We start from the raw sequence: 72089 nt of genomic DNA, 5'->3' as shown, positions 1-72089 counted from the left end.
CCCATGCTCGGGATATCCTTTGTGGCAGCCGTTAGGTCGCCCTCCAAAGAGTTCACGTAAAGCGTGAACAACATTGGCGCCAGGATGCATCCCTGACGGACCCCTCTAGTTGATCTAAAACACTCGGTACACTTTCCGTCGGTGGTCATTCTAATGCGGGCCCTCAGATCTTTGTGGAGCTCCGCCAGAAAGTGTACCAAGGAACTATCGAGGCCCATCTTCAGGAGCATTGCCCACAGCTTAGATCTATTAACAAGATCAAAGGCTGTGGACAAGTCCATGAAGCCAAGGAATAAACTACCCCCTTTTGCTCTGGTGTATTTAGAGAGTATGAGGTGGAGGTTGAGGCATTGGTCCTCCGTACTCCTCCCTGACCTAAATCCAAATTGTGCATCGGACAGGATGTTGTTCCCCTTTGCCCACGCGGAAATTCTCGCCAGGACAGCCTTTCCTAGGATTTTTACCGAGGAGTCCAGCAGCGATATTGGTCTATAGCATTTTGGATCTCCTCTCTGCCCTTTTTTGAATATTGGCACAATTGTAGCTAAAGACCAGGTCTGAGGGAATCCCACTACAACAGCGGCATTAAAAACTCTTGTTAAGATATTGGCCCAAAACAGCGGATTTGCCCTAAACATATCCGCTGGCACACCATCGGGGCCCGGGGCCTTGCGTCCTGCTGTCTCCTCTATAGCTCTAAGTACCTCACTAGTATCAAATCTCACAGGCTCCTGGGGGATCTCATTAATAGGGATTGTGAAAGGTTCCAGCTCCCTATTACTATCATAAATTTTTCCAAAATGTCGAAGCCAGTCCTCCTCTGATATGTTTAATTCCAGCACTGAGTTTTGGACCCCTGAAAGTAGTGGGGAATTAATAATTGTCCAAAACTCAGCACTGTTTTTTAGGGTGGCTTTATCCATTAAATCCTCCCAGGCTTTGCTCTTTAATTCATTTTTACGCAAAATAGTGGCCGTGTTAAAATCCTTTCTTAATCGCGCCACTAACGCCTTGTCCCTTGGGCGAGTATTGAGGGCTTTCTTAAGGCAGTTATGTGCTTTGCTACAATTTTTGTCAAACCAGCCTTTAGCCGGTTTATGTTTGCCCCCCTGCCCTTTGGCTGTGAGACTAGAAGACACAAACCGGCAAATACCTCAAAGGAAGATATAACCTCCTTACTCCCAGTTGACGGATTGGCACACACATTTAGTTCTTCAGAAACTGAGGAGGATAGAGTTAGGAAAAAGTTGTCCGGTACGACCATCTCCCATTTAATTCTTCTCCCCTGATCCTTGTCCTTTACAGGCAATATAGTCCGATGGAAGACAGCTGATTTTGCCAAGAAGGAGCTATTTGCTAGCACCAACCCCACAGGATTATGGTCACTCATAGGCATAGCAATTGCATTATATGAAATCACATAATTCAGAAAACCTCTTGAGACAAAAATAAAATCAATTATCGAATCGCTAGCCCTTCCCGTATAAGTGGCAACCCGTGTACTTTTATCATAAAATTCTGATTCATACAGCTCATTTTCCCGCAATACATTTTCAAGCACCAGACCCTTCTGTGTATGTTCTAGGTGAGGAGGGGACACGCTATCTGGCCCATCTTCCTCCACTAGGACACAGTGAGAGCACAAATGAACATTAAAATCACCCATTAAAATAAATCGACACAAAGTGGATTGCTTGTCTCTATAAAGACTTAAAAAGTCTGATAGCCATGTAAAATGCATAGATTCTGGATGACTGTTCGGAGCATTGTAGCAGTTAACCAAAAGCAATTTGCAGCCATCCTCTGATGTTAACTCCAAAATGAGGAAACTATGGGAGGCACAGTCTATCGGGATAATTTTGCCCTTAATGTTCACCGATACCAACGTCAAAAGACCTCCTTTGTTCCGGCCTGCGGGTGAAGGCAAAGCAGGTACGAAATAAGATGTGAAACCGTCTAGCCAGTAATCGCACTCCAAGTCCCACGTCTCTTGCATGGCGATGATATCGTGGCGCTTTACAAATTTTTCCCAATTAGGGTCTCCCTTCTTAGACCGCAACCCAGCAATATTCCAGGATAACAGACTAACCGTGTCCCCTTTATCAATTATGATTTCTGTTAAACTGTTATTGACCGCATCAGAAGAAGGTACATGGACCGTTGGTGTTGGGTCCACTACGACATCGTCCACTGTACCCTCTCCCTCACCCCGTCAGTCACAGAGATCGAGGCCTGAGAGCGCATTGAATCTGTTAAAAGTTGTAATGGAGGGATCAAAGGTAAAGGGGTTATCTCGACCCTGAAACGAACTTTGATGAGCCAATCTGGGCCCCACCGGGGTAAATGGATTTAGTCTTTGTCTGGGCAGAGAGGGTAAATAGTCATGGTTATAGAAATACCCTAGCGGGCACACTCGAATACCATTACTATCCTCCATCAGAGATGCTGCCCGTAGGAGGACAGTGGCCACATGTTGTGGGTATTTAAAGTTCACGACCACACAATCCCCTCTACATGTTTTCCTCGAGGGGCCAATCCAGTTAACTCTCCTCGTCGTAATAATGTCTCCAGCACGTTTAGTAGGGAAACCACATTTAGCACCTAGCCACGCCACCACTTTATTTTTAAGGGAATCATGCGCTTCCTCTTGTGGCTCGGAAGCGCCTGAGGTATACACCGGAACATTGGCTAACACAACGACATAGGGGGCGCAATCCGGGGGCAGATTAATAGAATTATTGCGCCTACTATGTACTGCATTAGTATTGTATAAGAGACCAGCTCTCTGATGGCTCCCAGCCTGATCTACGTCCGGGTCTACTGATGGGGGACGGATGGCTGGGGGAACAGTAAGGTTATTTACCGTGCAATTAACCTGAGGAAGCAAAGGAGGTGGGTTGGGTGCTATTGTGGCATTTTTTCCCATAACATTGGGACTCACTGAGATAGTTGAAGGGAGTGGGGGGTTCGCCTTAGATAGTTTGGCCAACTGTTGATCCAATAGACCTCCTAGTCTTTTAAGCTCCGCATTCGCGGTGTCCAATTTGACTGCAAGGCAGTCAATGGAATCCTTAATTTTTAGTTCAAAAGCGGCCTCTATGCGTTTAATTAGCAAACCAAACTGCTCAGGGCTCAGTGTGATACTGGGTTCCTTTGTATTCTCTACGTTTGCTTTGGTTCTAGGGGAGATGTGACTATCAGGCAGGTGGTTTTCCCCTCTTCTCCTGTGGATGATCTTACCCCCCCTCTTACTTTGCTGCTTTCTGCATGTTCTGACAGGTCTCTTTCCTTTACTTCCTTCCGTTACATCCACCTCTTCCTCGGAATCAGAACATACTTTCTCAAGCGCTATAGGATCAATCGTTATAGTATCAGAGTCCTGGTGAATCGAAGCTACTACTACGCTGGCTGGATTGCTTGCGTTTTGATCTCCTAACATACAGTCAGCGATATTTTCGCCCTCTGGTGAAGCCTCCGGTGTAGCTGCTCTTGCTGGAAGGGGGTCGTAGTCTAAAGAAGCTACTTTGCCCAAGGAAGCCCTTCTGTCATCATTAATTTTATTCACCATTTTGACAAGGAAATTGTTCATGGAGCCTGCCCCCGTGACCACCTTGTCTCTCTTTGAGCCAGACATAGTAGTGAATTGAACGTGGTTGATTATCAACTACGACTGATGCCTAAGTGCCGGCAGAATCAAATGGCCAAGTTACCAGGGTATAAGCCTGCAAAGTCTCGCAGCCTTTAACCGGCGCTACTCCAGATAATAAGGCACAGTTAGTTACTCGCAAAATCTCATTGCAGTTGGTGTCACTTCTCTTGTCTGCAATTTTTCAAGTATCAAAAGGGGATCCCAGCCACAGACAGACGACAAGGTATATTGCGGCAACCGCAAACAATATCCAGATTACGACCAATGTACGCAAACACAGACCGAATCCACAGCACTAAGCAAGGAGCGATATAAATAAATCAACAGCAGTACCTGGTATGGGGCAGATGCCCTGGTGCCAAATTTCAGAGGGAGGGCCCAGCCCTGCCTCCTCCTGCCCCAGACGGCCACAGACGGCCCGCCCTCTGCCCGGGTTCAGCCCGGCGTCGCCCGCGCGCGTCCCGCGACGCGGAGGGAGCTGTCGGTTTTCTAGCGCCTCCGGGCGCGCTGTCGCCGGAAGAGGCGTGACAAAGAGCAAGGGCTCATGGGGGTTGTAGTCCCCCCACGCTACTCGCTAGTGCTAGCGGTGAGAGGCTGCCACTGTGCTGGCTCTGAAAATGGCGCTGCAATCTCCCCCGCTCCACCTGCTGCGCTGGCTCTAGACTCTCCGGTGTCTCTGGTGTCTCCCCCCCCTCTGGTGATGCAGTTCTGGAAGTTTGAGCAGGTGTTGGGAGCAGAATAATCAAAATGAAGCAGAATTTGAGGTTATAAAAAACCTGCATAATTTGTGCAAGAAGATAAATATATAGGTTAAAATGTACTAGACTCACGGAAGAACACTGAGATACTCTTCGTGAGAGTTTGCAGATCCCAAATTGAAAAGGGGAGGGTGAACAGCTTGAGAACTGTCTTGTACACAGTAAGAAATCCAAGACAATGCCTTTCCTGGAACACCAACAGATGTAAATGAGCAAATAAGATGTTATGTGGCACCCTGTTGAAGGCCACCAAAAGGGCTACTAGCACCAGCTCTGCGGAGTGGCCTTGGTCTACTCATAATCTAAGATGATCAAGGACTTGAACATAGTCTCTGCCGTATGGAATCGTCGAAAGCAGCTTTGAATTGGATTCAAGATTAGCTTGGATTTGAGAAGTAAATACATTTGAAGAATAATATATTTTTCTAAGAATAGGAAGGGAAAGCCAGGAAATGGAGTGGAAATTACTCATTAGTGAAGGGCTTGCAAGTGGTGTCTTCTGAAAAGGTAGGATTGGATTATGACCTGTTTCCTTTTTGGCAGAATATCTAATTGTCTATGATACAGATGTGGAGATTGTTGAGCACCGTGTTTGCAGAGTCTGTAGTCTAATTGATAATCTGTACCAGATCGGAATCAAGGGGAACCTTGTTTATTAGACAGGATTTGTTTTCTTTTTTCTTTTTTTTTGTCCTCATTTGCCTTGTTGCCGCCCATAGGATTTGTTTTCTTGTGGACTCAAGATTAAAAGTATCAAATTCAGTAATGAGTAGAAAGGCAGCGGGAGTATCCGAAGTTTTGGTGAGCCAAATAGCGGTGTGGTCAAACCAGATTAGCAGAGTTACTGAAGGGTGTGTGATCTGTTCTGGCACTCCATCTAAATGTAACAGTGGCGGCTGGACCATTAGGGGCGTTGGGGCAGCGCCGCACAAAAGAATCGGCAACAGGTGAACAGGAATGTAAACAGACGAATTGACAGCTTACAATTCGTCTGTTTACATTTCCGGGCCCGCCTGTGCGCTTCATTGGTGAAAGTGCGCATGTCACGCACAGTGCACGCAGGCAGAGACAAGCAGGAGTTCAGAATATGGTCTGCACATGTGAGAGAGGAGCAATGCCCCTCACTCACATTCACAAACCATTAGGTTTGCTGCGCATGCCCTGTGTAGAGCAGGAGTTTGAAGATAGGCTCCTGCTCGGGCGCCTAATACCCTATCAAATACCAGGACAGAGTAAACAAGGTTCAGGCGTCCAGCCCCTCGGTCTACTAATTGGCAAAAGAAAAGAGCGGGGAGAAGTTACTTCCACCACGTTGCAGAGCAGACATGATGCGACGCGGGACCGGAGAAGATGCCTGGTAAGTTCTTTTATTAATTAAATTAACCCCCCGTACCCTCTCCAGTAATGCCGGCTGCGCCTGAGATCATTGTACCCAACAGTGACAGACACCCCAGAAAATGCTAGCAAAAGCATTAAAGAAAGGAGTACAGCTGCGACATGCATGGCATAAATGTGTATAATTTTACAATAGTGACCTGAGTGAAAGTGTGTGTGACAGTAATCGACATGAGAGCAATGTGTGAACCAGCAAAAGGAACGGAATAAGCCTTTGACGTGCTGACAGGCCTGGCAAGACTGTGTGCACTAAAAAGCAAATATGACAGACGTGTGTCCAAAAGCGCCAAACATAATAGGAATGTGTCCAATAGTGACAGAAATATGTATAGTATGTTCAAGCATAACCGAAAGCCATGTATTAGAGAGAGGCGCTGCACACATATGTGCAGTAACAGGCATAGTTGAAACGTAATGGTGGCGCCTGGTATATCCGAAATGACTGTAATAGGGAGAGACATGAAAAGTACATGTTCAAGTCTGACAGGCATTCAAGGAATGTTCTGACTAATTGCTGCGTGTTCTTTTAACATGGAGATTGGTGATTACTTTCTCGCACTGCAAAGTGAACTGTATGACCAGCTTGCTGGGGTCCTGGGAGTGTGAGAGGAAAGGATGTAGGATGTCATTTTTTTTAAGATACATCAAAATGTACATACTTGTAAATAAACGGTACAAATATTTCAGCAGATCAGCAATTACGAAGTATATTTTTATATAATTCGGAAGTGTGAGGGACACAAATATTTTAATAGCATCAAAACAAACCAAGACACCTTGCTTGCTGATACATAAATGATAAATATTCACTGAAACTCGATTTCCATACATTTTCGTTTTTTGGCTAAATCTTTTTCTCAGCAAAACTATACATTTGTTCTGATGTCGTGGCTATTTCAATAGAAAGTATGCTGTCTGTAAATAGATGTGTGAGAGGGTGATCCAAAATGCACACCCAGCTACATCAGCACCCTTATCACACCCTTGCCGAATCCATTTGCTATACTTGTTCTTTGTGTGATGCTTGGATTTTCATAATCCCTATGATGTAACACTGCTGGCGGCACCCCCAGTCTGAGGCCCCAACCTGTACCCCACTTTTGCTCGCTTCGCTCGCGGCTTAAAAGTCATGCCCAATTTTTACGCCTCACTGCTTTCAAATGTCACCAGCCGCCACTGAAATGTAACGAGTTTTTCCAGACACGATAAATGAATCAACGACTGAGAAGAGAGACACATGATCCGGAACCAATTTGAACAGTCAAGGCCATCACCCTTTTCTCATCTGAAGACCTGTCTTAACAAGAGAGAAACCAGTTACTTAAAAGAAACTCCTGAACAAACCATGCTTGCCAATAAGCCCTGCTGCTTCTCCTCTTACCTAATGCAACGCCCCACAGCCTCACTGGTTCAGGGTGGGCCTCTTTTGCCCCTGTAAGTTTGGGTCCGTGCATGTCCTTGGGTTACAGTATTATCACTGTTAGCATGTGCTCTGTTGATGCCCAAACATCTCTGCTGCGATGATCCCCTATAGTCCTGTTTCAGTTACCGCCTGTGCTCCTTGGGTCGACACAACAGGTCCTGTATGCATATGGGACGATTCAGGGGCTCACAGTGAATACTTCTTGTAGCCAAGGATGCATAGACTAAGTAAAGTCTGTTAGCCTAGTCGTAGTCCACAGCCAATCTGGGACAAGATCAAAGAAACATACTTGTTAGAGGTCAGGGTAGTAGTGTGTCTCACTATGGTTTGCACCTTGGCCTTTATTCAGCGGATCCATAGACTCCAACCTTTCGGGTGAGGTTTGTGAACTCCAACAGGTTGCCAGCTCGTGAGTAATTCTGAATAATTTCACCCTTTAGTGGAATCTGACTATTTTCATTTGATTGCTTCCCATCACTGCTTGGTTTACCCTTGAACCCTTGCTTACACCAAGCCACAAACTCACTCCTTCTCAAGTGCAATACGTAGAGTTGGCTTTGTTATACAATCAACATAATAAGGCGGTAGGTATGGGAAGGTAAGTATGATATGATTATGCAAATATGGCTCTGTCCCACCCATGTCTGTCTGCTTCATACCAGGCTTATGAACAACCACAAGTCTGCAGCAACATGACTGGAGCACTCCTTCAAACCTCATTCATAAGTCAGAAATTACTTCCTCGTTTAAACACGCACTTTGGGAGCCACACACAACAAACCCAGAGCATCCTACCGGCTCAGAAAGCAATTTGAGGCTAGTTAAGGATAGGATAGCACTATAACCAAGCAAAAATACAGCTACTGATTTAGCCAACAAAATGCAGGCTATCCACAAAAGTAGAATGCCTATCCAACCCACCCCGCGCGCAGACCCAGCCATGATGCAGCGTGGTAGAATTTAAACCATTCATTATTGAGACAAACCTCACAAGAAGAATGTGATCCCATCAGAAATGTTTATTTAAACACATTTTATTTAACAAGCATGGATACGACATATAGTCACATGGTTAATCTATATGTGGTTCTACAAGTACAAAGAGGCACGTGCTGCATTGTTACTGTTATATGGCCTATTCAACAATCCCCTGAACGTATTCAAAATGTTGTCTGTCTTTTCTGTTGTTCCATATCTACCACGTTATCCACAGTAATCAATCGACTGATGTATCCATTCGTATTCCTGCTTTTACATCCTCTAACCACTGTGGGTAGTACTTCTGGTGGAAAGGTTAGGGAAGAACGAAGAGGAAATATGTAAATACACCAAATCAATCTCTGAAGCTTCGATGGATTGCAGGAAAAAGAGCCAGGTGGTTTAAAATGGGTTAAACGCCAATCCCACGCCATATCAAGTCCCGGGATACAATCAAGCGCGTTCTCTTGTAAAAGCCATTTTTGTGGGAGGCACAAACTGTTTATAAACAAACCAAAAGTCCTTTTGTGTTTGCCACGGAAGTCTCAAAAGCTTACAAAATTCTTGGTGCCATTTTATATCCATAAATATGCCACAAGTCATGGTGGGTGTGTGACAATCCACATCAATCCCTGACGTATACCTCCGAATGGGGGGGTACCCTGAAAATGTTTTGCTATGCTCTTGGCTTCTTCTACCATCAGGATGTATGCAAACACACACTCACTTGCCCCATACACACATTGTGCTCAACTAAATCATTCCTCTAGACTTGCAATTGTCAAATCTGATCTATTTTAGAGGATTATACTCTTTTAAATTGACCTATAATGTCATTTAAATGTAAGTTGTGTTCATTTAAATTATTGGGTTTTAATCACATTTGCCCAACACTTTTAATTAGCATTTTGCATTTTGAGTTTTAGTACTTTTAACAAAGTAATTTAAAAAAATCTTTTTAAGATTCACAAACTTGGTGGGCCACTGAGGCTCAATGCTGCCTGAGGGACTGAGGTGTCATTGCAGCCGGGTGCTGTTGATGGGCCTTAACGCCTGGGGCTTTGAGGATTGTTACTGGAGTCACTGATGCTCATTACTGAATATGGTCTTTGATGTTCAGAGGTGTTGTGTCGCGCTCATCCCTTATTTGTATTCACACCCAGCAGATCTCCCTATTCCCCCCTAAAAATGTACCCTTTTCAGAGAAATCTGGAACTGGCAGGTGTCTCTCATACCTCCTCTGGCAAGTTTTTTTTCATATAGTTTGTATTGCGTTTTAACATAGTATACGGCACCAATTCAATTCCATGATTACCATAGACATTGTACGAATGATCAACTAACAAATCACCCATCTCCCGCCACCCTCCCTACTGCTGTCTGTTGTCGCCCTTATACATTGTACCAGTAACCATCCTCGCTGAGGCCAACCTTGGCCACCCAGTGCATTCGTTCGTAGTGTCCCCCAAAGAAAATGTCATCGGAGTCGAGCAGTCCAAGCCATTACAATTTAAGCCTACCCTTCGTCCCCCTTCGATCCAAGTGTTCAGTTCGTCATGGAGCATTGTGAGGGTCAGTGATCCCACCTTTACGGTGGCTGGGAGTCAGGAGGTACCTCATAGCCGCCAACATGGCTGTCCACGGTCGTAAGTCATCCTCGACCCTGTCGTCGCGTCTGGTGAGTCTCATGTGTATCTCCTCTTCCAAGTGATTCGCTTTATTCAGAGAGTGTTAGGAATCAGACAATCCTGTCAGAGCATCTGTCATCATCATCATTCATCATCCACAAACTTTATTCGGATAAACATTGTATCCATAAAAGTGCAACAATGGTTAAAAATGACAAAAGTAACAATATATAATAGTAAGAATTACAGTTGTATAAACACAGTATCATAAAATTTTGATAGCAAGTTGAGACAAAAATCATCAATAGTAAGTAAATCGTTAATATATAAAAACCAATCCATTCAAAATTAAGAACTGTCCGTGTGTGATTAAGACTCAGTGATTAAGCATTGTCTTACGCGCCCAAGTAGCAATTCTCAAAAATGTGCTTAAGCGGAAAACCAGCTCTTCGTCAGCCAAGGCAAGCATACATGAGTAAGCAGAAACCAAACTAATAGGCCTACTCTTATTAAAAAATGGGAGGAGAAGCCACTTGATATATTTCATGTAATATTTGCAAAAAAACAAAAAATGTTGTGTTGATTGGCCACTCACCCCATCACATGGGCAGGGTAGTGAATCAAGTTTCGAGTGATAACCCAAGGGGAAACACAATGCAAATTTAACTGTCACCTGCAGCTGATAATGAATCACGACCCGCTTTCTAACCCAAATTGATGCCCGCGTAAGCGATTGGCGGTTTACAAGTATATGGCATTAATAATGTAGAACTTCTCTACATAACAAACACATCTGAATGATCCAGATTAATATAAACAACTCGGCAGAGAATATACAAATGATGATGAAGGTTAAAAAGGCCACAATCGCATTTCATCACACACCCCTATCCTGTAAGTCCACCCAATATGTCTATAAGTTTCAGACATCCAATTTAAATGATAATTTACTAGCCTTTATTATGCCAAGCCATGCATATGTACCTCATGTTCTCATCAGGCCAGCAGTCAGAATTCAGCCCTTCAGCATTTCCCCTCAGCAACCAGTCCATGTGTCTAACCCCACCGCCGTGCCAGTCCCTTGTGTACCTTTATCACTATTGGTGTCTTAGGGAGCAAGGAAAAGTCACTCGTGCTCGGCTCCTACTTCACCGCAAAAATGTGCAAACAATACCTCTGTGCAGAATCTCACAGAGGCTAATGCGGCCTTACCCTCCAGGGTGGATCCCTCCAAGGTCATCTTCACCGAGAGCCACAATTACAAAGTGTGCCCCAGAGAGGGCGCTGTTCTCCTTCTCTGTTTTGTTGGTTGTATTGGCATCAGAACATGGTGTTTCTTAACTGAAAACATGATGAAAGTGCACACGTTTGCTGTCGTCCGTGTAACACGCTTCATACGAACCCCATCCATGCGTGGCAGGCGAGCCACTGGCGCCCATTGCTGGCCTGGCCCATACTCATGCCCCTGGGGCCTTGGGTTCAAGTGCAGGTCTTGTACGTCTCTATTACTGAGTTTCATATCTCATTGACTGACTCCAGGCGTTCTGCCTGACACTCCTCTCAGTATTTTTCGCCAAGCAAGTTCTGTTCACAAATGAATAAATAATGTACAGCACATCATGTCCTGCTCTGTACTTGACAACAACTGTTAACAAATAAAACACTAGGCAAGTCAGAATTCCACTTTGCAGCCACAAACATGTTACAAAGAAGGAAGCACAGGATCCCTGCTATGAGTAAGGTATTTATTAGTTCTAAGTTATAAATGAGAACATGTAAGGCAGGAGACACCAACAGGCAAAGGGTAACTTGTCAGACCTGTAAGAAAGTCTGTCAGCATTAAAAAAAAAAACCTGTCTACAGACAATCAAATCCCCAAAGCCAGGGAATGGCACTTCCGGTGGCAAGGAGTGCACGGTGTGTGTGGACTCGTTGTGCTTCAGGTCTCCCTCCCTCCTATTTCACCTGTCGATGGCCCTTCGCCACCTACTGTATCTTTGTTTCAAGTATTGTGATGTGGGGAGTGTTTCTAGGTTGCATCCTGATTCTTTTTGGCAAAAGTGTACCTACTTGGTCATTTACTTTCCTCAGGGCATCCCGTGAGCATATGGTGTTTCGAATCCATGATTGATCTTTACTGTGCAAACTCAGACAAGGTGGAGTGAGTTGTACATTTCTCTACCTGCTTTGAAGGGCTTCCCAGTTTACCTCCCGTTTTGTGACCCTTGGGGCACGCGGCAGTGCTTGTTATGCTGCACAATCACATGAGGAGAGGCATTTGGAAAGAGAGGCGTACAAGATGAAAGGACGCGCGGCTTGGACAGTGTTATATGAAGTTAATAACATTGTTTGAAGGAACAGCGCTGTACATTTTCTTTTCAACTGTATTCTGCCTTCAGGTCCTGTCAGAATTGTTTGCATGAAATTCAACTAGCTTGGAACAGGGCTACAACAATAAAAAAAGAATTGATGTCACTGATCTACAAGTACAAGAACCATTATTTATTGAAGGGGAACTGACTAAATCATCTAACATTTATATTATATTACCCCTTGAAGAGGTCCCCCAGTACAAGGCCTATCTTTGTGTCTGATTAATTTCTTTTGCTCAAATAGAAGAGCTGAATGATCAGAAATCTCCCTCTTTTGCTGATGAAAGGCATTGGGGAGATTCTTTTAGCCTTCTATTACACCAATAAAAATAAACCCAGGCTTAAGGTGTGACAGATCCACTAACAGCACTCACAAATAATATAGATGATAAAGAAGAAACTGTTGGTTCCCAAAGGGATAAAGAAGACAAAATCGGGAAATCATTGACCATGAGATTAAAGGACAAAAAAGACTTTTAGAATTTTTTCGAACCAAAAGTAAGCATAGTGGTTTCTTTGAAAATGGCTCTAATTGATCTGGGGAATATAACCTTCTTGTTTTTGGTCTGAAAGTGGGTCTTGAAGGTGTTGATTATAGAGACTTTCTTGGAACATATACTCTTAACCTATTCAACCGAAATCCAGCTATCCATTTAAACTGGATGAAGACCATTGTATTCATATCCCTCCTCCAACCTACATCCAAATCATTCCATGCAAAGACAAGTAATCTGTGGGATCATCAGGTGAGCTTGTTATGATGTTATGAAGAACTTCACAAGAAACACATGCGTCGATGCCTTTAGGGGGCACAAAGTTAGCCATCATGATTTTAAAATGGTAACAGTGAAACTTTATAAAAGATTTTGAGGCTTACAAAGATTGCGTGGAAGAATGAGCCTGTTATGCAAAAGCATTTCACAATCACAAACCTTGAGATTTACAAAATCACAGGGTTGGCACCCACAAGATGTTTTTCTAATGTAGTAACCATTTCTGTGTTTCAGAAATTCCCTTCCGAATCTCTAAAGTTTTGTTTTGAGTTCAGTTGTGTTGTGTTTTTTTGACTCATTCAAGATGGCAATTAAGAAAGGGGCATCTCCTCCTATTTGCGAAAAGCAGAGATATATCAATGGTTTGCAACCACAGATAATGTCACAGGCCATTGAACAGTTAACAACACCTTAAAAGATGTGGTAACTGATTCACATAAGAGTAGCTCCTCCCATTGGACAGCTTCTCCTGTGGGAATTGTTCAAGAAGGCCTCAACGGGAGGAGGCAAATCTGCAAGGGACCACTCTTTGCTCCCCCTGATGCCTTACCAAAGAGGATTTTTTTTTAAGTAGCACCAGTTTCTTTAAGGAGAAGGGGTTGCTTTAAGTAAAAAAAGTTTCTTTCTTGTCGTGGCAAGCAAACTCAAGGATGGTAGTCTTCTTTTACTCACAGGCCACCATCCGTGTGTTTGTAACCAATTAAATTTCTATTTGCTTCTTTTATATGTTTTTAGGCTGCTCAGCTTGAATTTGTCTCTCCCGTTGCCCAAACCTTGCTTACTGTATTCTTCCACAAACTCGCTTCCTGTAATAGCATCTTACCTAATTAATATTCAATAGCCAGCTCATTCTGTGACCCTCAGTGGCTGGTGACAAAGAAGGGTACAAAGTTCCTCATGTACAGTGACGACGACGAGCCAGTAAGAGAATATCTCAGCTGGTTAGTGCTAAGAAAGGCCGATCAGAAAAAGGGAGGGAAATTCCCTTAATTTGAACTAGTGCTCTCACACACCCAGCAAGCTAGGTGTCAAGCTTCATCATATGAGCACTGCCCCTCGTCAAGTCGGCGCTGCAATCCTTGACGGGCTCCCGAAACCGGGGCTCTTTATCGGGGATCTTTTGTTCGTGCCGAGGGTGCTTGGGGGTGAGGGGCCTAGTAGGTGTGATGTAGCAGAGAAGTGTGAATTAAAAGGGGTTAGTTGGTCCTATTTCAACTTTATTCCAAAGGTCAACTACCCTATTAAAAATGTGTAGAGTGGCTAAATGCTAGGAGTTAGGTATCTAGGCAAGAGCTCTACTCTATATGATCAACATGTTTCTTGCCACAGAAGTCAGGAGGATCAGGGCAATTCGTCAGGATCAAAGTAATACTGTCTACAACAATATGTGGTAAGGTGCTATCTACATACCACTTCTTATGGTTTGTTCCTGTAGGGAAAAAGAAAAACTCTTTATAACAAATAAAATAGCTCTTTATGCTGTACATAGCTATGAATATTGTGTCAAAGTGATCACCGTGCTCAGGCGTGCAACACGCAATTTCATTATATAGTGGTGTCTCGAACGCCATTCGGGAGTGTGGGGTGGGGCGGGAATTTTAATATCCAAACAATTCTACGGAAAGTAAAAGGACTCACCTAAAAGGGTTGCTACAGTCGTTAGCAACGGTGCTGGCGGTTACAAAGGAGCCCAATTGGGTCCTAAAAGGGACAAAAATTGTCAGAAAACCGTCTCTATTAGTATCTGTGTGTTTTTTTTAAAAAAAGAGACGGATTCACCACATAGAAGGTCTAGGTGCCAGCAGGTAGCCGGGCAAAGCCGCAGTTACCATATCCCTAACCGATCCATCCGTAACGGACCCAGAGGTCGGGTCAGAGTAATGACTTCGGTGCAGAGAGTCCGTGGGAATAGACCAGGAGGGTTCCGGTCGACAATAGGCAGATGTGGCTCCTCGGGGATAGAAAGGAAATTAAAATTAAAGTCAGTACTCACCGACGTGGATACACGTCCAGGAAAGTGACCTACCCAAACCGCCAGGAACCGGGGTGGTAGGTTTCGAAGGGAAAGACGAGAAGATAAACAGTTGTTCCGTGTACGTCATCGAGTGCGTAGCACGTCGTGACGGAATGCGCTCGGGGAGTACAACCATATGATTGGGCCCAGGCATGAAAGAGCGTTACCGTTGCTAAGCAACCTAGTGACGTTGTCTATTGGCCAATTGGAGTGTCTCGCTGTTGAGTACGCTGTGTGAGATAGTACGCGACCCATCATGGTGTGACGTGTTGCGCAAAAGGAATCTGGCCAAGTGATTGATTCCAAACCCAGAGAAGCGTCTCTGTTGCTACGCGACCTAATGACGTTGTCACAAGGATGAGCGATATGTATTGCGGAAGGGTTAATCAGCCAAAACTGGTACTTGAACCATCAGGCGGCGCCCAACGTTACTGGCTCGAGGATTTGGCGGGTTAGAGACCAGAGCAATATTAGTGATTGGAACGCTAATAGACAGGGAGGGGGGGGCGTCACAGTGGTGAGTTACGTGGTCGTGTAGTAGTTAACGCCTAGGGTGATAAGATATAAATATGTCACTCCCGAATGGCGTTGGATGTTAAACACAATTTCCACTAGTGAAATACATGACAGTAGTATATTGATCAGTAAGTTGTGGCTCATCATTGGTGACTACAAGGCACTGCTTAGCTAGAGGACTATGTCTGTAAGATATAGTGTATCAGTAATCACACAATGCGTGGGCTGGTCCATTATGATATGAAACAAGCATGGAAGAGGGGTCCTGTACTCAGTGTGTTCGATTAAAGCAAAAAGGGCACACAGGGACACCAGGGGGCCTTGTATCCTGCTACTGAGAAAGTATTTTAACCGGACGCATAGTCATCCCTATGTACTGTAGATCACAGGGGCAAGTAATCAGGTAAATACACTGTTTGGTGTTACAATTCGTGTGTTTTTGTATGCTCCACTTCTAAACACAGGCGACCTACAGATACCTGTATTACTTTGATCCTGACGAATTGCCCTGATCCTCCTGACTTCTGTGGCAAGAAACATGTTGATCATATAGAGTAGAGCTCTTGCCTAGATACCTAACTCCTAGCATTTAGCCACTCTACACATTTTTAATAGGGTAGTTGACCTTTGGAATAAAGTTGAAATAGGACCAACTAACCCCTTTTAATTCACACTTCTCTGCTACATCACACCTACTAGGCCCCTCACCCCCAAGCACCCTCGGCACGAACAAAAGATCCCCGATAAAGAGCCCCGGTTTCGGGAGCCCGTCAAGGATTGCAGCGCCGACTTGACGAGGGGCAGTGCTCATATGATGAAGCATGACACCTAGCTTGCTGGGTGTGTGAGAGCACTAGTTCAAATTAAGGGAATTTCCCTCCCTTTTTCTGATCGGCCTTTCTTAGCACTAACCAGCTGAGATATTCTCTTACTGGCTCGTCGTCGTCACTGTACATGAGGAACTTTGTACCCTTCTTTGTCACTAGTCATATGGGGTATGTACACTGGACCTCTCTAAATAACAACACCCCTAGTCCCTACCTTTGATATAACCCTCAGTGGCTGGACACTCTGCATTATCGCCTATTAGGACATAAATTATACCCGACAATGAAAGTCAGTGTTCAATTTGCATACTCTCTTTGTGACCTGCCTTTTCGTACATTTATTTATTTATTTATTTATTTATTTTTGAGATTTATACAGCGCGTACAATTGCCCGTAGGCGTCTCGGCGCTAGAAACTATGAATGTATTCCCGAGGTTGAGCCGGTAACTATTCTTGATCAAACAGCCAGGTCTTTATCTTTCTACGGAAATGCATCAGGGATGGGCTGTCTTTGATGGATGCTGGCAGGGAGTTCCATAACCTGGGAGCTGCCACAAGGAAGCGTCTATCCAGCGGCGGTGCGTCCATTGGGGCGCAGGGGCGGAGCCCCACTTACCGTCCGACACGCACGCAAATCAATCCCAGACCGGCAGCAATGGCAATGCAATGATGCGTTGCGTCGGACATGAAGGGGGTGGGGCCGGGGGCGAGCACTGACACAGTTGACAGGCAGCGGCTCGCAATTTTATTGCGCATGCTCGAGTTTGTCTCACGACAAGCACGAGCATGCGCATTCGCTGCACTGTCTGCTACTGACTACTACTGAGAGGAGGGGGCCGAGAAGCCGAGGGTTGCCTCATGCAGCAGCCCCCCCCTCTCGGTATCCGGGCGAGCCCTATCAGTGCTCTTTCGCCAATCCAGGGCAGGCGCTGCTAATGCAGCGTCTCTGGATTGGCTGAGAGCCTGATACAGTCTCTCAGACCCGTGGCAGTCTACGAGTAACCGCTAATTGGGTGCCGCGCAACTATGGCCAATCACTGTGGCTTTTGTCTGAACGCAGTGACAGTGATTGGCCATGAGGTGCGCACTCCAGCAGTCGGTCGCGTCATCACGCACGCGGTGGTGCCACACTGTCTGTGTCTGCATAACCTCGTGGCGGCGGTGCGTACAGGAGTCAGGATCCGTCGTGTGACTGAGTGACTCGTGTGTCGTCACTGTCGTGGTGTGGTGACTGACAATTAACTCTTGTCACCTTGTGTACTCTACTGTTCCGGACTTGTCCATTGGTGGTGAGTACTAGTGCAGTGATGCCCCGGGTCTGCAATACTCTCGGATCTGCATAATGCCCGCTGCACTCTTGCCTTCCTGTCCCGTGTCTGTGAAAATCCATACGTCACTTTATTTTAATCAAGGGATGTGCCGTGCATTTCCCAACCGAGGCGAGGCGTGCACGGCTGCACTGAGTGCACCGGCGAAGACTGTTTCACCCAGGTTTATGCGCCGTGTATCATTTGCCACCCCCCCTCCCCCCCCCAAAAAAAAACATGAATGGGAGGCTTTTCCAGAAGCTTATGTGGTGACTGCGCACTCCTCAAAGAAGGCAGACTGAGGTGGTGTGACATCTCCGTGCACACTGTCACCAGTACAAGAGAAGTGCGTGTGTGTGTGTGGAGGGGAGGGGGTGTTGTGGCGTTCAGATAATTAATAGGGGTTCACTGACTGCTTAGGCCAACCTCCGAGTCCCAGCATGTGCTAACAGGCCAGTTTCCAGGCTGGCTTGTTTATAATGAGATATAACGTCACGCGTGCCCCTCACCTTTCACACAAAATACTTCTTCTGTCCTTGAAATGCAGATTCAGAGAACTGGCGACATCCTGGTCTCGTGGTCACTGCACGCGTGACACTGTTCACTGCCTGCACGCGTGACACTCCGACCACTGCCTGCACGGGTAACACTGTTTACTGACTGCACGCTTGACACTCTTCACTGACTGCAGGGGTGACACCCTTCACTGTCTGCACGCTCGTCGCTCTTCACTGCCTGCACGGTGACACTCTTCAATGACTACACGCGTGTCACTCTTCACTGCCTGCATGCGTTCACTGTCTGCACGCGTGTCACTCTTCACTGTCTGCAACTGACTCTGTTTACTACCTGCACGCTTGACACTTCACTGACTGCACGGGTGACACTTTTCACTGACTGCACGGGTGACACTCTTCACGCAGTGGAGGCGTCCGCCATTTTAGGGTTGGCAGTGGCACGGAATGGCGTTGTTGTCGCTGCACGGATCCCTGCGGCTTTCAAAAGTGAGATGCTGAATTTGCAGCCCGGGCCGTGCTCTTTATGAATATGACGTTCGGTTCGGAGAGAGCTTTGCTGGCCGGTACGAGTTATTGCTCTGGGTCCGAGGAAATGGGGTACAGCTGGCTGTGAGGCAGTTCCCTTGGGCTTCTCTACCTGGGCACTAAAACACAGTGCTAGCAAGTTGTCTAGTATCACGTGTGAAAACCTTTCTCATTGCTCGCTCATACTTTGTATTCTTAACTGTAGCCTGCATGAGATGGACACAGTATATGGGGGGGGGGGGTTAAGAAGGTGGCAACTGTGCACGTAAATTATGCTCCGCTTCAGCTTTGATACCAAAATTAGCACGCCGATTTTCCTACTGTTCAGATTCTTTAGCTTACATTTTTCTGTAAGGCTGCGTCAAGGTGCAGTTTCTTGGGTGGGTTCAAGGCTCTGTTTTGTGTTATCTGTCAGTGACCAAGCTTTCTGTGGAAAAATAAACCCATGGTACTGCACACTTTTGTTTTTATGCAGATTTATATAGCGTGAACTCGACCCGAAGGTATTGGGGCGCTGTACATACGCACCGGTTACATTACACAAGGACACATTCAGGCACGGGGAGGTTAAGTGATTTGCCCAGAATCACAGGATGTGGACGCGAACCCGAGGCTCGAACCCTGGTTTCCAGCCCCAAAGTCGGCAATCAGACTACTAGCCTCAATTAGTTAAGCCCGGTGTTCTATTTGTTTCAGGCACAGAGGAATTTACTGACGCAAACACACTTACACAATACACTCGCTGCCTGGGTTCTGTAGATCCGCCTACACTGCTGGAGCGGAGACTGAATAGGTTCTTGCACATATTTACACTATTTCACAAGTTATGGTTCTCTGCTGCACTTCTTAATGTATTGATTAAAGGAGAATTTGAATTTAAAATTGTGATCTATTATATTCCATAAAGATACTGAAAGCTAAAAATCATATCATTATTACATTTAAATGTAAGCAGATTCCAATGGATAATTTTAACGTAGCAGACTAAAAAAAGTCTGGTTTCCCCGAACATCAAACAAAATAAATATTTTAAGAACACTGTAGTTATTTTATGTTAACTTGAAGAACTGACGCTGGTAAAATTCATTGGGATTACTTGTATTTGAAAAGCAATGCTTGTCTAGTTACAGCACGTTATTTTTATTTTCAGCACCTTCTAAAGCTTGACAACCCTTACCAAATTTTTGGTCATATTTCCGGCGAAGAACAAGACCTCCTTTGCTGCTCTTTCACCCCGGCTACGACCCAGCAAACACCAGAGTTAAAGGTAAGGAAACTGATGCTATTTTTTTTTTTAGATTGGAGTTAGAGGTATGTGTGTGGTCACTGTACATGGTGGTTGGGGTAGGCACACATTCTGAACATTGTACCCTCAGTGGATGGAATTTACTAACACCCTTAGCCCTGTGATTTGGGCAATAACGGTTGTTAACAGCACTATCTATCCCTTGCCTTGTTCAAAGCCCTCAAGCAGTGTCTGTTTCAGTGCCTTCAGCAACCACTATGGCACACAGAGGCAGCAGACAGTAAGGCTGTATTTTTAGCAGTCATGTTGTGCAAAGGGGAGCTGTTGGAGATTTATTGCGATACTGCACAAGATATATGTATTTATACTGCAATTTTATATTATTGCACCGCACCTTATATGTTGTACTTTGATTATTGGCAGGTTTCTTTAATATATATTGGTAAGGCCAGCATCGTCATCATGAATACAGTACAAGAGCTGATTACAAGGTCATTCCAGGCACGGCCACTTCAAGAGAAAATAGATTTAAAGCAATTGGGACCTCATCGGCCTGACCTAAAACTACAGCAAACTTCCCAGGACAGAGGAAAAATGTCCACACGTACATTCTCAAACGCCTGGTACACAAAAGCTGATTGGCTTACAGGGTGCCCATTAAGAAATTCTCTGTTCTGCTTCCCCTGCTTGCTGTTTGGTGGTGAGTTTACTTGGACAAATCAAGGAGTAACAGACTTGAAGCATTTGTCTGAAAAAATAAAGAAGCATTCACGCACAAGAAAGCATATGGAAAACCTGACTAGACTGGGAATGTTGGGGGAAGATGCTCCGATTGAGCAGCAGATAAGTGATGCATACCGCAAAGCAATACAGAAACACAATGAAGCAGTTGATAGGAACAGACAGATTCTATCCAAAATAATTGATTGCATTCGTTTCTGTGGTGCTTTTGAACTGGCATTACGAGGTCATGATGAATCGGAAGGTTCCCCAAATCCTGGAATATTCAAAGGCCTTGTGGATTTAATAGCAAGCATAGACAAGGATATGGAAGCACATTTAGCACGTGCTACAGTCTTTAAGGGCACCTCTAAAACAATACAAAATGAACTTCTTGAGTGTATGCTCGAAATTATGAGAAGCCATATTGTGCAAGAATTGCAAAACACAGACTTTGTGGCTATTCAGGCTGATGACACCACTGATGTGGCCACTAAAACACAGTCCGTATTAGTGTTTCGATACATTGACAATGACAGACAAGTTGTGGAGAGGTTCTATGGTTTCACACATTTAAGAGACTCTAGTGCAGAAACCATTACTGCAGCTATACTGCGTCAACTGAGCTTAATTTTTCCAGAGCTGCCTCAAAAAAAAAAACTTATTGCGCAAAGCTATGATGGTGCGTCCGTAATGAGTGGAAGCCTTAGTGGAGTTCAGAAGAGAATTCGAGATGTGTACCCTAATGCTCATTATGTGCACTGTTACGCTCACCAACTTAATCTTATTATGCAACAGGCAGTATCAAAGATCACCGAGACACGGATTTTCTTTCAGGATATAGGAGGCATGGCAGCATTCTTCTCGCGTTCCCCCAAAAGAACAGAAGCACTTCATGACATTGTAGACAAAAGCGTTCCAAGGGGATCCTCAACTCGTTGGAACTTTAACATCCGTACAGTCAACCTAATCTATGAACATAGAGAGGACCTTCTGAAATGTTTTGAAGCCATAGAAGCCAATGATGAGTTTGATTACAAAAGTCAGATTGAAGCCCATGGCTTTGGTAGAACACTACAAGACAGAGAGTTTCAGTTCTTACTGTATTTATTTCATGAGATAATGGTAGCTGTCGACCTGTTATACAATCAGTTACAAGCACGAGAGATAGATACTGTCAAAGTGCAAGTATATACTACTATGTTTGTACAAAGCATAAGCAAAGTGAGAGATGGGGTTGACAATTTAGACAGCAAACTGCCAGAGAAATCTTTTTTCACAAACCGCAGGAAAAACATCACCACTATGGTCCGAATTGCAAAGGAGATCTGTGACATTGTAATTGTGCAGGCACGAGAGCGTTTTTCTTTCACTAAACATTTGGTGAGTGCCACATTATTGCAAAGTCAACAGTTTGCCAAATATGATGAATCCTTCCCGGAGCGTGCTCTGAATGAAGCTGTGGGAGCTTATCCTATGCTCAATAAAGAAGAGCTGAGAACTGAGTTGACTGTACTGTACGGAATGCCTGTGTACCGGAAGGCCACAAGTGCCTTGTCTTTGCTGGCTTTAATACATAAACTTAATATGGAAAAGTCACTTGGAGAGACAGTGGCTTTACTTAAAATTGTCATAACCACTCCTATGACAACAGTCGAGGCAGAACGATGTTTTTCAGCCTTAAAGAGGATTAAGACATTCCTGAGAAACACCATGCTTGAGGAAAGGCTCAATGCTTTGGCAATGCTCTCTGTAGAGAGCAAGCTAGTTCAGAAAATCCTGGACTTTAACACTAAAGTTATTGAAAAGTTTGCTGCTCTTAGAGAGAGACGTGCTGATTTCATTTACAAAAAGTAAACAATGTTAAATGCTGCTACTTTGCAACCAGTTTAGTTTGTTAAATAAAAAACATCTGTGAGTGAGGTACTCAGAAATGCATTGTATCTCGAAGTCTGTTATGAAGCTCTGTGGTTATACACTGAATAAGCAGCTACCTATGTTATATGACATCTCTTTATTAATGTTATAACTGCACTTTCACAATTGCTTTATTAACCTTCCTGCTTTCTCAAATTTGCTTGAAAATGCACCATTTCTCTTCTCTTTTTTCAAAATTTTCTCGGGGGGAGAACCCCCCCGAACCCTCCTTATAGGGGATCGGGCTCGCTCGCTACGCTCGATCGCAACGGTGATGTATACCAATCATTTTACGCCCCACCACTTTAAAATGTCACCAGCCGCCCCTGCGTCTATCGCCCCAGTTAACTGTTTTTGTTCGTGGTATTTGAAGGATTTTAAGGTTGTTAGATCGGAGCGATCTTATGGAGGACTGGTGTCTGAGATGGGATTTCAGGAAATGTGGACCACAGTTGTGCAATGCTTCATAGAGTATGCACAGTGCTTTAAACTTGATCCTGTTTTGAATCTTGAGCCAATGCAAGTCCCTTATAATCTCAGAGATTGGTGAGAATTTAGGGATTCCAGACAGGAGGCGGGCTGCAGCATTCTGGATGGTCTGCATTTTGTTGGTCACTCTTGCTTGGGCGTTGATGAATAAGCCGTTACAATAGTCAAGAGATGACAGCACGAGGGCGCTTACCAGCGTCTTACCTGCTGAGGTTGGTAAAAACGGCATGATTTTCTTGATCAGCCTAAGTTTGTGATGGGCTGTTGCTGCTATTTCATTTGAGTGGGCCATAAAATTTAATTTATCGTCAAAAATCCCCCCCAGATTTCTGACGGTGATGGCTGGTGTAGGTGGTGTTCCGTGCGTGGGAGGCCACCAGGTGTTTGACCATCCTGGGGAGAGATGTCCAAATATGACGACCTCCGTTTTTTCGGCATTTAACTTTAGACAGTTAGAGGCCATCCACTCACCGATCGCCCGCATGCCCTCTTGGAAGTTTTAAGCTACCTTGTCTCCATTCCCGTTAATGGCCAATACCAGCTGGGTGTCATCCGCGTACAAAGTAAGCCTACATCAGGCTAAATGTTACAAAATTATCTTTGCATGCTGATTTGATTGCTTTTCTGGACATCTACTATGCAGTGAAAAATCCAGTTTAATGAAGATTCTTTAAAAGGGGAAAGCACTGCTATATACTAAACAAGCATTGAAAATGCAACAGGTCTCACCTTTTGTTAAGTTAAAGCCATTTTCTTTGCTAATGGTATTGTATAGAAAAGTAAATGGCTTCAACTTAATAAAAGGCAAGACCGTTTGCATTTTTAATGCTTGTTCTTTTTTTGCTCACTGGAAGTACATGAAAGCATAGACGTTGACAATCAAGCATTGGCAAAGAAAGTGGTTCTTTGTAGGCCCTCATACAACACATGCACATCTGCAAACTAATGCTTGTGCTTTTTGTGCTTTTTAGTTACAAAACCGAGTTGAATCTGTAACTAAAAAGAAAACAAAACATGCAACAGTGTTTATATTTTAGTCAGCAGGTAAAGTGAGAAACAGAAGCAAATGGGTGGAGCAGAAGTAACAGGGAGGGGGAGGATGGAAAAAACCCAGGCGGGCTGGAGAGAGGCGAAAGCAACACAGGTGAAGGTAGATGAGATAGGCGAAAGCAGCATGAGGAAGGACAGGAAGACCAGAGAAGCAACACGAGGATTGGAGGAAATCAACACAGAGCGTACCGGTGGAGGGAAGGAACAACAAGGAAAAAGGAGGAACATGCGGGTTAGGAGAAGCAACACTAAGGGTGTGGGGAAGCAGTGCGGAGAAGCACATAGGTGAGGGAAATAGGGAGAGGAGAAGTACTCTGGCAACAGAGAGCAAAAAGATAGATAGATAGATAGAGAGATAGAGAGATAGATAGATAGATAGATAGATAGATAGATAGATAGATAGATAGATAGACAGACAGACAGACAGACAGACAGACAGACAGACAGACAGACAGACAGACAGACAGACAGACAGACAGACAGACAGACAGACAGACAGACAGACAGACAGATAGATAGATAGATAGATAGATAGATAGATAGATAGATAGATAGATAGATAGATAGAGATAGATAGATAGATAGATAGATAGATAGATAGATAGATAGATAGATAGATAGATAGATAGATAGATAGATAGATAGATAGATAGATATAGAGATAGATAGATAAATAGAGATAGAGATAGATAGATAGAGATAGATAGATATAGAGAGATAGATAGAGCTAGAGATATAGATAGATACAGATAGATAGATAGATAGAGTTAGATAGATAGATAGATAGAGATAGAGAGAGATAGATACATAGAGATAGATAGATACGTAGATAGATAAATAGAGATAGAGATAGATAGAGATAGATAGAGAGAGATTGAGATAGATAGAGATAGACAGATAGATAGATATAGATAGATAGATAGATAGATAGATAGATAGATAGATAGATAGATAGATAGATAGATAGATAGATAGATAGATAGATAGATAGATAGATAGATAGATAGATAGATAGATAGATAGATAGATAGATAGATAGATAGATAGATAGATAGATAGATAGATAGATAGATAGATAGATAGATAGAGAGATAGTTAGAGATAGATAGATAGAGATAGAGATAGATAGATACGTAGATAGATAGATAGATAGATAGATAGATAGATAGATAGATAGATAGATAGATAGATAGATAGATAGATAGATAGATAGATAGATAGATAGATAGATAGATAGATAGATAGATAGATAGATAGATAGATAGATAGAGAGATAGAGAGATAGTTAGAGATAGATAGATAGAGATAGAGATAGATAGATACGTAGATAGATAGATAGATAGATAGATAGATAGATAGATAGATAGATAGATAGATAGATAGATAGATAGATAGATAGATAGATAGATAGATAGATAGATAGATAGATAGATAGATAGATAGATAGATAGATAGATGTGAACCTGTCGTTTACTGGTGCTCATGAAAAGCGCTAGTGTTGATGATTGAGTGCCGGTACTTGGCACCGGAAACCACATGTTCAAATTAAGCACTGCATGTCATGTTTTTCCACCTGTGGTTGCGCAGTGTACAAGCCAATCAACTAATAAGCTAATCAAATGAGCAATTAGAAGACTTTGCCAATAGAAAGGTATGCTATTTTTTTTTATAACCCATCTGTGCAACCACTTAATGAATCACCTAATTTAATCTCATATCTATTTGAGATAGGAACGTTACTGCCCAATTCTTTGTGCTAATACAGGGCAGGGATGTCTCCTTCGAGCAGGCGGGGCTACTTGAATTATTAAGGGCTTTGCTGTTGGTATGGATCGGCTACTTGAATTATTAAGGGCTTTGCTGTTGGTATGGATCGGCTACTTGAATTATTAAGGGCTTTGCTGTTGGTATGGATCTTAGGGGGCATGTATGCGCAGAATGCCTGGTTTGAGCAGTGTCTCTCTGGCTGCATATAAGCTGCGTGTTACATGGCAGGATATTTGTTTTGAGGTTGGTGGGTGTGAGGGGGGGGGCCGAGGTGAGCTTATATGATTTTATGGGGGAAAAAGTAGTTCTCTCACAAGGCCTTTGTGTGCACTAACTGCAAATGTACGGCTATACATGTTTTCTTTGGGCTTTCCATCTCTAGCATTATGTAAAAAGCCATGCAACCATGGTTGCTCACAGCAGTGACAGGGGCGCCCCGGAAGCCCCACACACACAAGCACCAGCCCTGTGATAAACGTGGGGTGCATGCTCACATTTAAAAAGCCTGTACAAAAATATGCAAACACAGTCCCTCATCCAGGACTCAATAACAGCAGGTCATGGTAACTCCCGGTTGAAAGTTTTCTTTTGCACTACTGCACAATTGAAATACATAAAGTGGAAAAGTGCAGAGAAGTGCACGTTGTGCCGTCCAACTCTCTAACTAGTAAATTAATTAATTCCCTGGTGCTATAACTACCGAGTCACAAACAAGGCAGGAAATAATGAAAAAAGTATCAGCAGTACGTTTCCTAGCATTCCTTGCACTGCAGCGTGATACATTAATGCCCCTATGATGCTTTATAAGGCAGAGGCCTCATGTCACAGGATGCAGAAGCATGGGGTGCGTCACTACCCCTAAACTGCATAGCTTTGTGCTAGTGTTAGTGTCTAGAACTTCCACTGTGGTGGTATCACGAGCAGTGCTTAATTTGTGAAACAATAAGTGCCGGGGCTCTCATCAGGGGCCACTGCAGCTTGCATCACCCAATGCCCCGGCCAGTGCTGCCAGTGACAATGCCATCAATGAGGACACCAGCACGGGGGCGGTGCCCACTTCTGCTCCCCCATCTTACTTCCTACCTCTTATTCCCTCTCTGTCCGTCTAGCAGCTCCTCCCCTTTAACTGAAAGCCGTGACTTCAAGAAACGGGTCTCACCCTCTCTTTCCTTCTTCCATTTCTTTCTTCCCCTGTGAAATGGATCCAACAAAGAAAAAGATGGGAAATGTAAAAGTGCAGTTGTATCATATGTGCGAGTTCTACAAAGATGACCCTATGAGCGCTGTCTGCCCGAGGACTGCTGCACCCAGCCTTGTTGCAAGCAGACACCAAAAGGGAAACTTCAGGGCAGATAAGCGGCTCGCAGCGTGTTTAAAGTGAAAGCATGTCGCCATGCGTGCACTCGTGCACATATCTGGAGCCTGCAGTTGTATCATATGTGCGAGTTCTACAAAAGGACCCTGTGAGCGCTGTCTGCCCGAGGACTGCTGCACCCAGCCTTGTTGCAACCAGACACCAAAAGGGAAACTTCATGACAGATAAGCGGCTCGCAGCGTGTTTAAAGTGAAAGCATGGCGCCATGCGCGCGCGCGTGCACATCTCTGGACCCTGCAGTTGTATCATATGTGCGAGTTCTACAAAATGACCCTGTGAGCGCTGTCTGCCCGAGGACTGCTGCACCCAGCCTTGTTGCAACCAGACACCAAAAGGGAAACTTCAGGACAGATAAGCGGCTCGCAGCGTGTTTAAAGTTAAAGCACGCCGCCATGCGCACGAGCGTGCACATCTCGTGAGCCTGAGTTGAAGGAAGCCGCGTGTTCAACAAGATGGCGGCAGACTGTCCACTGTCCTTACATGCACGCGCATGCTGTTAGGTTTGGACAAATGGCAAGAGCAGCCATCTTTATCCATACCTGCGCGTGCATGTAAGGCTTTTGGAGAATCGATTCCAAAAGGTACTCGCATTAGTGAGTGCAGCGCATGCGCTGCTTTCGCTAGGCGAGACCTAAAAATGAAGATTTTCTCTTACTAGTTATTATAAGTATAGTCTAGGGTATGTTTATATTGTACTTAAATACAGTTTGTAGCAACTGGGTTCTGCCTCTTGTCCATCAGGAATTTTAGTTTACGACTATCCAGTATTTGAACCTTTTCTGTGGGTGAGTGTCACTACCTGAGTCTCACGTAAATTTATGGTAATTGGAGTGAGTGTGTTTACCGCCAGATTTGGCCCTTTAAGATAGGTTCACTTAGTAGCAGATGGGGTTAAGGCGCCTGGGCTGCTTACGAATAAACGTGTGCACATGTGAGTGCATGTATGCTCGATGCACATGTGAGACTACCATTGTATGCAGCCAGATAACTGCGTACTAGTAGTCTAGTGCAGAAGGGACTCTGCAAGGATGGGTGCTGACCTGGCGTAGGCCTATAATATAGGTGAGCATTCAAAGATAGGCCTGTAGGGCTTATTAGAAACTATAAAATGTTTTCATTGCATTATACATATAGACAAACCCTGCCATAAAGTGCAGTTTAGCTCCACCTAGGACTACACAGTCCAATAAAATGTCACACTAGGTTAAAACATGGATGCTGAATTTGAAGTTGCAGTTCCCAACACACTACATCTGCTTCTGATGGGACTTCAATAATTTCATAGTTCTCTGGCTCATATCATAATCCAAAGCCAAGCCTTTTTTGTTCCCTCTATTGGGTCCAGTTAATTACTCTGCTCCCCAGCAGAGGGAACAAAGGCCTTCCCACACAAAGGTAGCAAACATCATTGATTGACCCAGTTCCTGGGAGAGGAATGGTAGTGGGGGAAATCTGCATCTAATACTTAGCTTGTCGCTCCCATCCGCTGGGACAGCCCAGGGCCATTGACTGAACAAAGGAGGGAGCCCAGGCCTCTGGAGCCAAAACAGGAAAGGCTCAGCTTTGAAGTTTTGGTGGGAATGGTCCAGGCAATAATGCCAGCTAGGGGCAGAGCTGGAGCCCTCAGAGGAGTTCTTTGCAGAGAAAAAGTGGAGTCTACATCATGGATTGTCCAAGAATGCAGTGCAGGAGGGCTAGGACAGGTCTGGAGGGAGAATGCGGCATACCAGGATTGGTGGTTTGGCGGGGCACAGGCGACGAAATTCATGCATTTCATTCATGGCTAAACCAACAGAACGCGTATTTGCGCTTCACCATCGAGTACAACAAACATCGTTTGGCCTTTCTGGATATCTCTATCTTTGTTCACGATAACTCATTGAGTTCTGAACTATATAAGAAACCTATGTCCAGAAACTCGTTGTTGTCCTTTAACAGTCATCACCCGAGGGCACTCCGGGAGAACCTTCCAGTTGGCCAGTTTCTGCGGATTCGCAGGAACTGCTCGACCAGACAATTGTTCGACAAACATGCTGAGGCACTTGCCACACAACTAGAATCACGGCAATATCCGAAACGTCTGGTACGAAAAGCCTGGAAACGGGCGTCAAACAATAATCGTGATGCCCTACTCGACACTGACGTGCCTAAGACTACCAATGAGAGACTCACATTTGTCACCACTTTCTGTACTATGTCCAGCCAAATACAGAAAACTGTACGGAGACATTGGCAAATATTAAACATAGCGGATGGCAAGATTTCGCCCCCCTTATTTGCCTTTAAGAGGGGTCCCAGTTTGCGCGACAGTCTGGTCCATACGAGACCGCTGTCACATCCCACAGGTGAGACCAACACCTTGTGGTCACTGCCTCCAGTTCGTGGCCACTTCCCTTGCGGAACGTGCAGTGTCTGTCCACAAACCATTAAGACCACCTCAGTGGACATAGGCACAGAACGTCCCTGGATATTACGCAACCACACGAACTGCAATTCAGAATGCGTAATTTACAGAATTACGTGTCCGTGTACCCTACACTACATAGGGTACACCACACGTAAAGTGAAGCTCCGCATAAGCGAGCACAAGAGTACCATCCGCTGCATGAGACAGTCCACTCGGATGACGGAGCATTTCCTAGCCAAAAAACACAAGGCTGAGGATCTTAGGTGGCTCGTACTCGAACGCCCGTTTATTCCTCAACACATTACGGACGTCTCCCAGTTCTTATTTTCCAAAGAACAACAATGGATTTTTAAGCTGAAGACTGACACTAAAGGACTGAACGATAACATACCGTGGGCTTCTGTCTACACTTGAATCAGTTAGACTGTCTCAGTGTTAATTATTCAAATAAACACTGATGTTCGATCTAGTGCAGTTACTTTATCACTGTGAGATGTCTTCCTCAGTGGGAGGAATTAGCTCCTTTACACCATTGTTGGCACTCCAAGGTTCAGTCGTTATACCTTTCCCAAAAAACATCGCTATATGTCTACTGAACCCACCCCACAGCGTGCGGATATGCTTAGTTGCAGTTCCACCTGAGATCTTTTTCTGGAGCCTATGGTACACTGACACTACATGAAACTAAGCAAGGATTATACATTATCAACTGTCCCACAGCCATTGTGGGTCAACCACCCCTTGTGCTTTTTCTAGGACCTAACTTATTCATGTCCAAATAACTTCGAACTGTTGAACCAACTCCTGATCAAGTCGCAAGTTGACATGAATACTTTTTCCAAAACGACTTATCAGTTACACTCGAGTGCTCCGATCGACCGGCACTAAGGATTGGGCATTCCATCCTCCCTGAGTGTTATGGTGTCTCGCGCGTGCGTGGGTGGACCCCACAACGCATGCGCTTCAGATCAGTTGCACCAGATCGATCGGCACTTAAGACTGGGCTTTTTCGTCCTCCCTGAGCGCTACGAGGCATCGCGCATGCGCGGGTGGATTCCATAACTCCACGACGCATGCGCTTTTGATACACGAGGTCCCCACCAGTGGCGCGATCTATACCCCACACCACACCTTAAACACTGCGGTTTTATCATGTGGTGATTCGTTTCGTTTTTACTATTTTGCAACACATTCGAAAACTCGTACTGACACGGTCCATCTACGTAGTGTCTAGCACTAGCGCATGCACGTTTTTATCAACATTTGCCTCAGGCGCATGCGCTCTACTGTGCAGAGACGCTGTTTTCGTGAATGGGAACACACAGCTGATTGCAATCCAAGACGCACGCGTCTCACGCGAGCGCTATTAATAGCAGCCTCCCCTCCCTGCCGATACCTCCCAGATAGCTTGTGAGTCAGTCAGAGGTATCGACGGACAGGTAAGGTGGCAGGCTGCGTGCGCTTTGTACTCACTTCACTGGTGGATATATTCCTTGACATAGAACTGTTTGGTGGATTACTGGCCCAGATTCTATTACTAGAGTTAGTTTCTCTTCCATCTATCAACAATCTCTCATAGTTATATCTGTCCTTGGTCATACGGGATGCCTGACAGGTTTTTGCAGAGATATTAACTTAACAACACAGACCTAGTCACGAGGTCTGACAGATTCTATGACTAGAGTTAGCTTTTCTTCTATTTAATAACAACCATTCATAGTGATGTTTGACCTTGGTCATTACTGGATGTTTGATAGGTTGTCCTAAAGAGACATCACCTTAACAATATTAGACTTATATGGGCGGTCACGAGGTCTCGAACTTTTTTGGTTCCTTTTTTAACTTGTTTAAAATATGTGTGTTGAGCTTTGAGCAGATGGGTATCAATTGGCAATCTGTCTGATTTATTTCTCCACATCTAAACAGAGCGGTGCCTCCTTCTCCGAGCAGTCAGCCGGGTGAGGTGAGGCTGTTCTCCCACATAAAGCTGGGTGAGTCTTTTTCTTCTTTTTATACAAATTTAGTATTTAAAACATCATTTTGAGTTTAGTTGTTAACCTGGGCGATGCTGAATCAGCTCTGCCGTTTGGCAATCAGTAGTTGTGTTTTGATATGCATGAGGTTCATATTTTTTCTTTTTCAGGAATGAAGACACTGTTCTTACGCTCAAGTTTGAGCCTTTTCTGGTAGGGTGGCAATCGCCACACTGGTAACCCACACTCACATTTGGTGGTTGGGCTTAGTTTTATCACTTTATAACTAGTTTGGCAGTAGCTTTTTTTCTTTCGGTCCTGATGAAAGCCGGGTTAAGTCACCGTTACGGCTGAAACATGTCGACCACACTTTTACACGAACCAAAGATTAGCCTGTAAAAATATATAACAGACTATAGGTTCTTTTAGATATGAAACTTGGTTGATCCACATTAAACATATTTTTTGACCAAGTATTCATTTTTAACTCCACATCACTTTTTTGCACTGCACACCACTGGAGCCCTCGACTACTTGGGTACACACCCTGGCAGGAGTTTATTTCCTTTCTGGGTATCACTGTTCTGTGCACCAGGCAGAGTCCCTGGGGATCTGCGATTTTGGGCCTAGACAGTGATTTCCCTGGAGTACCAGATGACGATGCTCCGCCAATAAGGGTGGGCTGATGGACTCCTACCTCCTGTGAGGGGTTGTCCCAATTATTTGTAGGATCTCTTGCATTTCTCTACAATAACTATTGTTTTGCTATTCTGTTTTGTAACGGACTGTGCACCTTCCGCCGGTTTCATTGTGCATACCAGGATTGGCCATGGATGCCCAGCATCTATAACTTTACACCCCCACTTCAAAACCCCTGGACAAGGGAGAGACAGTTGAGAGGACTCTGGACCTGGAAGGCTATGATGACAGAAGAATGCCCAGCTGGAAGGAGAAGCCACCTGCTGTCCTGCAAGCATAGACTAAGGAATTTGACTCCAGCCGATCCCCGGGACTAGGATGGGTCTTCCCAGAGCCAGTGGCGCTGGTCTCATTATGCCCCCTAAGAACCAATTGAGGGAAAGACCTGGACTCCACTGCAACCCCACCGCCGGGTGCTATGCAATACGGCTAGGAGGCCATGGGAATATGGGGTTAGGGCAAGAGTGTTTTCTGCTGGCTGGTGATGCAGGGGCTGTGCAAGAAGCCCCCACCAGCAGGAGCACCAGGAGCCTGGAAGAAGAGAAGGCTGGCACAGGGAGCCAGTAAACCCAGTTCCCCACAGAATGTGATATTCTAGAGGCCAGGAGCTGCTGGTATCTAGGCCAGTTGAAGATTTGACCTTTAAAAAATAGAAAACGGAATGCATGGCACTCCACCGCAATTTTTCTAAAACCCTTTGGGGTGGGCCAGCACAATTTTAGTTATTTAATTTCTGGGGAGAGGGGGGTAAGTGGTGCTAACTCCCCAAGCCCGTTTTGGGCTCCGAGGACCCCATTCCCCAAGGGCCTATGCAATCTGTTGTTCATTCTTCAGGGGCTGACAACAAAGAGGTAAGGAGCCCATCTAGGGTCGATGTGGCTTGATGCTGCCTTGCCCACGCGCCTCGCAGACAGAGGTAACTAAAGTAGCTCCTGCCATGGGTGGGAGCCTGAAAGTGAGGCCGCTCCTGCCAGGCAGAAGATGAGAAGAATACTGCCAGCTCCTGCGCCTGACATGGAGTGTGCCCAAAGAGCTGGCTGGCGTCATGGGGTGCATGGGGTTCTTTCCATGGCCTCCAATGGTTTTGGTATCTGTGGGTGTCCCGGGAGGGAACAGGCCACACAGTAAAAAAAATGGACCGTAAGACAGAGATAGAGGGGAGCAAGCTGCTCATCTATTATTCAAGAAATCAGGAATGGAGCACCCTATAATGCCCTGCAAAGGCTCTTTTGCATAACTTATTTGGCTTGTGATCCCTTAAGACGTGGGGCACATATGTTGTGGGGGAATGCAAAAGTTGCAGCAGCCCCCCTGGAATGATTTAATATATATTGCCTTATGTCTCCTGGGCCTTGTAATTATGACCCCAGGAGAGGTTTAGTATTTTTTAAATCACTCCCAGGGCTGGAGCTTTTATTTCTGTGCTCTGCATTGCAGGGGCCCCTAGTGGTAGGTCCTATAGCTACATGTAGTGGATTGTAGAGATTAAAGAAAGACTCTGAAATGTGATTTAGAATTGAAAATGCTTTACTGCAATGATTATTAATGAACATTGAAATGTTTACATAGAAATTGAATACATTTGAATATGGTCATTTATTTTATTGGTTGTATTATTATTTTATTAATATGGTGACACCTTCATTCCAGAGAGTTTACAGATCTCATATAGGAGAAAATACTCATGTGGAATTGTAATACACTGTATATCATGTATATAATGTGCCGGTATATGGTACAATATATATTTTTGTCTTCAGTTTAGTTGTTTTTCCTCCCTTCCCCTATATTAATAATAATAAATGAATTTTGTTAAGCGCGCAGCTACCCCAAAAGGGGTGTCCCGGCGCTGGAGTGGACAAGGGCAAATCAAGAGGCTAAGATCTAGACGGAGCGACTATGAAGTAACTATAATAAAGCAGGTACACCTTCATAGTCGATGGCATTTCAATCCTTTATTATAATAAGATCATTCTCGGGACTCCATTGAAACAAGACACAACCTACGTAGTAACCCCTAAACCTGTTTCAATGGTTCATGTTGTTGGGAGTGGCATGGTTATTGTTTGGGGGGTTATTTATATACACTGTGACACCTCCTGAAGATATCTTTATATCTGGGACACTGGTGTGTGCAGAGGGGATCTTGGCAAGGTGTGAAGGAGCAGGAGAGTGGGATCTAACTTCTGAGTGAGAGGTACAAGACTCTTTTCTGCTCTTAGTGTTGATGGAGCTGGTTAGAGTTGTTATATGGGTTGGGGGAATTGTGCCTCCAGTGTGGGAGAGAAATGCCTTTGAGGTGCCATGGTGGGACAGGCGAAGAAGATGGGCCATCCGATTCTTTTGATCACTCCTAACCAATGTTCGCTCTAATTCTTTTCCTCTGTGTGCGGCAGTGTACGGTCTCTGTGCGCTGCAGCCAAGGCTATGTGCGTCAAGAACCGGACCGCCCGTGGGGGTGCAGCGACAGGGGTTCTGACATGGGGATTCCTGCTTGATTGTGAGTAGCACGCTACTCCGGAACCCAAAGAGGATTAGCGGGGAATTAGTATAGGGAAATATGAAATTAATTTGAGTGGTGGACAAAGCGTCCGACACCTAAAAACACTCAGTCAACATTAGGGTAGAGACTGATCATGGAAAAGAAGCTGCCAGTTCTGCCCCTGAGAACAATCTGGGCCAGTCTCAGACTGGAAGAGTTATGTGCAAGCCAGGGAGAGGGGCTGAGAACCCCCCTTGTTGTGGAGACATAATGTTGGTACATACCTGGAGGAGGAGAGGCCCAGTTCACACCTGGGAAGGCGGAGGCATGAGCATACCTTCCACAATTCCCAGCTACTTGTGTCACAAGTAGTGATAATAGATGTATCCCTTGCATTCTGGGATTTGTGGTCCTAGCTTTACAATACTACTAGTCCCAGAATGCTAAATAAGCCCTATACTGGATTAAAGTGGTCTTAATTATTTACGAAGTGTGTCTGCACAAAGTACTTTTGACATAATCAAAAGGAGCACTATATATCAATAAAGATCGGGCTTTTATGGTGCATAAACTGAATTACGTGCTAATGTAGGAAACGTCTCTCCTGCTATAGTAGTACCTTTTTAATAGAGGGGCCAACAGTGCACATAAAGGGGTCATTCGTGAAATGCATTCACTTACATTGGCAGGACCGGTTTGCGGCACATTTGAAATAAAATGTCACTCAAAGGGTCAAACTTTAGTGTTGTGTTGTAAGTACACGTTTGAATGTCATGTATTTTGTATGCCCGGAGGGGTGCCGTGGTATTGGGGTGTCATACGCGGCGGTAGACCGCTGGATGAAGGCTGCCCACGGAGCGGATGCCTCTGGTGAGTCCCAGGGTATTTCTGAATATCCATGACCCATCTGTACAATAGCGTCACATAATCACAGCAATCATTGGAAACGCCACACTTAAGTCCAATGAATACTCGGCATATGGAATGACCCGCCCTCTGTTTGAAACACTCCTTTAACCCTTCTGTTCGAGCAAGGGGAAACCGGGGGGGGGGGGGGGGGGGGGGTATAGGATTAGGGGTTTGCGCTTGGGGTGTTCTTCGGATCAGAGCAGTGATTATGAAGAGGATGCAGCATAAGGGCAAAGCACTGCCCACTTTGGACCTGGGGAACTTGGTTCGAGTCTCAGCGTGGCTCATCATCCTGTGATCCTAAGCAAATCACTTAAGTTGGAAAATTATAAAACTGCCATAATCAAAAAAAAAAAATGTGACACATATTGGAGGAGAAATGCAGATATGTGTGACTGGTCGGAGGCATTCAGCAAGCCAGAAGCATCACGTCTGCTTTCACACTCACTAACATATATTAGTGATTGTCAAAGCACACGTCGTCCTTTTAGGCTTGCTGCCTACCTTTTGGTACTAGAGTGCAGCAGACTGCGGGCCTTTTTGAAAGTTTTCTGTTAATTGCAGCGCCCGAAATGCTAATACACGGGCTGCAATTAACAAGAAAACTTTCAAAAAGGCACGCAATCTGCCGCGCTAGATTAACAAAAGGCATGCAGCAAGCCCAAAAGCACGACGTTTGCTTTCCCAATCACTAATATCTAATAGAGATTGTGAAAGCCCTCGTTTCACAATCACTAATATATATTAGTTACTAATATATATTAGTGATTGTGAAAGCAGAGGTCGTGCTTTTAGGCTTGCTGCATGCCTTTTGTTAATAGCAAGCATGCCCTTTCTTAATACAGCGCAGCTGGGGGCAGATTGTCTGCTTTTGTTAGCCAGACAGCTCAGCTGTCTGGCTAACAAAAGACATCTTAGGGACATTCAGAAAGGTGATTTAGGAATTCCTTCCGTCAGTTGCAGACCATTGGCTTTGTGGTTTGGTAACTCACATTTTCTGGCTTTCTGTTTGCTGGTTTTATTGGTTTTCGGCTGCCCAGATTCAGTTCGTCCCTCCCGTTGCCAAAACCTTGTTTACTGTATTCTTCCACAAACGTGCTTTCTATAAACGCCCCTCCACTCCAAGACATGCCACACCACTCCACTTCAATCAATGCCGCTCACTCCACAACATAACAAGCCACTCCACACCACTTACCCCACTCCACTCCACTTTGCTACAATCTACCCCAATCCACTCCGCCCAGTCTACCCACCCCACTCCAATCTACCTCTCGTCCATCTACCCCACTCCACTCGATTTAACCCAATCAACCCCACCCCCCCAGTCTACTGCACTCCACTGAACTCTACCATACTCTGCTCCAGTCTACCTCACTCCACTCTAATCTACCCCAATTCACCTCACTCCAATGTACCCTTATCAAACCTACTCCAATCTATCCAGTCCATTTTACCCCAATCCATTTCAATCTACCCAACTCATCTCCACAATAATCCACCCCACTCCACTCTACCACACGCCACTCCAACCTACCACACTCTACTCCAATCTCACCCACTCCAATCTACCACACCCCAATCTACTCCATCTACTCCACTCCAATCTACCCCACTCCACTGCCATCTACCCCACCCCAGTCTAACCTACTCCAATCCTCCCACTCCAAACATCTTTCTTCAGTCTACCCCCACTCTACTCATCCTTCTTCAATCTACTCCACTCCATTCCAGCCTAATCTACTCTAATCCACCCAATCTACCCTGCTCCACTCCAGCCTAATCTACCCCACACCACTCTACCCCACTCCTACTCAATGTATCTCACTCCACGCCAATCTATTCAACTCCACCCCTCCACTGCAATCTACCCTACTCCACCCTGCCCCAATCTACCACACTCCATTCCACTCTACCCAATCTACCCCTCTCCACTTGACTTTAATGTACCACACGCCACTCAAATCTACCCCACTCCAGTCCAATCTTACCCTACCCACCACAAACTGTCCTACTCCAATCTACCCCCTCTACCCCACTCCATTCTACCCTACTATAATCCACCCGTTATACATCCCACTCCACTCTACCCCAATATATCCCACTCCACTCTACCCCAGTCTCACCATACCACTATCTGGCCAAATCCAATCTACCCCACTCTAATTTACCCCAATCTACTCCACTCTAATCTACCCCACTCCAATCTACCACGCTAATCTACCCAGCTCCCCCATTCCAATGTACCAAAATCTACTCCACTCTGCACCAGTCTACCCCACTCTACCCCATTCCACTCTACCCCACTACAATCTACTCCACCCCACCCCACTTTTAGCCATGCTGAACATCAGCCACAATGATTGTACAACATGGCTAAAACAACTTGCGAAACCCAATAGCTCTCGAACAGGCAAGACCTATTGGCTTTGCTATTGCTTGTTTTCCCACCAGCTGTGTGCCTGCACATTTCAGTATATTTAGCACATTTCCCCATTTTTAGAGGAAATTCACTGAACAAAGAAGAAGGCAGGTTTTCGTGTGTTTATGTACAGAATTAGTTAGCCCCCAGCAGCAAGCAACGTCATCAAATCGTACTGTGTACAGAAGCTGAATTCCCCATTAGTGTATGATTGTCTGTGAGGTTTCTATAGTGTGAAATTGCTGTCAATTATAATAATTTATTGTTCGACCAATTACATGATTATACACAGCATAAAAATCTTATATACATATTATTGCATAAAAATATTAAAAACAGGTTCTTTAAAACAATGATATAAAACTTAGCGTGGCTCAGCTGTCAGGTAGACCAAAGACGGGTTACAATTTTGCAAGTCTAAAAGATGAGAATATCAACTTAAAGACGCATATACTAAAGCTAGTCTAGCCCCAAGCTCGCTATGATATAGCTCTCGATCTCGGCCACCAGGAATATAGCAGGTATCTAGTTATTGCAAAGACAAGCCATTTTGTTGTATCTGACCTGAATATGCGTAAAGCTTCAAGGGGGCGTGAGAAGGAAAGCAGGGGCAGACTGGAATAATCCATAATTTCCTTGAGCATGTAACCCTACTTATAAGCTTCTGGGATGTCCTGAATGGTTTTTAAAGAAATCTGGTCTCCCTACCCATGATGCTCTTACATTTGTTATTGCTACATTTATCAGATATTAAGCGACCACAACTGGTTAACACAGGATGTGTAGATAGTAGTGTATGTCCAAATGGGCCAAAGAGCGGCCAGTGTTATTATGATGTGAGTTTATCACTGACATATTTGCTCTAATCATTTGCTGCATTGCTTTGGCCCTCCTATCCACAAATCACAACATGAAGCGTAGTCCACGTTGTCACTCCCCTGTCATGTTATATTGCAGCTCAGGTCTGAACAATAGCCAAGAGATGGGTATGGCATCCGGCTGGCCTTGGGTGGAATCTGAAACATGGTGTGTGACCAGATTCCACACAGGATGGTAGGCCCAGGCTTCATGGAGTAGGATTGTTATTTATGTACTCTTCAGTAAACTTACCTTCAACCGCTGCTGCTATGGTGTTGTGATATCCTTCTAGAGAACTTAACACTGATGACGAGCGGAGTACAGATGAAGGAAGCCTGGAACCTTCAAATTGTGCTATCGAGCTCAAATCTGGACATCGGTGTTGAAGTGCACCCAGAACTGTCTCCGGAGGTGGTAAACCCAGCCTTGGCAGTGCTTCCGGTGAAGAATGAAAAATTGTCTAGCAGTCACGACAAAGAATTTTCAATTCTATTAAAGACACGGAGGCGAGGATTATGCTTCTCAATCTTTACTGACAATAACAGCAGCCAATAAAAAAACTACTAACTTTAAACTGGCATGACCCCGGAAGGCAAACCCCCCTCCTGTGTCTGCACCAATCACATTCCAGTCCACCACATAAGTGCTTTTGTAAACGCCGTAACTTTCTCTTTCTTTGCGATAATTTCCAACAGTCCAACCATAACTGGAAACACAACGTGACGAAGATCCTTGTCACGACCGAAGCTCTCTTCAACTTCCACTGAACTCCACACCGCCACTTGCAGTAACCCCACTGTCTCAGGTTTGCTTGCTCTGGTCACCTGAAATGGAAACTGACACCGTAAATTCCATTCCAAACTAATGGAAATACAATAACACTGAACTAACTCTAGGTCGGATAAAATGCATTATAACATACATAAGACTGTCACTGACACTGTAGCTTGGGTGGGATAACCCTCGCCTCCGTGTTCTTAATAGAATTGAAAATTCTTTGTCGCGACTGCTAGACAATTTTTCATTCTATGTCAGTCCACGGAGGCTCTGATTATGCTAGTTTAAAGTTGCTCCACCACCACCAAAGCCACATCCACAATAGGTTTATGATAAAACGTCTTAAAAGTGGAATCAGCAGACCAATCCGCCACGGTCATGATGTCTTGCAACCGGGAACCGGCGCCAAATGATTTGGAGGCCATAGCACCCCTAACCGAGTGAGCTCCAAATTCGGAAGTGTCAACCCCTGCTAGAACCAGTAACCAAGTAACCCACCTGGTCAGAGTTGCAGTAGTGACCGGGCGAAAAGGTCTCTGAAGAGAAATCAACAATTGACCTAACACATCATTCCTAAATTCCCTAGTACAATCCCCATAAACTTTTAAACATTTGACCACACATAATTTGCTGTGATTGGGAAATGCAGGATAAGAAATGCAATGCGAATGTGTTTTTGTACGTCTTGAAATCGTAAAGGAAACTCCAGAAGGAGTAAATACTCTACCTGCCAAATCCAAGGCCCGTACATCAGACACTCGTCTGCATGAGATCAGACACAACAAAAGAGTTAATTTTTCCGATAACTGCTTCCTCGACAAACCTTCATTACTTGGCCAGTTTACCAGAAAGCGTAGGACCACAGTAACGTCCCAAAGAACCTTATACTTAGGCTGAGGAGGATTCACCAACCAAATACCTCGCACCACCTTGCAAAACAGTGGATGCTCCCCCACCGGCTTGCCCTCCACGTGCGGATGTCCCACCGAGATCGCTGACCTGAAGTTGTTCACGGTCCTATACGCTAACCCCGATCTGGCTAGCTCCGACAAGAAATTCACAATCATATGTATGTCGGATCCCACAGGATCACCCTGTCGTTCACTACACCAACCAACCCATCGTCTCCAAGCAGACTCGTACCGTTTGTGTGTGGAGGGTGCCCAAGCTTGTGACAGGAAAAAGAGAGTGTCCTGGTAAACTCCCGGCACCTGCCAACGACGCCTGAAAGTCTCCAAGCCATAAGGACTAACTGGTCTTATAATACCAAAGGATGTCGAAGCCCTTGAGGATCTGTGAAGATATCTGGGAACGACCGAATTCGAACAGGAGGCGCACAGGTTAGCGCCATCGCGCTTGGAAACCACGCCTGTGCCCTCCAACATGGTGAAATCAGAATAACCTCCGCCTTCTGTCTGCGAACTTGCGCCAGAACTCTTGGGATCATGACAAACGGTGGAAATACATATAGAATGCCCATCGTACATGACTGAAGGAAGGCATCCAAGCTGACCGCTAAAGGATCTGGCCGCCAGCTGTAGAACAGGGGAACCTGTCGATTGAGTCTGGGCGCAAACAGGTCCATCACACAAGGTCCCCATTTGAGATCCAAAGCTCTGAAAATCCTGGGATGCAGTCTCCAATCGCTGGCATCTCTCAAATACCGCGAATTCCAATCCACTATCCGGGAATATACTCCGCTGTCACCACAATGCGATGGTCCAGGCAATAATGCCAGAAGTCCTTGGCCATTTCCGCCAGGAGACGAGACCTTGTACCTCCGAGGCGATTTATGTAACGGACCGCGGACACATTGTCCATGTGGAGAAGAATGCAGCAATAAACCCATTGAGGGGCAAGAGTGCGAATCGCAAACGAGCCTGCTAGAAGCTCCAAGCAGCTTCAACTCCTCCCGGGACCACCGACCCCCTGTCTCCAGAGCTGGCATCCGACTCTATCACCACGTCCGGGTTGGTTGAAAAAATGGCTCTGCCATTCCAGGCTTCCATATGCTCTAACCACCAATTCATCTCTGTACGTGCCGCTGACGACAGTACAATCTGCTGCGCGTACGAAAGACCCTTGCGCAGATGTAATATCTTCAGTCTCTGTAGGGCCCTGTAGTGTAAGGGGCCCGGAAATATCGCTTGAATGGAGGATGCTAACAGACCTACCAGGCGAGCTAATGTCCTCAATGATATTGACGGAGAGGCAAGCGCTCTCCTCAACTCTTTCCTGATCGCCACTCTCTTTTTGAGAGGCAGAAGAAGCTGCGTCGTGAGTGAATTGATCTGAAAGCCCAGAAAATCCATTACCTGCGATGGTATCAATATCGATTCCTCCAGATTCAAAATGAACCCTAACTCCTGCAGGAGTTGTATTGTCCATGAAAGATAAACTGTGGTCTTTGATTACCTCTTCCTCGTTGTTCCGCTCCTCGTGAGGTCTGACTAAAACTTCGGCCGAACCCTCGACCTCGTGAGCGGCCGGCCCTGTCAAAAACACCAGTGTGAAACACTTTTTTAATATTCGCCTGAGCTTTGTCTAACGCTGAAAACGTGGCCACGTATTTTCCCATCTCCTTAACAAATTTGTCCCCGAAAAGCATGCCATTGGCGAGGGAACCCGGTTCTCTAGCAGCCATCTCCACCAACTGGGAGTCAATACGCATCAAAAAGGAACGTCTCCTCTCCGTGGAGAGAGCCACATTGGCATTGCCAAGAAAACACAAAGCCCTTTGGGCCCATTCCATGACGTCCGACGTGTCCATCGGAACGTTTTGATCCTTTGCGTTGACCGCAGCTTCGAGGATTTTTGTGAGGGGTCCAGAGACATCTAATAGCTTGTCCTGGCACCCCCGCCAAGCCCTATCTAAGCCCTTCTTGGGGTCCTTCGCAAACTTTCTCATGAATGTCGCCATATTCAGATCTAATTCTGGCGTATCCGCCACCTTCCCGGTCAAGGAGGGTCTCGGGCATTCCGATCGTAAAGGCGCCCGCACTTCCTTCTCAAAGCCCTGCCGCAAATTATTAGCCACATAATGTGCCACTTCCGGACAAGGTACCCATTCAGTGGAACTAGGATGAATCAAACTTTGAGGGTCAAACAACAGGTTCTTGGGCGCTTGGCTGTCGTCTGCTTTGTACGCTGTGTGCTTAGTCTTCTTTGCCTTCTTTTTAGGCAGCACCGATTCAACCTCGGAGTCTGAGGTAGCCGGTGTAGACGGGGAAGACTCCTCGGCAGTATAAGTAGACATGGAGCCATGATCCTTCATTACATTCTTGGCCATGCGTGCTAACACTTGGGCCGATGACTGCGTGTGCCCTGCGCTCTTATGAGAAGATTTCATCTTCCTTTTGCCATATGCTTTAAGGCCTTGATCAGGGCTTTATTTACAGAGTCCTGGACGTGGGTGTCCAGGGCTTCCACAAGATTCTCCTCCAACAGTTCTTCCTCTGGCTCCTGATATTCCTCAAATTGGTTGCACTCAACCCACTGGTCTTCCTCTTCGGCGTAGTACGCCATTGCCGCAAAGCAGAGAGGACTGGAGGAACTTTCACAAGGGGGGGGGCAACCCAGGGGTGCCTCAGACCCTTATAATGTCACAAACCACTGTATCAAACCACTACACTGCTGGGCTTTGAGGCGTAAGATCAAGGTGGAAGGAGACCCCTACACTCCCCTAGAGGCAAGCTCTCATCTGGATACTGCTCCGGTCAGCGTTCAAAAGAGGCCAGAGATTTATGCAGTCCTGCTAGCGTTAGACGCGAAGAGCTGGTCCCTCGTAATTCGAGAAAAACGGCTCTTTGCGCTCACCTGCAGCATCTGGGGCAACGACGCGACTGCTCCCTGAGCGCGAGGGTCTCGCGTCTGCCTCCTCCTGCTCCACTGCCCCCTATCGCTAACGCGTGCTCCGTCGAAACCCGACACACACCGCAACCGCGCGCGAGCGAGTCGCCGCTAAGACGCTTAAATCATTACAGTAACAAACATCGCTAAAACCATCCTCCCCCAACGTTTTTATCAATACAATAAAATCAAGGGAAAGGAACTTATCTGCTCCTGCAGCAGCAAAGAAAGAGGAAGTTACGGTGTTTACAAAAGCACTTATGTGGTGGACTGGAATGTGATTGGTGCAGACACAGGAGGGGGGTTTGCCTTCCGGGGTCATGCCAGTTTAAAGTTAGTAGTTTTTTTATTGGCTGCTGTTATTGTCAGTAAAGATTGAGAAGCATAATCAGAGCCTCCGTGGACTGACATAGAATCACATAATTTAGACGCTTTCTTGATTTAGTGTACACGGTATGTGGCAACTGCACGAGCTGCGTTACAATCTGTGCGCGAGACTAAGACTCGAGATAGGAGCTGTCACGCATGCGCACACCATTTGCCCATAACAAAGACTAGTACGCTGCCAGCAAATACGTCTGCGCACACTGTGCTCTTTGTTCAAGGCGTTGCAGTCATCGACATCTCGGTGATACGCACAACCATTCATTGTGAGCCAGTATAAACTGCGTGCATTGTGATCTCGTTTAATGCGTTGCGGTCATCGGTATCTCAGTGATCTGCACACCACAATCAAGCTTATCAGTTTAAACACGGCAATTTTCTGCATTTCAGTGATCCGCACACCACGTTGATATTCGCCATTTAGTACCAGCATAGTAACACACGTGTTATAAGTATATGGTGAATTACATATCGCTATTCGGTGATTCATGCACCTCATAATGATAATTTATTTATTTTTGTATTCTGATGCATTTCTCTCCAGTTAATATTTATTTACTATATTAGAAATTGGGATTATAATATACATCCAATTTTGGTAAAACACCTTCAAATACTTAAGACTTTGGATGGAATATGTGCACCATTACCATCTCTAGCCACACCAGGGGAACTGGCGTTAGAATGAAGGCAATGGAAGGAGGGATTAGAAGCATACATAGAAGCAATTGGAGGAGACGACTAAACTGACAAACGGAAATTGGCTATTTTATTTTTTTATTATTATTTTTTTTTGAAACCGTTTATTGCAATCTCAAGAATATACAAGTATGGGCCTACAACCTTCCGGCCGGCCGCTAGAATGGCAGGAGCATATGACATACGTTCAAAAAACACTTGGCGTTGCAGAGAAGCAAAATCAGGAGGTATCAACGTCGTGGGCCACATCGCTCTGACCCCACAATACGGTTTCATTTTATACAAACAACACGAAAAAACCACACCCGCAAGGCAACCCGCAATCGAAAGTAACAGCACGTGCTCCCCGAATGGGGGACCCCCACCATCCACAGGAGTCTAAAGAGGGGAAGGGGAACAGATCGAGGACTGGGGGAACTCTGTGCCCGGGGCTAGGGAAAGGAGTCAACTAAGGGGACGGGGCTGGTGAGGCAGCAGGCAGCAGTGGTGGCGCGCAGATACCCCCGCGGTAGGCGTTCCAGGGGCCCCATACTTTCACCCATGCCCCAGGCTTACCCCTCGCCACATACACCACCTTTTCTCGGAACATGCACCAATCCATGTGTTCTTTCCAGGCCGGCACCGCCGGGGGCCTCTGGGATCCCCACAATTGAGCAATGTCACGCTTAGCTATCATATATCCCAGAGTCACCCATCGCGTCTGCGGAACCGAGTAGTCAGTTGGTTCCCACACATTCAGCAGGCATCTCCTCGCTTCAGGCAGCAGCGCGACATGCGTAACCACTCGCAGGACCTCATGCACACCACGCCAGAATCGCTCCACCTTCGGGCATTCCCACAAAATATGCAAAAAAGTCGCCAAAGCACCACACCCACGCTTACACAACCCATCCTCAGCATAGCCCATACGCAGAAGCCTTGGCCCCGTCATGTAAACCCGGTGGAGTACCTTAAGCTGGACGAAGCGAAGGCGAGCCGGTATGGCCACCTCCTTCGGAGAGGCCACCGCGGAAATCCAGTCCTCGTCGTCCAACTCCAGCCCATCGGCAACCCAAGCCTCGCGGAGGCCAGCCAGCAAGCCCGAGCGGTCATTAATCAATTTTTTGTAAATAAGGGAGATCGTGCTGTCCGGAACGTGGCCATCCAGCACTCTATCCTCCAGGGGGGAAGACTCCGGGATGGAGGCGACGTCTGAGAAGACGGAGCCCAGTGCGTGACGGACCTGCAAGTACCGAAAGTATTCACTGCCCTGCAGCTGAAACTCCGTCTGCAGCGTCTCGAATGTTTTAAAGCCCCCCCTCGTCCAGAGATCCCCCACTTTACTGATGCCTATCGTGTCTTACTTCTCAAAGCCCTTCGAGGTCCACAGGGAGCCCAATCGCTCAGACGCGTACAACGGTGATGCCCGGGTCAAACGGTCCTTCCACCCCATAGCTGCATTAGCCGCGTGCCATACTCGCACCATGACACGCGTAGGTCCCGTCAGGCGGGGGTCGGGCGCGCCAGAGTAGAGCGCTCGATTATAGTCGCCACCCGGCAGGAGCATCTTGTCCATTTCAAATGCCGGGTTTAAGGCGGGCCCGTAAAGGCCATGATTAATTGCAGCTAGCTGGGAGGCCCAGTAATACCGTTTAATATCCGGGAGGGCAATCCCCCCGTCGTACCATGGGAGCGTCAACTTCGCCAGGGCAATACGCGGCCTCCCGTCCCAGAACAGGCGGCGCTGTAGACTCTCCACCTCACGAAAGTAGCGCGCCGGGACTAAATCCATAGTGTTCTGGAGAGCGTACAGGAAGCGTGGCAACGACACCATCTTAAACAATGCCGCCCGGCCGAGCGGCGAAAGCGGCAGGCGCCGCCAGCGCGCGACGTCCTCCTTCAAGCGCTGGAGGGGGGGAAGCAAATTCCGCTCGTAGCGGGCCTCCGGGTCCAGAGTAATATAAACACCCAGGTACCGAAACCCCTGAGAGGCAATCTGGATCGGGCAGCCCCGCGGGAGGACGGGAGCCTCCCCGGAAAGCACATACACACATGATTTAGCCCAGTTGATGACAAGGCCTGAGTTGCGGCCGAATGAGCGCAAAACATCAACCAGGACAATCAGTGATTTACGCGGGGAGGCTAGGTACAAAAGGATATCGTCAGCGTATAGGGACACGCGGTCCTCATACTCGGGGGTCCAACGGAGACCACGGATGGAAGGGTGCCACCGCAGCCACTCCGCCAGGGGTTCCAAGGCCAGCGCGAACAGGAGCGGCGACAAGGGGCAGCCCTGTCGCGTGCCCCGTCCCAGCTCGAATGGGACCGATACTCTTCCATTCACCACCACCTGCGCCAATGGGCCCGAATACAACAATTTGACCCAGCTGATGAACCCCGGGCCAAATCCAAACTTCGCCAGCATCGCCCAGATGTATGGCCACTCGAGCGTGTCAAACGCCATGGTGGCGTCTAAGGACGCCAATATGGCCGGCTCCCGCACAAACGGGACACGCGCGAGCACCCCGTGCAAGCGCCGCAGATTGAGGGCCGTGTTGCGATGGGGAATAAAGCCGGACTGGTCTTGGTGGACCAGATCGCCCACCACGCCGACCAGCCGGTTGGCTAGCACCTTGGCGAGGATTTTGGGCTCCGCATTCAAGAGCGAGATAGGCCGATAGGATGTAACCCGGTCTCGGGGTCTCCCTTCCTTGTGAATCACCACGATTGTAGCCAGACGCTGGTCCGGCGGGAGGGAGCCCAGCGAGTGGGCCGCCAGGAACATCGCGCGGAGGTGGGGTGCCAGTACATCCGGTCGCAGCTTATACAACTCGATAGGGATGCCGTTCGGGCCCATGGCCTTGCCGGATGCGACCGAGCGTATGGCGAGGGCAATTTCGTCGGAGGTAGGAGCGGCATCTAACGACACCCTGTCCTCCACCGAAAGGGACGGCAGCGCGATATCCCTAAGCAGGGCATGGGAATCCTCCTCCGAGCAAGGAGAAACCGGGGAATACACCTCGCGGAAATAAGAGACAATGTCTTCTGGCTCGGTGACACGCACACCATCCATCCTCTCAATCAGCGGGACCACACGACTCGCTCTCTCCTTTTTATCCAACCATGCAAGCAGTTTACCAGCCTTATCACCCACATCATACAGTCGCCCCTGTTGCTCTCTACAGAGGCCCCTGGCCGCCTCCGTGACGAGGGCCCTGTAGGCCGCCTGCTTAAGTTGTAGGACATGTAGTGCAGCATCCGTCACCCCACCCTCTAGAGCACCCTCCAATTCAGCGATTTCGGCCTCCACCCGGGTCACCTCCTCCTGCTCGCGCCTCCGGGCATGGGAGATAAAGGAGAGGGCTTCCCCTCTAAGAACTGTCTTGAAGGCTTCCCACAGGGAGATAGCCGAAGGGACGGACCCCACATTCTCATCGAAATACCGCTGCAAGGATTTAATCAAATCAGCGCGAATGGTGGGGTCGCGCAGGTACCAGGCATTGATTGGAGCCACCCTGCCCTCCCCCCTCGGGAAGACATCAACGTGCAACAGGAGCGGGGAATGATCTGAAATACCCCGCGCCAAATGGCGCACCTCTCCTACCCTCCCAACATAGGCCGCAGGGACAAGGACATAATCAAGCCGTGAGAGGCTACCATGGGCACCCGAGTGGAAAGTGTACTGCAGCTGCGTGGGATGTTTTAATCGCCAGCAGTCCACCAATCCCAGTGTATCTAAGAAGCCGGACAGCCACGCCTGCGCCCGGGGGAGGTCCCTAGGGGGGTGACGATCCACGGTCCCAGAAACCACCGCATTGAAGTCCCCCCCAACCACCAGAAGCCCCCCCGGAAGGTCAAGGAGGAGGCGCCCTAGGTCTGCAAAAGTGGTAGACTGTAACCCCGGTGGGACGTATACTGATACAAAGACAACTACTTTGCCCTCCATTCTCCCCACTATGACAGTGTAGCGTCCCCTCTCATCATGGCGCACCTCGTCTATTTCCAAGAAATTGGCTATTTTAAAACATTGTTTAGGCGCAGAAGGCAGATGTATTTTGAGTCAATTGCCTTCAGTGGTAACTGGACTGAGGATGATGATGAGATGGACGTACATGACATGGCAACCAGTATCACTGGGACTGATGCCTTCCTTGGAACTACGACGATGCCCCACGGGTTGAAACTAAAACTGTTTGTACTTACCACGGAACCCGAGTACCCTTGGCCGCTGCCCGGTGGAGCTGTCCTATGCAGCTATTGAGGAGTCTGACTCTGGGTTTCCCCCTCGGCCGTCACCTACCCAGCCGGACATCGACCATTGTTTTTCACGGTTCTTCACGGTTTTATTGGTCTCTCTCCTACTGCTTTGTTTCCCCTTGAGTACTTTCCCCCTTCAGGTCTTCTTGACTCTGTCTGCTTTACTCTCCCCGGTTTACCATTTCCCCCACTACCTTCCATTTCCCATTAGACGTGTGTCTTGGATATGCTACGCGCTAATATCTTATATTATTGTGTAAGATCACGTTTTTCTTCTAAGCATATACTGGTAACTGTAACTGATGTAACTATGTAACAATGTTCTGAAACAATGTCCTTTCTCATGTAATGCGCTTTGATACCTCCGGGTCTAGCCAGCGCTATATAAAACTTTTCAAATACATTTTAAAAACATTAAACAATTGCAAAAGTTGTATGCTAAGAAAGTAAATGAAGTGGTGCACAACACACATTTGTAAGAAGAGGGCAACTATCTATTGAGTCCATAGATGTGTTTGTAAATGATTTAAGAATTTTGTCTGCCAAATGTAACTATACTTCTTTTCATGACCAAATGATTCATGATCATAAGGTGGCGGATGCCAAATTGCAAGAAAAATTATTATTTGCTGATGAGTTCACCTTAACTAAAGCCATTGATATTGCACATAGATTTGAGGAAATTAAGTTAGATATGAAAGAGTTATCAGAAAAATATGTGGCAGAAATTCAATTGGTTAAAAAAGCCATTAACAATGAACATTTAGGTAGTAAGTCTAAAGGCAAAATATCTTCATACCAAAATGTGGGGGGAAAAAAGAATATGTGTGCTTTAATTGTGGTATACCTGGACATTTAGCCAATGATAAAAAAATGTCCAGCCAGTGGACAAATATGTAGCTATTATAAAATTAAAGGTCATTATGCAAGAATGTGCAAGAATAGGAACACATTTAGAAACAATGGCATAGATATAAAAAGCCAAAGAACAAATTACATAAAGGAAATTGGAAGTGACACAATGGGAAATACAGAAGAAGAATTTGTACATAGTGTGTATGAAATCATTGGAGAAGTTAAGGATGTCCCATTCTGTATGATCAAGATTGGGGATAAAGAGATAAAGGTCATGGCAGATTCAGGTGCAAGACATACCTTGATTGGTGATGAATGGTTAGAAGAGTTCCCTGGGATGATGTTGTTACTTCCGGACATCAAGGTAATGGGTTATGGGAAAAAACCTATTGAGGTGCTGGATATTTTACATCCAAATTAAGTTTTAAAGGCAAAATTATTGGAGCAAAAGTGTATGTAGCCAAAGAAGGATCTTGTCTTTTGAGGTGGCTTCAACAAAGAGATCTAATGATAACCCTTGATCCTAATCATCCAGATCAGGTATTAGGTTATTCTGATTTTATTCTACAAATTGGTGACAATGTAGTCACCAACTTTTATTTCTGTCTTTATTAGGGAAGGCTCTCACATTTAAGTCAATCCAATACCCTTTCCTTCAGGCTTAGTGTGGCTCGGACTGTATTGTTTTCTTTTAATCTGATCCAACTTGTATTAGCACTATGTATTAGCATATGTAACAGCACAATTGAAGTTACAGAAAAAGCTCTCACTTTTGCATTTTCAGCATAGCCACCAACTTGTGTATCCTAACTCAGCAGCCTTCCTGTGTGGAGATATGAGTCACTTTCCTACAGTCACTAGTATCCTCCTTCACGCACAACGTCTATCGGCTCATTATTCCTGCAGTTTCCTCTGATTTTAGTTAATGACCATTCCTGAGCCCATGGAGAGGTACATTATGATGTAATCGAATCATCCTCAACCCTGTTTTCCATTGAATGACCTAATTTTGCATTGAGGATCCCCCTTGTTAAGCTCATCTCTGCCTAACCGCTTAATAGCTCTTAACTCTGCTACTTACTAAAGATCTTCAACCTGACCTCCCACAAGAATGGATAAAAGACTTGTCTCCACCAGACGTCATGCCTTCACGATCATCTACCGTCCAAATCTCTCCAAAAATGCGTCAAAAAAGCTCAAACATTGTTTACTCAAAACGCAACCCGAAACACTTATCTCTGATCCTTACTTCTGTGCCAACAAGGGCATACTAACTAATGACCTCATTTTCTACTGCAGGAAACGGGCACAGTGGAGGAATGTCTTCTATTCCGTGCTTCACATAACGGGTACCAGGAAATCTCTGTATGGTCTCAAACTATAAGCATCACCCTCACACTTTTACAATGCTAATGCCACCATCACCCTTTATAACAATGGTATTATCCTATTTCAAGCTTTGAATGACAATCTAATTAAGATGGATAATATCTTCCCCACCCTCAAGATGGCAGTGAATTCTAAGTCTTCTCATCCCCGCTTAATCCTTCCAATTCCAAATGATCTCGCACTCACACCTCTCCTCAGTTCCAAGATGAGAACAACCACACATATCCCTCCTCATGCCTTAGGAGAGCGCTGTGCCACTCAGTTCCCTGACTTAGTTTCTCCAGAGATTTCAATGTCCTCAATTTCAGTGAATCACTCGAAACCTGGACCTATCACCTCATTCACTTCTCCAAACTCCACATGGTTACATAATGGGACCCTTGAAGGGTAATCCTCTCTCGCCCCTTAGCTTTATGTCTCTCCCGGGGAACCTCCCTGCCTGATCCTACCTAACTCGCCTTTAGCCCAATCCGTGTCCAGCCTCCTGTCCTCCCTGGAACACGTTCCACCCATCCCACTCTATCTCTCTTCCTCCACATCCCATCCACCCCACTTAAGCCCTATCACCCACCTTACAAACACGGACCCTTTTGCCTTGCTAATTGGTAATCTACAAGACCACTCTGACTCACCCGCTCCCTCTGACTATCTCATGGCCACCCCGGCCCCTTCAGCTATCCTTTGAAACTTCACCTCCCTTCCGGAACCCAACAATCAACTCTCAGACTGGGCCGCACATCTGGATGAGATCTCTAGCCACCTGCACTTTCTCACGAAGGAACTCCAGGAATTGAAAGACATCACTATCGAACACCTCCCTCTACTCAGAGCCCTTAGCACTATAGAGAATTGTCCCATCGTCCTGTCTGGTGCAGCTCCTGCACTGGCCATGCACACCTATCACCATACTTGGAAAACTTTACCCCTCCCGAATGCCTCCTCCCGCCTCAGATGACTGAAGGCTGATCTCTCGTCCAGTAAGATCAGTGAGCTACTCCACTCCTACTCCCAATCACCTAACAAGTCCCGAACGGGGCAAATCCAAGCCATCTAAGCTAACCCTTACAGAGAACCATTGCACAACCTGATATGCATAAATACTGACAACCTTCAGCACATCAATATCCGTCCGGCTTCCACCTCTCACTTGACTGACCAATTAAAATGCGCTCTTCTCAACTGCAGATCAGCAAGTAAACACGACTCCAACATCTATGATCTCATCCTAACCAACGAGCTTGACATCATTATCCTCACAGAAACTTGGCTAAATTACTCATCCACACCTATACTTGATCTTCTAGTCCCACCTAGCCATAACATAATTCGTATGGACAGAGATTTAAAACAAGGTGGAGGAATAGCCTGTATACATCGAAATACACCCTCGCTTTCTCCCTATGCAAGGAGGTGTGTTGTAATCTCCATTTCATGGTACATTCCGGACCCCCCTCCTCCTTGTCCCAGCTGGTTCCTCCCTGTCACTGTTTGCCAACATTCCACAGTGCACTCCAGCTCACTTGAACCTGTGGTGGCGTGAAGAAGAATAAAGAAGAGTTCCTTACTTACCAACGTATTGTCTTCTTTATAAAACTATTTTTTTATACAAAAACAATTGGCCTAGAGTTCAGTTCTTGAGTGTGTGAATTAATTTGCTGACTGAGTGTGTACATCAAATGCTTAACACTGTCCTCTGATACTGCCTTACTGCTCGAACACTCTACCACAAATAGAGAGTAAGGTTCTATTTAACTTTAACCTCTGCCTACCTCTGGGGTCATCTGGACTCTATACACATTATACCTCATTTTGGTGTAGTGTATATAGAGCCAGTTTCCTACAGTGTGTGAATATGTAAATAGTTTAATATTGTGTACTTAACATTCTGTGATGCCATTGTAAAATCTTGCTTTGTTAACGGAAGGGGCTGTGTGGCATCCGGCAGGCCTTGGGTGGAATCTGGAATACGGTGTGTGACCAGATTCCACACAGAACGGTTGACCCAGGCTTCATGGAGTAGGATTGTTATTGATGTACTTTTCTACTCTTAAACTTACCTTCAACCTCTGCTGCTTGGCTGTTGTGATATTCTTCAAGAGAACTTAACAATGTGCTGTGACAGGAGGCACAATGTGCTGTTGTGCTTTGTAAGATCCATGTTGTAGTGCAGTGCTTTTATACATCTCTACTCAGTCATTATTGTCAGATGCTCCGCTGCAAATATGTTTATATGTTTTATTTTTACATTATTCACTAAACCTAGCGCACATGCCAATGCTTAATTTGAGCCTGTGGTTTCCGGTGCTTGACACCGTCACCTAACTGTCCATACTGGTGCTGGAGCGGGTTATGCAAAATGTTGTATACCCACCCCATTTTGCATGTCATTTTATTAATTAGATTAATTAATTAATTATAATTGTACTAATGGTTTGGAGTGATGTGAAAATAACTAACCAACCTTATTAATGACTGAAATACACGTGGGATTTGCATCTGCATGGCCTAATTAATTACGTGAACTAAATTTCGTACGCATACTAATGATAGATAATTAGAACGTTGCATGATATATGTTGCTTTGGTGATGTAATTGTGATTCGTGCTTTATTTAGTAAGTATAAATCGCATTGAGTGTTGCTTTTGGCTAGATAAATACACACACATATGGGTATTAGCGAGGGAATAACATTTTATCAGTCATTTCTATGTACTAATTACGTTTTTGTGTTTCTTTGCTTAAGTTGACCATTTGGAGTGGCCACAAAATGGCTGACATCCTTATCTGACAAATTGACTCCATTCCGAAAGTCTCTGGGTGAAGTGCGCATGCGTCACCATCAGCAGCAGTGGCCTTCCTGTGACCCTGATGCGACTGTGCCTACCAAGGTCGTTCTTGGCTGCAAGCCAGATGCCCTGAAAGAAACAATAAAAAGATACTTTGGACCGGAAAAATTATGAACTACATCTAAAGAGACATTTACCGCATGGGAACCCTGTTGAACAAATTTGACTGACCAATCACAAACATTTTAAAAATAATATTCGATACTTTTGGAATGTGATTTTACTATAAATCATGATAGAATAGAGAGGTGTTCAGAACACGCTTTTCGATTTCCTGATGATATGCTGACGGAGAGGACGGTGACACTGCAGGACAGCCTGAATCTTTGACGGACTGAATTAATGCCCAAATTCCTGATGAACTTAACCTGCTAAAATTGATGGGCATAGATTTGCGAGACTGCCAGATTTGACATAGAGGACGACTTTAGCCAGAATAGGTCAATATGAATGGCAATTTGATCAAATGAATGATTTAATCTGCAATATTAATATAAATTTGGATTTGAACATCTACAGAATTGAGTTGGGTTGTTTATTCATTGAAATGTGTTAAATGAAAAGGTTAATTAGAGTACTAGTATTTCAACTAAAGCCGCAACTAACAGATCCGTCCCGGTTAAGAGGGAAATACCAAATGTGGAATCTAGGGCCTAGTGAGTATAAGAAGGGTTTGCAGGTTTGTTGCTCATTAGGGTAAAAGTGGTATTTTCCTCCCTCATTATTCAGCGCTTAGGAGGATAATCGCCTCTTGCACGGACTAATGGTAAGTGTGTGTTGGTGTTATGGGCCCCACCAGCGAATGTATGGATAGTGTGCATGTGTGAGATCATTTAGTCTGTGACAGTAGGGAGGGATTTTGCACTCCGCGCTGCATCACTGTCACTTGTGACACTCTGCCACAAGGTGACACTGTCTGGCTAATTTATAGATGACCACAACAACAGTTAGTCATTAATTCAATATACATTAAAAATGACTAATACCTGTCGCTTTGAGGTCCTGAAATAGTTTGAATTGTCACACTTGTAGGCAGGGCCAGGTTTAGCACTGGTGGCGCCCAGTGCGACAATGTTTATTGCGCCCCCTCCCCCCACCCCCATGACCACCTCCACCACAGATTCCCTTTAATAGTCACCATAACACCCAGATGCATTTAATACATTTTATAGCGTAACTCATAAAAGTGAAGGGTGTCAGAGCACTGTACATAACACACGCATTACACAGAGACTATCAATCATAGGTGTGTAAAACAGTGTATAGGACATGTTATATAAGACAAAGGACAACAAGGGGTGAATTCACATGTCATCCATATTGGCAGGCAGCATAGTTGAAGAGTAGCAAAAACTCTTAATTTTCAAAATGTAACACAATGTATTGATGCTCTCTTTTATAAAAAGAACTGATTTGTACCCAAGTGTACCCTTTTCGCAACATTGGAATAATGAAAGTCTGGGGCAAAAAATCCATGGGCTCTACTCCATACCTTGAAGTCTGCACGCAGTTCTTTGATGACAGTTAAAAGCTCACTGTAAACTGCAACTAACAAAAGGAAGTCTGACAAAAGCAGTAACCCACTGATCTGTTTACATTACATTCACTTTGTTATATGCATGGTACATATTCTTTGCAGCAAGCATATTAACCCTCTGCGCTACCTTGCCATGAATCAAAACTTCCAGGAGCCAAAACTCCGATCCCGCCTGGAAGAACATTAATCACCAGAGTTTTCTTGACATTTTTATTGCTGCCTGAACATTGCTAGAGGCCAGAAACACGGCAGCAGGTGCTTTTAAGCACCATATAAACTAGCAAACACCAAACAGGCGCCCCCCTGCGGTCAGCACCCGGTGCGGTGCCACCGGTCGCACCGCCCTAGAGCTGGCCCTGCTTGTAGGAGAATGGTGGCTAGTAGTTGTGTTGCTACTATCATTCGCAGCATAGCAGGGCGATGTGTGGTGCAAGCTGCAGTGGCCTCCTGACGAGAGCCCTGGCACCTATTTTTATACAAATTAAGCACTGCGCACATCACTATTCATAAAGGAAACTTCGCCTTGTTTGGCATATTCTGGCCACTTACTGGTATTCAAGTTCAGCAAATATTGAACATCTGGCAATGTTTGAGCCGGCGTACTGTGTGTGTTTCCATTTGTAAACTCCTCTAAATAAGGGTAGCCATGTTCTTGGAATTACACATGGAAACACAGGGATTTCAGTCGTATGCAAAAATGTACCGTAACCGTAATAGTCCAAGAATTTGATTAAAACATTAAATCTATTGCATCCTCTATATTCTAGCTGCACACAGAGTAGAAAAAAACACATGTAATTAAAACGCCAATTTCAGGTCTTCAGAAACCAGCAACACAAATATCACAACTTTAAAAAAAACATTTTTGGGAGCGCACGGCGATTCAAGATGGCCGCCGAGTGAGGAGCTCCGTTACAACGAAGCCGATTCGAGCGTGAAGGCAGCTCGTCATTGCAACGAAGCTTCGCTTCCAGGATGGATTCTGATATGGGAAACCTCAGAGACTGATTTGGCAAGTTTTTTTGATAGAAATGCGGTCTTTTTATCATTTTATTTGCACATTTTCTGCTTCCCTCAGATGGCGGCCGCCATTTTGTTTTTTCTGCAGCGTTTTTCTTCTACCTTTTTGCTGTCACTGAGTCCTTTGGCCAGCTCCCTGTTGTTCTCCAGCGGCATTACTGTGGTGGCTGCGTTTGTTCACATCATGCCATCCTTCTGCGCCAGTTTTTGTTAGTGGTTGGTCTCCTTTACTGCCTTTGTGGATTCCTCAGACTGTCTTTTCCAGCAACTAATGTAGGGGGAGTCAGGTTTGCATACCTCAAGCGACGTCCCCAGCCTAATTCAATATTACGACACGCCCCCATATTACTGGGTCAATTTTGGCTGCTGGTGTTGCTTGTTCCTTTTTACTTTTGCCGCTTTCTTCGCTCTTCTCCTCAATTGTGTCTCCAGCGTCCCAGTATCCTTCGCTGTGTTGTATCTTGGAACTGTCATCCTCGGCTATTTTTTTTTTTTTTTTTGGTGCCACGCCTCCTCTTACTACTGACTCATCAACATCATTGCTGTTCTGCCTGCATTCCCCCATTTGTTATTCCGTGTCATATTTTGCTGTGACACCATCAATATGGAGGCCGCACATTCAACTAAACCTCATGGAGGTTCCACTGGGGGAAGGAAGGACTCAAATAGTCCTTCTGTCAAGCGTACCAAAAAAGACCTGCCTTCCCCAAATAAGTCTCCGCTGCCTCTCACTCTTGAGGACATCATGGAAGAGTTGCGCCTTATCCGTCCTTTTATGACGGACACTGTTGCCACACTTCAGAGGTTAGATGATAAATGGTCTAGTTTGGATACGAGACTTTCTGAGGTGGAGCAGAGGACCAGTGACGCACAGGATGTTGTTGCCAAAGTTGACACTCTCACCAAAGAGGTTGGCCAGCTCAAGAAAGTTGCGGTGGATTTGGAAAATCGCAATAGGCGCAACAACCTGCGCATTTATGGTATTCCGGAAGGTTCGGAGGGGTCGGATATGATCCAATTCTTAAAGTCTCAAGTTCTTCAAATTGTTGGCCTCCCAAAATCCTCAGACTTTAACATACAACGTGCTCATCTTTTGGGGCCTAGGAATACATCTTCTGCGTCCAAACCTCGAGGAATTATAGCATATTTCCTCCTCTGCTCGGATCTTATGTCGATTCTCCAGGCTGCTAAGCAACATAAGCAAATGATTTGGTCTGGGCACAAGGTCTTTTTTACTCAGGACGTTTCTAAGCCTACGGCTTCCCGTCGAAAGGAATTTTTGGACCTCAGACCTGCAGTGAGAGCTATGAATGCACGCTACGGATTAATTCACCCTTGTTTTTTCAAAGTGACCTATAAGGAGAGAACTTTTAGTTTTGAGGATCCTGCTGATTTGCGGAAGTTTATTCATACTCACAAGGGAGAACTTATGGAATTGAGCAAACCCTAGTTGTCTTTCTTTTTTTAAGTATATGACTACTGTGTCTTGTTCTGAAAATATTCTGGTATATGTCATATAGTTCTTGTGCTTCTTTTGCTCACTCCTTGATTTTCCTTTTGTTTTGCAGGATTTCCCCATGTGGTGTTATTGTCAAGGTCACCCTTTGTTCCATCCTGCTGTATACAGTGTTTACCCCTTTCTGTTGCTGTTTTTCTCCCTAGGTGTTTGGTAAGTTCCTTCACTTGTCCTATTTGATTGATATAAGTTCTATTTTTCTATTTTATAGTCTTTCGTCTTTCATTTTTCTATCTTTGTGGTAGTCTGTTCTCTTATATGCTCCTCTTAGTGTGGCTGTCTTGTTCTTCGTCGCCCCCCTCTCACAGTAATGTTTTTCGTTCAATTGTTTTCTGTGGCTAAAGTCTATTGGATTTTCGCCACCCTCCTCTGGATGCCTTCTTGGGGTTTCTGTACCCCTGCACCCTCCTTTATATTTTTTCCTTTTTCCTCTTTGCTTCTTCCCCCTTTTTGCTGCTTGTCCTCCCTTTCCTCACTCCTTTTTATCCCTGTCATCTCTATTTTTTTGGCAACATCTTCACCATCTGATACACTCCACATTTTATTTTTTTCTATTTCCGATCATGATACTTCTTTGTTTTTTTTTTCTTTTATATCTTTATCACCTTATCTGTGGTGGTTACCTGCTTTAACTTCTCTGTCTCCTACTATCTATTCAGTGTCATATCCTTTCAGCTTCTATTTTCAGCTTGCTTTTCATTCTCTACTTTGTCTTAAATTCCATACTCCTTTCTGCTTATCTTTACTTTATTTCCAGAAATGAATGGTCTTCGTGTTATTTCTTGGAATGTTAAAGGTGTTCGCAACCCTGTCAAAAAACAACGTGTCTTATCTCATTTAGCAAGGTTGAAATGTCATGTTGCACTGTTACAAGAAACCCACCTTAACTCTCAAGATTTGTCTTCACTGCGTAGACAATGGGTTGGGGAGGCGTTCTGTTCTCCAGCAGTAAATAGTAAAAACGGTGTTCTTATTTTGTTTCATAAGTCATTAACAGTTCAGTTGCATAATGAACTCCATGATGCTTGTGGTAGGTGGCTATTTTTAGATGTTACTGTTAATAATTCACAATTTTCCTTCTGCAATGTTTATGGCCCTAACGGTGTAGATTTATCCTTTTGGAGGGATTTTTCTAAGCTTCTTTCCTCTCATGCAAGTGATAATTTGATTGTGGGTGGGGACTGTAACCAACTCATGGACCCCTTTTTAGACCGTAAATCACGCACCAGATATGTCCCCAATAAGATGCAAAAGTCCTTTTCTAATGCCATCTCCTCTAGGGGTCTTATAGACTCATGGAGACTTTCTCATCCCGACACTTTAGAATTTTGCTTTTTTTCTCCAGTGCATTCTTCACATTCCCGTATAGATTATATTTTTCTCACACAGCAATCACTCCAATTTATGACCAACTCAGAAATAGGCTCAATTCTTATATCTGACCATGCTCCGGTTATTACTGACATGGACTTTCCCTCACCTACTCCCACCTCCAGGCGTAGGCGCTTCAATAATTCGCTCCTCCTAGATTCACAGTTTGTTGAGCAATTTATATTCTTTGCAAAGGATTCTTTTATAAATAATCTCCATACTACTTCTCAATTTCACTCTATTTGGGATGCCTTCAAGGCTACTGCTAGAGGTTTTATTATTGCTTTTGTTTCACGGAAAAGGAAAACAGCTCTATCAAAGTCGGCCCAAATTCTTAAGCAAATCAAAGACCTAGAGCATCTCTACTTTACCACTAATTCCTCAGAATCACTTTCTTCCCTCATCAAAGCAAAAATGCAATACAACAAACACTCTTGGGACTCTGCGTGTAATAATCTTCTCAATTTTCACTCCAAAATGTATGTAGGGCGCAATAAGGCTGGCAAGTCTCTCGCTACTTACCTTAAAATTAAAAAGCAAAAATCTAAAATAATAACTATTACTGACTCACATGGGACTCCTCAGTATACTGACGATAAAATTCTCGATTGTTTTGTTCAATATTATTCCTCACTTTATACGCCCGAAACCGTTCCCTCGCCTTCTCAAATTGACTCCTTCTTTCAGTCTCTCCCTAGGTCCTCTGATAGGTTTGTGGATCTCTCCTCCCTGGACGTTCCTTTCTCAGAGAAAAAACTACTTAATGCTATTACTCTTCCTCCCAGAGTAAAACTCCAAGCCCAGATGGTTTTACGGTTCGTTTCTATCTCCACTTTAAGGATATACCGTTACCACATTTATTTTCTTTGATTAACTCCTTTGTTGCTCAGGGAGAGTCCCAAGGTTCTTTCACACAGGCTATGTTATGCTTAATCCCTAAAAAAGATAAAGACCCCTCCCTTTGCAAAAATTATCGACCTATTTCTTTAATTAACACTGACTGTAAAATTTATGCTAAAGTTCTGGCCTCTCGTATTAATAAAGTTATTCCTGACCTCACCAACATTTATCAATCCGGGTTTGTTGAAGGTAGATCCATTACTGACAATTCGAGAACTTTCCTTAACATTATTCACTTGGCCTCAAAGATGGATTCCCCAATCGCTGCCATTACATTAGATGCTGAGAAAGCGTTCGATAGAGTTTGCTGGGATTTTATGTTTGGTGCTTTGAGGTGGCATGGCTTTAGTCCTCCCATCATTCATTATGTCAAATTGTTATATTCTGCTCCCTCTACTTCTATTTGGGTTAACGGGTCTCAATCCCCTTATTTCTCTCTGCATAGAGGCACCAGACAAGGTTGTCCTCTCTCTCCTCTTCTTTTTATTCTTGCGTTAGAACCCTTTTGGAAAAAATTCGACGCTCATCATCGTATACTGGTTTCATATTTCAGAACATTGATATTAAGTTTACGGCCTACGCAGATGATATTTTGCTTTTTATTTCTAACCCGTCCACTTCTTTACCTTCACTCTTTTCTTTGTTACAAGAATATTCTTTGGTTTCTGGATATAAACTCAATATAGATAAATCTGAGGTTCTACCACTTAACAAATTTTGCCTTCCTCATATGTTTCAGGGTTCAGGCTTTGCATGGAACTCTGGTAATATTAAATTTTTAGGAATTCTTTATGCTAACACCATTAGAGAAACTGTTAAGCTTAATCAGAAGGATATAGTTCAAAAGCTCTCTTCCCTTATAGAAAGCTGGTCCCCCCTTTTCTTATCCTGGTGGGGGAGGCTTGCCACTATTAAAATGATGCTTCTTCCTATTGTCAATTTTTACCTTTCAATGCTTCCAATCTCCCTTCCACTTTATTTTTTTTAAACAATCAACCGCATTTTTATAAAATTTTTATGGAATAAACGTAAGGCGCGGATTTCTCTCTCCCGTCTTCAACAACCCAAAGATTTGGGTGGAGTTAACTTCCCCAACCTCATTCGATTTCATTCGGCCTTTACTTTGAAACAAATCTGGCCTTTTCTATCTGATTTGTCTGACCCTCCTCTAACAGCCTGGAGTGCTATAGAACTTGCGCAGCTTTCGCCCTTCTCATTTGTTACGGCTGCCCGACTAACTCATCCTCCGCAACGTTTTCTCACTCCTATCTTCAGGCACTGTAAAGCACTTGCCCTTTCTGTTTTTCGTTCTTCCCTTTCGCAGTTGGAGTTTCATTCCTCAATCCCAATTTAGTATAACAAATCTGTAAAGATCAATCACAGAGCACTCTTTTGGAAAGAGTGGATCGATAAAGGCATTATTACTCTCGATTCCTTACTTAGCAATAATACCCTGCGCGACTTCTCTGACATTCGTGTTTCCTTTCAACTTTCCAATGCTCACTCCTCTCAGTATCCCTTGCTTAAAAAATCTTTAGATCTCTTTATCTCTCATGGTGCTTCCCTCTCTACTATTGACTCAACCACTTTCCCTTTGCCAGATTTCTCTATTCCTCTTAAAGCTGCTGCTATCTACAAACTACTTTCTCGTTCTCCTGTTGAAAGAACCAAGTCTAAACTTGAACTTTCCTGGGAAACGGATCTAGCTCAAGAGTTTCCCCTTCAGGTTTGGAATTCCTTGTGGTCGAAATTGCACACTGCTTCACATTCTGCTAGCACCACACAGACTCTGTACTTTTTTTACAATAAACTTTTTTTTACCCCTTCTGATTTATATAGTTTCAAATTAGTTGACTCTAAAAAATGTTGGTCTTGCCCCAATGACAATAGTGATTTTTTACATATGTTTTTTCACTGCCCGTTGGTTAAATCCCTTTGGTCCTGTATTTGGTCTAAATTAAACGAAATCTTAGCCACTGACCACACTTTTGAGATTGTTCATATCTTTCTGGGTGGTATGGCTCCTATATGGAATATTTCTAGTAACGTACGTAAATTTATAGATTTGTATATAGCCATTTCTCTACAGATAATAACGACCAATTGGAAAGATACTTCAAAGATCTCTTACAATGCATGGTGGAACCTATTATGCCACCACCATCGACTGGATCGTGCTTTTGCCACCACTGTACCTCTTTTGATCAAAAAAGATTTGTTATGGTTGCCGTTAACTAACTTTCTCTCTCAAACTGCCCCTTGAATAGCTTGTTTTTACTTCTCTTTTTTGTCATGTTTAACATACAGCTTCATTTATTTTATATATGCATTTAATAGCTTACGGTAATTACATGATGCTTACCCTGTATAATGTTTGCATTTCCCCCTCCCTTCCCCTTCTTTCTCTTCTCCTCTCCTCTTCCCTACCCATTACTCAAAACCTTTAAAAATGCTTTTCCTCTAAGTATATTCCCTATCTCTCTATTGGCATTTGTTAATATTGTATGATTTCAATTTTACTCTATTGTTCTATCACATTGCCTTTGATTTTCTCTGTAATGATGTTTTACTTGGCTTATGATATTTAATAAAGCTTTCTAAACTAAAAAAAACCAAACATTTTTGGACATTTTCTCCGTTTTTATGGTTCAAATCTTTTATTAATGTTTTAAATAGAGAAAAATACAAGCCATATTAGCAGTACTTGCCTCATGGGGGCCATGAGGGCGCTTATCAAGATAAACATATTTATGCAGACAACAGATTGGCTGATCAGAAACCCCCCCCCCCCACTGCTAATCGATTAGCAAGCATCTGTCATTACAACGACTTACTGCTACTGGATGGTTCAGCTATGGCTGTGTGTCTGTCTCCGGTAAACGCAAAGTGTAAAGGTATTTTGGGCAGGTTAATTCCTGGAAGTCTTGAGAGAGATGTGATGGGTATGGCACCCACAGTTCCCAAAGGAAGCGCCCTTATTAGCCAGTGTAAGCGAGATCTTTTCCATGCCTAGGATGTGTGGGTGGGGATCTGTGTGGTACCCCAGTGTGAGGGAGTATTCTGCATGACTGTCCCTACCGCTAGACCCATCTGTTTCCCCTGTCTGGATTTTAGAGGACACATTAAAGGGTTGGTTAGGCCTAGAATTGTATAGGCGGGTAATTGTGGCACTTGTGCTTGAAGGTGTAGTTCGATGTCATCCAGTACTTATGACCAGCAGGGGAGGAGCAGCGGGCATTCTCACAGCTAGTGGACCAAGGTCCCTTGCACCCCACATTGCCGCCAACAGAGCTCGCTCCACACTGGGTTGGCCTTATGTAATTGCATCAGGGTGTAATACCAGTATGTAGCCACTTTGGTGAGTGTTTCAGCGAGTGCTATATTGGTGGCTGTATGTCTGGCTCTATAGGAGATCTCCTCCAACTCTTTCCTCCCCATTGGTCTCCCCAGATCTGATTCCGACCTAGCCTGACTGGCATTATGTTTATGTTTATGTTTATCACGTTGATTCAAGAGTACATATATTTCAGAGATGAGTTTTTTTGTCTGACGTTTTGATGATCAGCCATTTTTTGTATTGGGGGAGATCTCGCTGGGCGTTGGGTCTGTTGTGCGGGGGCAGTATCCAGTGCCGGAGTTGCATAAGCAGAGGTGTTCAGTCTCGGGGAGTCCCTAATCTGTGCACATTTGAGTAACGGGGATCACTCCCTCTTCATCAAACATGTGGCCAATAGAGTGACACTCAGATTGCCGCCATCTTTTAAATGTCCCTGGTCCCACACCCAGAGTAAATTCAGGGTTATCTAAAAGCGGAGTCATGGGTGAGGGGAAGGATGTCAGTCCACACCGAACACTGGTCTGTTCCCATGTCACCATCGTTGTGCGCGTAACTGGGGACAGATACAGAAGAGGAGGTGAGAGGAGGCGCTTTGGGGGTCGATCTCAGCAGAGAGGACGGGGCACTCTTCCCCCCGTACGACTCCCGGAGGAGGGGGCGGCCCCACAGCAAGGGATATCACCAGAGTGGGATGCCTGACTCTAAAATGGCGCCCGTTTCGGATAGGAGCACATAAAACTTGATTCTCTCGCCAGAAAGCCAATATCCCATTATTCCATCTACATTGAGGGCTACATCCCAGACCGAGGTGGCCCCTTACATGAAAGCGGGAGAGACCTAGAAGAGAATTTTGCAGGGATCTGGGCAATATTGACAAGATGGGCCCATGCCTAGCCCTAAAATGGCGCCGACCTGCCTCCGTGTAGAGCTTCTACAGACACCGAGATAATGAATCCGCGGGGCAGCTGGAACCTACACAAAAAGCCATATACACAGCCTGATCTTCTTACAACAATACATAAGGGAACCCCCTGAGCACAAAGATAGGCGAGGCAAGTCATCACCTAAGAGGCTCCACACCCGAAGTAATTCTGCTGTTCAACACAATGCAATTTTAGAGAGCCAAGACGTGACTCAACTCAAGGGGATCTCTCTTCACCAGACCCTTCACAGTCCTCGCCTGCACTCACCCCGTGTTGGAGGACACGGTGGACGGCGCCTCCCAGTAACACCGGGACTGATGCCTTCCATGGAACTATGACGATGCCCCACGGGCTGAAACTTTAAACTGTGTGTACTTACCGTGGAGCCCGAGTACCCTTGGCCGCTGCCCGGTGAAGCTGTCATATGCCTCTATAGCAGAGTCTGGCTCTGGGACAACCCCTCGCCCATCACCTTCCCAGCCGGACATCTGATATTGTTTTTCACGGTTCTTCACGGTTTTATCTGTCTCTCTCCTCGACTGCTTTGACTGCTTCGTTCCCCCTGGAGTACTTTCCCCCTTCAGAGCCACCTGACTCTGTCTGCTTCCCTCTCCCCTGTTTACCTTTCCCCCACCACCTTCCATTCCCCATATGACGTGTGTCTTGGATATGCTACGCGCTAATATCTTATATTATTGTGTAAGCTCACGTTTCTCTCCTAAGCATATACTGGTAACTGCAACTGTAACTATAACAGATGTAACGATGTAGCAATGTTCTGAAACAATGTCTTATCTCATGTAAAGCGCTCTGATACCTCCAGGTCTAGCCAGCGCTATATAAAACTTTTCAAATAAAATATATAAATACAGATTCTGTGGTCTATGCAGTTTCTCCAGGACGGGAACTTCCCAAGTGATGTGCCTGCCACTGCTCTGTCCTGGAACAGCCAGTGTTTCTCGGACTCTGCCCGATTCCATTCTGCCAAGTAGCGCAATTGGGCAGCTTCGTAATATAATTGGAGGTCTGGGACACCCAAGCCTCCATCTCCAGGGGGAAAGAAGCCTAGCTCTCTCCTCATGCGAGGCCTCTTTCCTTGCAAGGTGAACAGCAGTAGCTCTGTTTGCGATCTAGGGATCATGCCCCTTGGCGGATAGAGTGGGAGTGTCCGAAAGATTTACAGTATTTTGGGAAGGACTGACATATTTATGGCATCTATTCTCCCTAGCCAGAGATCTGATGGTGTTTCCAGCAGGCCAAATCGCTACGTATTTGTGTATGTAGTAGCGGTAGTTGATGGAGGCGGTTGATTATGTTGTGGGTGCGAGTTTAATCTCGAGGTAGGGGATAGTTTCTGTCTCCCATTGAATGGGGTATTTCTAGGCCAGCTGGGCCACCAGCTGAGAGGGCATTGAGAGATTGACAGCTTGTGATTTCTTCACATTTATCCGGAAACCCGATGCTGCTCCGAAGGTCTCAAGCTCTCTCAGGAAGGCCGGCAGTGCCGTGGCTGGCCTTTCTAATGTCACCAGTATATCATCGACATAAAGACTGATGGTGTGGCGTTCTCCCCCAAAAGTCTCTCCGGTGTTCTCTGGCCCACAGGCTCCATGTATAGGGCAAACAACAGGGGCGATAAAGGGCACCCCTGACATGTGCCCTTGCCTATTGGGAATGAGTCAGAGGTGTAACCATTGACCCGAACTGTCTCCGTGGGATGATGATAACAGTTTAAGATCTGCGTTCTGAATATCTCGCCTAGTCAGAAGTGCATCAGGAACTGCTCCAGGAAGTACCAGCCGACTCTATCAAAAGCTTTCTCGGCATCGATTGCTAAGCGCATAAATTCATCTGGAGCACGAGAGCCCTTTTCTATGACGTGTAGGATGCATTTAGTGTTATCGTTCGGTTGTCTCTGGGGGATGAAGCCTGCTGGGTCTGGATCAATGATGGCAGGCATATATGAGTTAAGTCTATGGGCGAGTATGCCCTTGAACAGTTTCAAGTCTACATTTAAAAGTGAGATGGGCCGATACGAACTAAACTGTGTTCTGTTTTTGCCCGTTTTAGGAATAATCGTGATTGATGCAGTGAGCGAAGAGGTTGGGATCGCCTCGGAGTCGGCAAACGAGTTGAAAGCCTTGTTAATATGGGGGCTAGAATGGGGCAGAAGGTTCTATAAAAAAACGTCTAGTATCAGTCGGGCCTTGAGATTTCGCTAATTTTAAACGGGAAATGGCGGTTATGACTTCTTCTATGCATTTCTTATTTTCTAGGGTTTCTGCTTGTTTCGGCAAGAGGGAGGTTGTATGTGTGGATTGAAGATTGGCCCGAGTAGAGGAGAGAGTACAACTCTTGAAATGTGTCTGCTATGACTTTATCTTCTGTTACCAACACCCCTGTCGACCTGTATATAAGGACACTCCCATGGCTCGTCGCTGAGCGCAAAGCTTGTTTGCTAGGAGCCGGCCTCATTTGTCTCTGCCAATATAGTAGGAGTGACGTAGATGGAGAGCACCGTATTCTGCCCGAACTAGATCCAGACCAGCAAGCTGTGAGCGAAGGGTGGGCAGTTGGCGCCAAATCCTGGGGCCCCAGTACGTTGGTGTATACGATCAAGCTCTTTGACACGTTTAGTGAGGGTTTTTCTGTTTCTCTTTTCGGGCAGAGTAATCGGCTGCTGATATCGCTATGAATACCCCGCGTATTACTGATTTGAGTGCCTTCCAAAGTGTTGCAATAGGGGTTATCATTATGTGTGAGACATTCAGTAAGGGTCGGCAGATTTGCACCACCACTTCCGGGCGTTGCAGCATAGTGTCCCACAGTCCCAACTGGTGAGTGGGGCGTTCTAGCAGGTTAAGAGCCAGTGTCACTGCAGCTTGATCCGAGAGAGCCGCCGTGAGGATCTCGGTTTCTGTGACAAATTAATATACTTCTTTTGTGCCTAGCACATAGTCCGGTCTAGCATACGTCTTGTGAGCGTTAGAGAAGGAGGAGTATTCACGCGTTTGGGGGTGGAAGGCCCTCCATATGTCTTTGAAGCCCAAGTTCCCCCAGCCATTTGTGTCCTCCTTCCAACAGCTCTCCGGTTTGTCCGTGTCTCTGTGTCGATCTGTCTAACTCATTATCAAATACTAGGTTGAGATCACCTCCCAGCAGCACCCTCTTCTCAGTGGTAGACAATGCCTCCGCCTGTGCCGTACATAGGAAGGCTTCCTGTCCCTCCACAAGTGCTGTGAATAGGAATGCTTCCTGCCCATCATTGGGAGTGTAGATAGAGCCCACCGTCAAGGACTAGTATCCCAGTGTGTGAAGGCATGTAAGAAGTTTACCCTTAGTCTCGGCCTCCTTCTAACCCACCATCCCCTTCAAGGAGTGGGCGACGAGGATGTCTACTCCCACAGTTTTTGTGGAAGCTTAGGAGAAAAACATGTGTGGGAAGGCACAGGAATTAAGGCAGTGACAGTACCTGGCGGGGAGGTGGGTCTCCTGGAGAAGACATATCTGCCCCGTGTTCTTCAGATAGGATAATACCGCCTTGAGTTTTACCGCGTTGTTAAGCCATCTCACATTAATGGTGCAGGACTTTAAGTGTGGTAGCAGGCATCGACACCAACCAGGTCAAAATAGGCTATAGTGTGTGAAGACATAATAGTTCCGTGCGGCCCTCTAGTTCATGCAACTGGTCCTAGAAAAGTTCTATGTGTATGTCGTTGTGTCTGCTGTGTGTGTGAGCCTGCACCCCAAACAGAAGAGACCAATAGAAAAAGGGAAAAATAGTAAACTAGAGCAAAATCTGTCTTTCAGTCCAGTGGTCTAGCAGGTCCGCACGGTAGGCCATGAAGGGTTCAATATGTGGCCATTGAACTCCGTCCTCCCCGCCCCGTCCTTTATACATTATACTGCTAAATGACTTGAGCCTCTCAGGCATTGTCTTTCTTGGCTAGCACCACAGAGATAACCTCCAGCGCTGCTTGTTGTCCCTTGATTATCTCTGTGTCGGATTGGCACGTGCTATGTCAACATGCCGGTGGTGGGCAGGAGAGACGAGGAAAGGCTTCCTACTCCATAGCCATCTTGGCCACGCCTCTTTTTCTCCATTTTTAGTTGCGTTCTTGTGCAGGTGGTTTTGGGACTGCAGTTTCACCTTTTAGGGTTGAAATCTATTTTATGAATTTTATAAGAACACGATACTCAACAATCCGCCTACTTCCATTGGCCGGCGGAGCTTCTGTATACGATAGGCAGCGTGTATCATTTAACAACAGAAGGAACAAAAGACAGAGAAAAGACAGAAAGAGTTTCACCTTTTATTCTAGGTTTCTGCTCATGGATGACCACCTGAATTTTAACATATTTGAATTTTTACATGTATTTTTTGTGTGTAATTTTTGATGTGTTTAAACTCTGTTTTGGAGGTTTATAATGCTGCATTTGGAGGGATGTTTAATCAATTTGATATTCTGTGCTTTGTGTGTTTTGCCGAATTATTTCAAACTACAAGTACAAAACCGAAACACTACATTCGAGATACAGTCCTGGGATATATCGGTGTATGTGTACACACTCTCCCACTCTCTCTCAGGGTTTTTTTTACATTCTTTGCCCTTCGGTTAACAAGTCACTCACTCAAAGACCAAGATGAAAGCTCATAGTCTGATCTTATTTATATAGTTGGTGGGACTTTACATCCCATACGGTGCCAGTATCCTTCTTAGTCACAAGTAACACTTTAATTGTGACTGCATATCCTAAGGGGACACTGAATGTTCACAGGGAGATGCTTAGCTTCAAAATCACAATATCTAATTCACAGAGGGCCTCCGTTCCAAGCTCCAGTCATTAGTTTAATGGTTTTTAAAAGTCTAATCCAGAATGTTAATCTGAGTGCAACCCCATAATACTTGCAGAGCCACCCCAGCACTCACAGGTCTATTTTTATTTATACAGGTGATTGATCTATGATTAAGCATCAACAATACAGCAGCTCAAACTGTGTTTCTCTTTACTGAATCTTCATGGAAGGTTGAAGTGCTCTTCACCAGGCCCCTTTCCATAGTTCAAGATCAAAATGCCTATTGGGAGGGTATGCTACAAGGACCTGGTAAATGGCAAATATCCATTTGCTCCAGTTGCTCCCTTGCATCCTTCAGGTACCAAAGACTGAGCTGCGAGGCTCCAAGACTGGGAAAACCTGATGCCAGAAAGCACCACCGCACCCAAGACGCCTAGTCTGAGCTGAAGTAGGCCAACAATGCCAATGTGGTCCCCCAGAACCTCCAGACTCGAAGCCCACCCTGGGTTTCCCCACCATGGACTTCTCAACGACGCCTGCAGCCTTCATTTGCAGGCCCCTTCAACCGCGACCACGCCTGGTGACAACAATCTGACGCCTAAGGGCATCTCTGCAACCGTTGCCTGTGGAGAAGAGGACTAGAGGTGTCCTCCCATCCCCGAACATGTAGAGGCCTGAGCCTCCCTGTTAGTTACGCCGACTGACCTCTCATTATAAACTTGCAGCCTCTTTTCATGAAGACCAATCCCCATTGACTAACAAAGGGCACCGAACGCTGTATTTCCCCACTGCATCCAGCCACCCTATTGGCGGTGGAGGTGACCTGCTGGTGCTGCCTTAGACCTTGCCCGCTAGTCACCTTAAATCCAGGAGATTGGTCTCGTAAGTCACTGTACTCTACCTGTAAGCCGTACTTGTTTTTCCTCCCATAGGATAACATTGCAGCTACAGAAAATTGCACTGTCGACTTTTTAAAACCATAAGTATTTCTCTTACAAAACGTACTTACCTGATCATATTGATTCTGGTGCCTAAAGATATATAAAGATACATGCAATTTTTATATTCTGGTGCGAATCTCCATATTTATCTATTTATTTATTTGAAAAGTTGTATATAGCGCTGGCTAGACCCGGAGGTATCAGAGTGCTTTACATGAGAAAGGACATTTTGAGTCGTGTGCATCATTTATTGACTGTGTATGTATTTTGCAAATATCTAACACTCCTCTGTGATAAGCCTAAGGCTGCTTGACCACACTACCCCATAGAAGATCACCTTGGTATAGCTAGAGCAAGCCCCCGTGCACTAGTAAGGGAATACCTGAACTCTTTGCACGATATACCTCATTTTGGTATATCACATAAAGAGTCAGCTTCCTACAGCAAGTTGTATATATTCTAATGTATCCTCCTCTCTCACGTTGAACTCTTTCTATTAATTAACAAAGAAACCTATGTATCCTTTTTCAAACTGGGCTAATGCAGTTTCCATCCCTCAAACCTAAAACATCCCTTTCATCATAGCCAGTGGGAAATCGACATTGCTGTATATGGCAGTGACAGGATGTGTCTAGAAATGGGCCATCAAATGGGATATCTAGTCTTATATTTACAATATTGATTTGGGACATTGCTGGCACACTAAACAACACATAGGCTGAATTGATAACATGGCCAGTACTTAATCTGTATATATTAAAAACATAGAAGTACAGGCACCCAAAGGGTTTTAGGTCACTGTCAAACGTCAGGGCTTTTGAATAGAGAGGATGGCAATTTCCGCTCTACCTCTAACCTTTCTTCCATCACCCTACACTTCCGGTTTCTTCATCTCACCACTGCAGATTCTTTTTCAACCCTGCTTTTTCCCTTTCTGATTTCTTATCTGTCACTGTTGTGAACACAAATTTTCTTCTGCGATTTTAAACTCAATATATGCGTAAAGAGAATTGATTATATGCAGTATATTCATAAAATTGGAAGGTATAAGCTTTCTGCTCCAACATGCCAATGTTTGTTCTTGTGTTTCTCCCTTTTTTAATTTCAAACCATCTAGCTTCAGTGGGCGTAAGGTTCTAAGTGCTTTAAAGCCAATCTGCCTTTACCATTAAAATATATTATATATACACTAGATCAAAATTTACTGCTCCAACTGACCATTTTTCTTGCTTAGGCAGGCTCAGTTGAGATGACAATTGTCTTTGGTACATTTGCTTTGTTGCCTGCTATTCTGCCTGGAACGCGGCTTAGACTTGGGCTTCCCTATGTGTTGCATTTAATGTTTTGCAGATGGTACATTGGCTGGAAACTGCCTCCATGAAGAGGGACAGGAGGGCGCAGGACTGGCCTCCACATGATTCCTAGGTGCCACAGAAAAGAGACGTTTCTCTGGGGGAACTAGGGGGGAGGTGGTAAGTGGCAGAGACACAGAGCACAGATTGACCCATATTTTTGGTAAAGGTCCAACAGTGTTTACCTTTTTTTTAACAGATTACTTGAATTGTTTGTGGCTAAAGTATTGACGAAGTTAAAGAGATAAAGAGTTGTCGTCAGATTAGAAGACAGGGAAGAAATGAAAGTGGTTTGGGCAGATAGGAATGTGGGGAGTTCGAAGGGAATGAGAGTGCGATTATGATCCAATGGTAAATTGA

Source organism: Triturus cristatus, chromosome 11, assembly GCF_964204655.1.
Source record: "Triturus cristatus chromosome 11, aTriCri1.1, whole genome shotgun sequence".
Lineage (NCBI taxonomy): Eukaryota > Metazoa > Chordata > Amphibia > Caudata > Salamandridae > Triturus > Triturus cristatus.
The sequence above is the reverse complement of the archived record's forward strand: the minus strand, read 5'-3'. Positions refer to the sequence as shown.